The sequence below is a fragment of the Clinocottus analis genome, unplaced genomic scaffold (assembly GCF_023055335.1).
Source record: "Clinocottus analis isolate CAN_PGR_092001 unplaced genomic scaffold, fCliAna1.0.p SCAF_22, whole genome shotgun sequence".
Taxonomy (NCBI): Eukaryota; Metazoa; Chordata; class Actinopteri; order Perciformes; family Cottidae; genus Clinocottus; species Clinocottus analis.
Genome location: NW_027175954.1, coordinates 11765104 through 11831691, shown reverse-complemented (window position 1 = coordinate 11831691; position 66588 = coordinate 11765104). Strand labels below are relative to the sequence as shown.

At 42.2% G+C, this 66588-nt stretch overlaps 10 protein-coding genes across 18 annotated transcripts in view; 5 read left to right on the top strand and 5 right to left on the bottom strand.

Moving 5' to 3' along the window:
- Positions 1-7716: 7716 nt before the first annotated feature.
- Positions 7717-13334, top strand: taf5 (TAF5 RNA polymerase II, TATA box binding protein (TBP)-associated factor). Its single transcript, XM_068589434.1, has 11 exons — positions 7717-8134; positions 8746-8974; positions 9094-9409; positions 9523-9686; positions 9818-9953; positions 10040-10160; positions 10256-10385; positions 11318-11482; positions 11597-11774; positions 12247-12424; positions 12740-13334. The coding sequence occupies exons 1-11, from the start codon at positions 7717-7719 to the stop codon at positions 12952-12954; spliced, it is 2250 nt and encodes a 749-aa protein (XP_068445535.1). The 3' UTR covers positions 12955-13334.
- A 3-nt stretch (positions 13335-13337) lies between these two features.
- Positions 13338-14930, bottom strand: atp5md (ATP synthase membrane subunit k). 2 transcript variants are annotated; one of them, XM_068589440.1, is made up of 4 exons: positions 14772-14930; positions 13788-13892; positions 13557-13650; positions 13338-13465 (listed from the first exon to the last, which is right to left on the bottom strand). In XM_068589440.1, the coding sequence occupies exons 2-3, from the start codon at positions 13872-13874 to the stop codon at positions 13561-13563; spliced, it is 177 nt and encodes a 58-aa protein (XP_068445541.1). In that variant the 5' UTR covers positions 13875-13892; positions 14772-14930; the 3' UTR covers positions 13338-13465; positions 13557-13560. The 2 variants fall into 2 exon arrangements, with proteins under 2 accessions (XP_068445541.1, XP_068445542.1); XM_068589441.1 differs by lacking the exon at positions 14772-14930 and adding an exon at positions 14528-14663.
- Positions 14931-14979: 49 nt separating this feature from the next.
- pdcd11 (programmed cell death 11) lies at positions 14980-29347 on the top strand. Of its 2 annotated transcripts, none has more exons than XM_068589433.1 (37): positions 14980-15048; positions 15553-15674; positions 16274-16414; positions 16580-16744; positions 16873-17034; positions 17125-17245; positions 17428-17603; positions 17970-18077; positions 18280-18492; positions 18611-18735; positions 18831-18891; positions 19462-19608; positions 19713-19964; positions 20102-20227; positions 20329-20523; positions 20723-20893; positions 20993-21206; positions 21290-21442; positions 22026-22138; positions 22299-22795; positions 22975-23037; positions 23201-23297; positions 23388-23477; positions 23605-23707; positions 23828-24005; positions 24316-24372; positions 24456-24578; positions 24759-24881; positions 25121-25286; positions 25468-25617; positions 25820-25948; positions 26046-26189; positions 26380-26630; positions 26820-26988; positions 27104-27257; positions 27489-27654; positions 27816-29347. In XM_068589433.1, exons 2-37 carry the CDS (start codon positions 15573-15575, stop codon positions 27985-27987), a joined length of 5577 nt encoding a protein of 1858 aa, XP_068445534.1. In that variant the 5' UTR covers positions 14980-15048; positions 15553-15572; the 3' UTR covers positions 27988-29347. The 2 variants fall into 2 exon arrangements, with proteins under 2 accessions (XP_068445534.1, XP_068445533.1); XM_068589432.1 differs by having other exon boundaries at positions 26043-26189.
- Positions 28360-34540, bottom strand: zgc:175214 (uncharacterized protein LOC557610 homolog). 2 transcript variants are annotated; one of them, XM_068589438.1, is made up of 7 exons: positions 33865-34540; positions 33308-33671; positions 31673-31826; positions 31023-31065; positions 30473-30514; positions 29755-29837; positions 28360-29267 (listed from the first exon to the last, which is right to left on the bottom strand). In XM_068589438.1, the coding sequence occupies exons 2-7, from the start codon at positions 33330-33332 to the stop codon at positions 29147-29149; spliced, it is 468 nt and encodes a 155-aa protein (XP_068445539.1). In that variant the 5' UTR covers positions 33333-33671; positions 33865-34540; the 3' UTR covers positions 28360-29146. The 2 variants fall into 2 exon arrangements, with proteins under 2 accessions (XP_068445539.1, XP_068445540.1); XM_068589439.1 differs by having other exon boundaries at positions 28362-29267; positions 31673-31800.
- Positions 34541-34591: 51 nt separating this feature from the next.
- calhm1b (calcium homeostasis modulator 1b) lies at positions 34592-39965 on the bottom strand. The gene is made up of 3 exons (XM_068589366.1): positions 39420-39965; positions 37745-38246; positions 34592-34623 (listed from the first exon to the last, which is right to left on the bottom strand). Exons 1-3 carry the CDS (start codon positions 39963-39965, stop codon positions 34592-34594), a joined length of 1080 nt encoding a protein of 359 aa, XP_068445467.1.
- Positions 39966-41611: 1646 nt separating this feature from the next.
- On the top strand, positions 41612-44071 carry LOC137793344 (inositol 1,4,5-trisphosphate receptor-interacting protein). Of its 2 annotated transcripts, XM_068589437.1 has the most exons (3): positions 41612-41689; positions 42098-42341; positions 42441-44071. In XM_068589437.1, exons 2-3 carry the CDS (start codon positions 42110-42112, stop codon positions 44048-44050), a joined length of 1842 nt encoding a protein of 613 aa, XP_068445538.1. In that variant the 5' UTR covers positions 41612-41689; positions 42098-42109; the 3' UTR covers positions 44051-44071. The 2 variants fall into 2 exon arrangements, with proteins under 2 accessions (XP_068445538.1, XP_068445537.1); XM_068589436.1 differs by having other exon boundaries at positions 42098-44071.
- A 1530-nt stretch (positions 44072-45601) lies between these two features.
- Positions 45602-50393, top strand: LOC137793286 (ras-related protein Rab-40C-like). Its single transcript, XM_068589364.1, has 7 exons — positions 45602-45986; positions 46083-46279; positions 46367-46427; positions 46513-46573; positions 46659-46736; positions 46933-47155; positions 48452-50393. The coding sequence occupies exons 2-7, from the start codon at positions 46126-46128 to the stop codon at positions 48751-48753; spliced, it is 879 nt and encodes a 292-aa protein (XP_068445465.1). The 5' UTR covers positions 45602-45986; positions 46083-46125; the 3' UTR covers positions 48754-50393.
- A 1321-nt stretch (positions 50394-51714) lies between these two features.
- On the top strand, positions 51715-53747 carry wfikkn1 (WAP, follistatin/kazal, immunoglobulin, kunitz and netrin domain containing 1). Its single transcript, XM_068589237.1, has 2 exons — positions 51715-51981; positions 52096-53747. The coding sequence occupies exons 1-2, from the start codon at positions 51715-51717 to the stop codon at positions 53611-53613; spliced, it is 1785 nt and encodes a 594-aa protein (XP_068445338.1). The 3' UTR covers positions 53614-53747.
- A 313-nt stretch (positions 53748-54060) lies between these two features.
- On the bottom strand, positions 54061-56919 carry mettl26 (methyltransferase like 26). The gene is made up of 6 exons (XM_068589136.1): positions 56590-56919; positions 56145-56307; positions 55194-55253; positions 55012-55079; positions 54664-54742; positions 54061-54517 (listed from the first exon to the last, which is right to left on the bottom strand). The coding sequence occupies exons 1-6, from the start codon at positions 56781-56783 to the stop codon at positions 54461-54463; spliced, it is 621 nt and encodes a 206-aa protein (XP_068445237.1). The 5' UTR covers positions 56784-56919; the 3' UTR covers positions 54061-54460.
- Positions 56920-57145: 226 nt separating this feature from the next.
- LOC137793046 (girdin-like) overlaps positions 57146-66588 on the bottom strand; it is a 17789-nt gene continuing 8346 nt past the window's right edge. For 2 of the 5 annotated variants that reach the window (XM_068588965.1, XM_068588966.1), the window contains exons 12-29: positions 66448-66588; positions 65250-65927; positions 64966-65171; positions 64656-64850; positions 63979-64109; positions 63725-63866; positions 63434-63607; positions 63084-63245; positions 62692-62969; positions 62445-62588; positions 62138-62324; positions 61764-61909; positions 61456-61548; positions 60707-60918; positions 60083-60160; positions 59273-59524; positions 59021-59086; positions 57146-58753 (exon numbers count right to left, since the gene is read on the bottom strand). The exon at positions 66448-66588 is cut by the window's right edge and continues 4 nt beyond it. In XM_068588965.1, coding sequence (XP_068445066.1) covers positions 57666-58753; positions 59021-59086; positions 59273-59524; positions 60083-60160; positions 60707-60918; positions 61456-61548; positions 61764-61909; positions 62138-62324; positions 62445-62588; positions 62692-62969; positions 63084-63245; positions 63434-63607; positions 63725-63866; positions 63979-64109; positions 64656-64850; positions 64966-65171; positions 65250-65927; positions 66448-66588 — 4373 coding nt within the window. In that variant the 3' untranslated portion in view covers positions 57146-57665. The remainder of the gene's footprint in view (positions 58754-59020; positions 59087-59272; positions 59525-60082; positions 60161-60706; positions 60919-61455; positions 61549-61763; positions 61910-62137; positions 62325-62444; positions 62589-62691; positions 62970-63083; positions 63246-63433; positions 63608-63724; positions 63867-63978; positions 64110-64655; positions 64851-64965; positions 65172-65249; positions 65928-66447) is intronic. The other 3 variants (XM_068588968.1, XM_068588967.1, XM_068588969.1) reach the window with 3 other exon arrangements.

The window sequence follows — 66588 nt, the reverse complement described above, 5'->3', positions numbered from 1 at the left end:
GAGAGCTCGTATATCACTTGTCTGTATAAATCAATTTGTAGGCCGATTCACAGGCTAGTTTATCGGTTGGTGTTTTGGTTTTCTGACAAAGTGTTCACCGTGTACGATGTCACTATGTGCTGCGAGGTTAGGATCTGGACTCCCCCACACGTGAGACTATCATCCAACTGACTCTCAAGCTGGTGTCCGCTGTGCATGCCTTCTCTCATCAAATAGCATAATTAGGCGCGCTCAGGGTGATGACACCCCGTTAGCGACCAGAGAGAAGAAAATCACACTGAATAATTTGCCATCATTTTACTGTACAATAGAATCGGACATTAAGATTCAGAATCCATTCGATTGATATAAAAGAAGCAGTTAACTCCTTTTCCTTTATATTTGTTTTATTCCATTATGGATTGTATTCCTTTTAAAACAGCTTTTTACCTTCAATTTCCTTTTGTAATTCTTCCGAATAATTGGAAGTTGTATTTGCGTGTGTATTTTGACATATTACCCAAACAATTATGGAGTCAAACTGTGGACAAAGTGAAAATGAAAAGACATTTTGGGAGACATCTTTTTAATGGTTTATAATGTCTAAAGTTTTGTCTAAAATCTCATTTGAAATACAGCATGAGTGAATTTGAACACATTTGCATGTGTATGTGTGTGTGTGTGTGTGTGTGTGTGTGTGTGTGTGTGTGTGTGTGTGTGTATGTGTGTGTGTGTGTGTAATCTGCATGTTTCTGTCTTTTCATGGAGATTTACCTGTCTTACCCAATGACATCCATAGGGTCCACCCTCACCCTCTTGAGGACATCTTTGCCGTGGAGTGCAAGTCCCTTTCCTCCATGATGACAGACAACTGATTGGAAATCGATGTGTTCTTTCTGTCAAATTAACTGATAACCTACAGAGAGAAGGTGCTCCTGAACAGCTTAGCTTACAATGCAAATCCGGATTTAGTGAAGGACCGCATTGACAGATTTCAGGAATTTACCAAAGCTCGTTTTGTGCGAGACATGGATCTTTTTTATCAGCTGCTCTATTGTGAAGAAGAATCCTGCCAATGTGACAGTGACACACACACACACACACACACACACACACACACACACACACACACACACACACACACATACACACACACACACACACACACACACACACACACACACACACACACACACACACACACACACACACTAGGAGAAAGGTGCAATACCCCTCAATAAATTATTCTAATTTATGAGGGGTTTGGAAACAGCTAACAATACAACTCTTTCTTTTCTCTCTTTATTCTTTTGTGTATTATAAACTATTCCATACATGTACACACACACACACACACACACACACACACACACACACACACACACACACACACATACACACACACACACACACACATAGAGGAAACTGAATGTCGTAGTTAAAACTACTGACAATACCATATAAATCCAAAAAGTATGTTAATTATTTGTCTCTAAAATGTTAATGTCACCACTGGTTACAAATTGTAATTATTGATTGTGATTGCATTAAGTACCGGAGCTCTGATCTTTAGCAAATTGGAGGCCACCTCCTTATCGTTCCCTCTCAGCAGCTGTCAGTCAGTGTGTGTGTGTGTGTGTGTGTGTGTGTGCGTGAGTGTGTGAGTGTGAGTGTGAGTGTGTGTGTGTGAGTGTGTGTGTGATAATCCTAAAGATGCTCATTGGACCGCAGAGCAGCCTCATTTGGTAGGGGAGCTATCTGAAGGGGTTTGGAACAAAGGACAATCATGCAGTGATTTATCTCTTCTCCAGAGCTTTATTCTGTAATAACAACATGTGGTTTAATAAAAAAAAGAATTATAATAACAGCAAAAGGGATGATGTAATATGTGATATGGAGACATACAGTTTGGGCTGCATGAAATAATGAGTTGAATCCAAATGTTTCAATAGGACTCTGCATGTTTCTTGGTCGCCTCACTGCACCGTTCTGCCTTATTAGTTTTAGATGGGGCCTGCATTATTCATAGTGATAAAGAAACTGTGGGGCATAACATTGTGTTAGGTTTGACCTGCAGTCGGGGGTCCGCTCAACTGTATGGCATCTACTGACAAGAAAATGCATGAGAGACCAGGAGTGAGCTGTGCAGAAAAGTGAAAATCACGTCAATTAATTAATGAATACAAAAATACATGACGGTCATGAACACAACTCCACACACAAAACAGATGACTTTAGGCACCATTCAATCAGAAACGTCCATCTCCCTTCGTTCTTTTGGTCTTTTTTTAAGTGCAAAGACAGCCCTCACCAATCTCTCACAACGGGGACCCTGGGAACTTAGGGATGACCCACCGTGGATAACAGTCGGTTATATTGCAACGTGAGCTCAATGTAGTTAAAGCTAAATGATAACATCAGCATACTGATGCCTTGGGAGCCAACATCAATGCACATTTTCTAGATGTTACTGCAGCAATCTGCCTTATTTTGTTTTGTTTCAAGACACTGAAACATAAGGAAGCAAGGGAAACAACACCAAGTGGAACGAAAATAAAAGAATACTTCAACTTTTTGGCAAATAGGTCTAAATGTATTTTCTTTATTGCCAAGAGTTAGATGAAAAGATTGCTAGATAGATATGAAGCTGCCTCTAAGCCTGTAACCTTAACACAGATTGGAAATAGAAGGAAACAGCTCGCCAGGCTTTATCTCAAGGTTAAAACAAATCCATCAACGAGCGCCAGAGTCCAACAATTAACAAGTTACATCTAGTTTTTTTTCTTTGCAGCTACAAAATGATGTAGCTGATCCTTTTTATTGTACGAACATGAACCTGGTATTGATCTTCGTAACCAACTCTCAAGAAAGCAAACTAGTTTCACAAATGTCAAACTACTTTAACTCACTAATAGTTTTAGTTTTAGAAAGTTTGATAGCAGACTAAATGACTTGTTGCAGATGCTTTTTGCAGTGCAACTCCTTCCTAGTATTGATTATGACTGTAGCAGTTTCCTTTTCAGCAGACAGTGATTTAATGCCTTGCTTAAGGCCCCTTGGACAAAGTAAAGACTGTATTTCATCTACTCGAGCTGTTCTGGGGGATTTGAACATGGTTGCTTCCATAGCTACCATTGCTCATCCATAAGGCCGGCAGAGTTGACAAATGCGTGCAAGATCCAGCCCTCCAGTCAGGTCAGTATTGAATAATGCAAGCTCCGCACATTTCATTCCCCCAAATGGAGCTCTCTAGTGCCACAGCTCTGCCTTCACACCCATTATTCCGCTTGAACGGGCAAAAAGGCTCTAAGATGCATCACTACACGCACGCACACACACTCTCTCTCTCACACACATACACACACACACACACACACACACACACACAAACACACACACACACACACAATAAGAGCAGCCTTTATAAGACAAAGGATGAAAGATAAAAGCTAACCAGAAAGCTTTAAGTTACGGTAACATAAAGTTAGATTTCATGGGATTTGTTGGCAACAAGTATTTATAACTCCAGATTTAATGAAACAATTGGTGTAAAAAGAGCTTTTTCAGTTTGGATAAAGGTTTGAAACCCAGTTGCTTGTGAGAGCAATGGGTTAAATCGTTTGTGCATCAAATCTAATTCAGCTTTAATTGGGAACAAGTCCATCACAAACACTGCAGCTCTGTTTTATTGTTTCACCCCAGTGTGATTAAACTGGATGAAGACGCAATTCTTCCTTGTTGCTCTTGGCTACCAAGCTAAATCCTCATCCTCCTGCTTCCATTTCAGCTCACTTCTCTTCAAGAAATCTGCTGTTGTCCATATTCACACGCCTTCCTTTACACCTGCCTCTCACTTTCTCGTTCGAGCATCTCTCCTTCATCTCTATCAACTGTACATCTCTCAGTTTAAGGCACCATCCTTTCTTTCTTGTTTCTACTCCCTGTGCGATACCACGCCCCATCTGTTCCCTCACCCAATCCCCATCCCAACCACCATGCCTCCTTACCCCTCCTTCTTCTCCCTTCATCTTTCCCCCCTACTCGCTCCCTCCCCATTTGCTTCTCTTAGGGCATTTTCCACCTCTTCTAAGAGTCACACCTCATGAATTATTTACCTGTGCAACTCAGTGGGGGGATTTTGTCGTGTTTTCTGACCGTTTCCTGCACATAGATTTAGACAGGCATGATAGCCACTGGAAGGCAACGACTCATTTAAATGTGCAGCAAAGTATCACAGATCACCTGCTTCACACAAAGTTCTCTGACTGAGTGCTGAGTGTCCCTGCCTGGAAAATAATACCACCATCATAAGAAAGTGAGGACGGACAAACACATGGGAATCACCACTTTGTGTTCTAATAGGTTGTCCTCTTATCCTATGCGGTTATTATTATAGGCCCTTCTAAAAGCAGACATGATCTTATGGGGATAGTGAATCTATTTTGAGTAATCATGAGACGCAGCTCAACTGCACCATTTCTTGCAGCAAGTAAAAGGATACCCTGCATGTGCATGCATTAAAATAAAACCACTGAAAGTGACTGAAACTGCAACGCCCACTCTGCTCCCAGGACTACAACACTCCCTGACGCCTCACGCACAATATGCACTCTTTGCTGCAAAGGGAATCTTATTTGAATGATAGCTTTTGCCATAGATCTTTTTACTTTTATTTTTTTCAGCATGCCTTGGTAAAACTATATAAATCCAACGACTGAAATTTTTCATTTGCTGCTTATTTCTTTCCCAGTTGGAGTGATGCCACCGATACCAATTAGCACATCTGCTATAAACATTCCCTCCGATCTAATCAGAGGACATTTTTACTGGCACATAAGCAGAACAGCTTGAGGGGAAATTCATAACAGTGCATCTCCTGAAGCGCATTAACCACTTAAACACAAAGAAAAGGCCTTTTAATTTCAATCAGTGATGCATGTCAGTGGTATCAGCAACACTATAATGTAAATGTAAGCATAAAAAGTACAGTAACGGCAGCAATTGACATTCAATTGTAATGTTTGGATTTCATGAAGTATGTCCAGAAAAAAAGTATGTTGTGGATCTACAGCAATATGAATTTTAGGGGTTTTTCTTTGAGGGTCTTTGTGCTCCAGAGCTGTCTCTGGGTGATGCCACACCCTGCTGCCTCCTGACACAGAGAGAAAGAGGGGGAGGAGGGAGCAGAGAGACAGAGAGAGAGAGAGAGAGAGAGAGAGAGAGAGAGAGAGAGAGAGAGAGAGCAAAGAGCGGTGAGAGGTTAGTGGCGTCCTCCAGCTTCTGCACACAAACTGACTATGTGTCTCTCCCCACTCCCCAGAACATTTCATTACTATTGTAACGAGCATGTGAGCAGTCTTACCTACATTGAATATAACACACACACACACACACACACACTCACACACACACACACACACACACACACACACACACACACACACACACACACACACACACACACACACACACACACACACACACACACCAAACTGACCGCCGCGTAACGTAAAAGGGGGTTTTGTGACAGTGAAGGTCAGTTCAAATCCAGAAAGGGAGAAAAGGGCTTTTGGTGATTTTACCATTTAGTGTGAGAGGGAAGAAAGCGCTTTTTAATTGTAAATCGTTTGACATATATACTAACATCTAAACTTGTTTCATACAATTGGAAGAAATCCAATCAATTATAATCAAATGCAGAAATACTCCATTAAAAGTGAATGTCTTTTGAAAATGTCCTAATTGTTGTGTCAGTACCTCAAAAGCCCATTGTTCTCGATTACCACCTGACTGCTGCATGTAATCCATCAATTTTATTTCAAATCAATGTTAACACTGGTGAGCTGCATAAAGCATGAAAGCGCCCACAAGAGATTGATTTTTCCGTCTATTAATTATTCTATAATTTCCAAATACAATCACTTCAATACAAGTGAAGTGATTCTATTTTTGAATACCACAAGAGTGTCAGACAGGTTAAGCAAAAATGCTTTTTTGTTGTTGTATCTTACCACATATATGGTCATTGTCATTCAATGACACCAAAAACAGTCCTGCAGCGTCTTCACACTCCTCACACCTCATTAGCAGCGATGCAACTGATGACCACGCCCTGAGTTGCTGATGTTAACATGTTTGTCTCCTACACCCACCGAACATCTCCACCCCACCCCCATCTCTCCTACTCACCGAGCTACGCCACCGCAATGTTATACAACGCCCTCCTGCTTCTGCTGTGAACCCTTCTCTTCCTCTTGCCCCACCCGTCACGATGGACCTGAGTCTGCAGTCGTTAAACTTGCTGCTGAGTTATCACTCAAATGAGGATGAGCCGGAGTGTCTTTTACAAGTGCATTTGAGCTGGAAGAAAAATTGTTTGGTACTAGTTTACAAGATATTTTTTAAAGATGTACATATATATATTACAATTCATGGGGTGTTAAAATTAAGACAGAACTTGGGCAAAATACTTAGAGAAGAGACTTGAATTGAATTAGAAAGGATGCCGGTGAGCAGACACTGCCAGTGTTTGAAAATTAAAATGCTGCGCTGACCAAAATAATGCACAGTCAGCGGTATGAGTGCATCTCTGAGAGGGAGTTAGAGTGTTCAGAGAGGTACAGAAAAGGTGTGGGTCCTGCTGATATGCGTATGTCATTTCTATTGGTCATGTGTTTTCCCGCTGCTACAATTGAATAAATCCAAGTTTGCAAAACACAACATTGAGTTGATCAAGTGCTTATCAAGACCACAATGCTATTCAAAACCTGTATGTTCCTCACTTTATTGAATGACTGACATACATTTTTTGTATTTCAAATAAAGGGGAAAATAGTACATTGTTTTAAATGATATGAGACTGTGGAGCACAGAGGGATATTTCATGAACAAAAGCTGTCTTAAAAGCATGACTACAATTATGGGCAAAGATTTTTCAACAAACAAAAACATGTTTAAAAATATATATAAATTTACTGGTGCCAGCTTCCTGAATGTGAATATTATCTGGTTGTATTACTTTTCTATGTACGTCATTTAAGTATCTTTGATTTTTTTTTTTTTTATCGTCTGACCTTTAAAAGACAAAACAATAATGCATGATTAAGAAAATAATCAGTTTATTAAGCAACAATTACGATATCATTTGTTTTGGCTTAGTTTCTCTTCAACATTTGTTCAAGCAGATATTGGTTGGGATGCTTAAGACTGTGTCGGAGTTACGTGAGACCAAAGTGCCACCATCTGGTGCAAAATGGTACATCGCTGAGAATAAATGAAATATGCTATTCCGTTTAAAATACACCCACAAGGTAAGGATAAATATAACTCTTGGACTTTTTATAATAATGCATTAACGTTTTCCAATGTATACAATTTACATACGTTCACATAGAATGAAAATGAATTGAGGTGCAATAGTAGATGATAGATAGATAATTACTTTATTGATCCCCAAAGGGAAATTATGCATGGTAAATATGGATATACAATAGCTCATGTGAGAACTATTGTAGCTCAAATAAACCTGTTGATGATACAAATGATGGTTAAATATAGATATTGTTGCAATTAACACCAGAAGACCAGCTTCCGTTGAGTGACAGACGCTGCTGGGAGGCGGGAGCGCGGCTCTCCACTGGATGACGTGTCATCAATAAGCACCAATCAGGTGGTCTGATCTTACTCTGCTATTGGCTTCCGTTTTTAAACCTCGCACATGCGCATTTCATTTTTAAAATGGCGGCCGTACAAGGTGGTCTGGTCGACGCGGTCGAAGAAAAGGACATAAAAACAGAACCCTCAAGCGATGGCGTTGCAAATAATAATGCAAACGACGCCAGACCGCCCTCCACGTCCCCCGGCTCCAGTGCTCCGGCTGGAAGTAACAAATCCGCGGCGGGAGCCCCGGAGGACCAGCAGACGCTGCTGGCAGTACTGCAATTCCTGAGGAAGAACAAACTGACCGAGTCCGTGGACATTTTGCGTCGTGAAGCGGGATTACCAGAGGATGCTCTGGATCTGAAGGCGGGAGACTCATCCGGGGTCGGTTCGGGTGGTTCTGCGGGAAGTGGAGAGACAGAGGGCGGGGATGCGAGCTCTCTCCTCAGCCGGGTGACCGCCTCATCCGCCGCTGTCGCCCCGGCGCCAACTAAAGGTCCGGCCGATATATTGAACTTGGCGATTGTTGCTTTATTGTGTGAAACGCTGTTGCATCCTGAATCCAAACGTTTTCTGTTTAATATAGTATTTAAGCTAACGCCAGAAATAAGTATTTTTTCTTTGAAGTATACCTATCACGTTTATGACTAAAGTTACTATGCTCGTACTTTCAATGACCAGAAATACATATATTGCACGTATTGCAGAGATGCAAGAGTTACAGTTCAACGAGGTGTTTTGTGTTTCATGTGTTCAATAACTTTTATCTTGGCTTTAGGGATGCCAACGTCTTTTTTTCACACAAAAATCAGTTAAATTTGCCACTATTTCAAAATTTCAACATGTACTCATTTGCATTTCAGTTCAAGTGTAATTGGAAGTAAATATACAAAACCAATTTAGCTTTTTATATTCACCTGTCATAACAATAACTCCATGTAGCAAGTTTTTCCCACATCTACTTAGTTAATCTCATAGTTTGAACGTTGTGTGTATATATATATATATATATATATATATATATATATATATATATATATATATATATATATATATATAAAAAAGCTTAGCTGAATGCACATCTCACTGAGACTTCTTCTTCAACAGCTGCTGGGGAGGACCAGCCGGATGTCAACGTGGTGCTGTCAGCTTACAGCCAGCAGGGAGACCCAAAGCTGTACCCGGTTTACTACAGCGGCCTGAAGAGGTTCATAGAATCGGTGTTGGACTGTCACCGAGCAGAGCTCTCACAAGTATTCTACCCGCTGTTTGTGCACATGTATCTGGAACTGGTGTACAACAATTACGAAACTGAGGCCAAGGCGTTCTTTGAAAAGTGAGTTTCCTTGACATACCGTACAACTTTTTTAACTATAAGTCCAGAACTTGATTTTTTTTTCTGCATTAAATCCTGCACGGTTGATAAACCATATCTTTTGTTTCTTACCCTCTCAGGTTTAGCGGCGATCAGGAGTGTTACTACGAAGATGACTTACGGATTTTGTCCAGCTTATCCAAGAGGGAGCACATGAGAGGCAACGAGACTCTGCTGGACTTCCGTACCAGCAAGTTTGTCCTGCGTATCTCCCGTGACTCTTACCAGCTGCTGAAGAGGCATTTGCAGGAGCGTCAGAACAACCAGATCTGGAATATCATACAAGAGCATCTCTACATTGACATTTTCGATGGCATGCCACGCAGCAAGAGCCAGATTGACGCCATGTCTGGCAGCCTGGCAGGAGAGGGCAAACGAGAGGCCAATAAGGCCAAGGTTGGATTCATACACCAATAATTAAATATGATGCATTTCCTTTGTCTCCCCGTGCTTTTTATATACAATTGTTTTATTCATGACATGCTCTTGTTTTATTATCATTAATACAGGTTTACTATGGCCTGCTGAAGGAACCAGAAATTGAGCTTCCTCTTGATGATGAGGATGAGGAGGCAGAGAATGAGGATGGTAAACCCAAGAAGAAGAAACCCAAAAAGGACAGCATGGGCAACAAGAGCAAGAAGCAGGATCCTCATGCGCCTGCACAGACTAGGTAGAGATTCTGGGAGACAATACTTTCACATTTGTAAACATTCCAAATGTGTCCGGCTTTCTTTCCTGTTGCACTGTATGTGAATGACGTAACGACCTACGTAGCGCTGACAGGTGATATTGTATTTTCAGAATCCCTCTTCCAGAACTAAAGGATTCAGACAAGCTGGACAAGATCATGTACATGAAAGAGGCCACCAAGAGGATCCGCCTGGGACCAGATAACCTGCCCTCCATCTGCTTCTACTCTTTTCTCAATGCTTACCAGGTAATATAACTTGTAACGAAGCAAGTGGTGGATAATAAACAGTTAATTGTAAACTATATAAGAATCATTTCTGATTATTCCCATAGGGTCTCACTGCAGTGGACTTCACAGATGACTCCAGCCTGGTCGCAGGAGGCTTTGCTGACTCCACAGTACGGGTGTGGAGTGTCACACCAAAAAAGCTGCGCAAGGTCAAGTCTGCAGCAGGTAAAGTGACTGACTGTGACCCTGGTGACCCAGCTTCATTTTATTATGACTTTCTATATAACACAAGTTAACACACTCTCACTCTCTCTCTCAAGACTTGAATCTGATTGACAAAGAGTCGGACGATGTGCTGGAGAGAATCATGGATGAGAAGACAGCCAGCGAGTCAAAGATCCTCTATGGACACAGTGGCCCGGTGTATGGCATCAGCTTTAGCCCAGACAGGTATAAGAACAATAATAATGTCTATTTGTATTGCCCTTATCAAAACAAAGTTTGTCCTTGACATAGGAAGCAAAGAACACATACAACCACAGCAGTAGAGGAATAGAACAAACCACATTTTAAAATGGCAGAAGCCTGCCGTATTTTCTCAGGCTGGGTCATTTACAGCCTGGCGCTGAGTTCAGATAAAAGCCAGAGGATTTCAAACTGTGAACAAGATCGTACAGAGATAACAGATCTGAGATATACTGGATAGTCAAACCGTTTAGTGCCTTGGAAGTAATTAAAGGAATCTTAACATCAATTCTAAAACTGGCTGTAAGCCTTTGTGAAGGGGCTAAAAACGTCTTCAAACCTGTTTACTTAGTTAAAAGCCTTGCAGCTGAGTTCAGTACTGGGCAGCTGGTCTACTGTTTTTCTACTAAGGCGTTTGAACAGACTGTTACACTGTTAATCTAGGAGCAATAAGATTAAAGCATGTAAAATAGTTTCTGTATCTTTAAATTTGAACAAAGGTGGATTTCTGACAATGTTCCTTTTTTTCTGCTCAAAACTTAGATTACAGTCAAACAAGATGCCAATATTTCTAGGGGCTGATAGACAGGCCTGAGGTATTCAGGCAGGTACCTTGTAGATGGCAGTAATTGAATCTTTGAGTTGCTGGAGACAATAACAACAACTTTGATTTTAGTTGAGTTCAATGTAAGGAAATTCTTCGCTATCCAGTTTCTTACATCTAATAAATAAGCAAGCATACTGTGTTCACTGGGCTTATATAAACCGTTTAATTGTGGATTTTTGCATCTTACGTTATAATATTATTCTTAGCCGTCTGTGCCCTTACCTCTAGAGTATTAAAGACAGGCACAAAGTTGAAACCCTTGACTAATATAACTCCTAACTACTGTTGACCTTCTTGTTTTGACTCTCAGAAACTACTTGCTATCAAGTTCTGAAGATGGCACAGTCCGGCTGTGGAGTCTCCAAACATTTACTTGTCTGGTGGGCTACAAAGGTCACAACTACCCAGTGTGGGACACACACTTTTCCCCCCATGGGTACTATTTTATCTCTGGGGGACACGACAGAGTTGCCCGGTAAGAAACAGTTTTTCCCCTATTCTTCAATAACAGAGAAAAACACACTGTCGATACACAGCAGTCCGGTCTACAGATGTCCGTCATTGTTTAACATTGTGCTTTCACCAACAGTCTCTGGGCAACAGATCACTACCAGCCTCTGAGGATGTTTTCTGGTCACCTAGCTGATGTCACATGCACCCGCTTCCACCCTAACTCCAATTACGTGGCCACAGGTTCTTCTGATCGTACCATCCGACTCTGGGATGTCCTGAATGGAAACTGTGTTCGCATCTTCACCGGTCACAAGGTCAGATGAGTCTCCGTAACACAGCCCCACATCTGTGTTTTCTCATTCTGCAGTCGGGGCATATCATGAATGCCTATTCTCTTGTCTAAAGTAATGAAATTAAGTGTTTACAAAAGGTAAAAATCACCTAAAAATGTCCTTACAGTTACATTTAGTTTGCATATAAGGGAATCATTTATTTTAGTTTGACTCGCACATCAGCATATATTGTGACGTGATGCATATTAAACATCAAAACTAAGTTGATCTCAGTAAAATACATTGAGCAAGCCAATTTAACATTCAATGCACTGTACACACCCATGAGTTTGGAAGCAACCTCTATAATTTCTGGTGAATCCTATAAAATAATGCTGTTCAGAGAATCTCGTTTACACCCCAGAGTTAAATATGCTGAAGAGTCACAGCAAAGCTAGCAGAATTGACTGCTGCAGAGATCACTACTCAGCCAGCCTTCAACTCTGTCTTTCAGGGTCCCATCCATGCGCTGGCCTTCTCTCCCAATGGTAAGTTCTTGGCTTCAGGAGCCACTGATAACAGAGTTCTTCTGTGGGACATTGGTCATGGGCTGATGATCGGAGAGCTTAAAGGCCACACAGACTCCATCTACTCCCTCCGGTTCAGCAGAGATGGAGAGATCCTCGCCTCCGGTGGGTAACATCTTTTAATTTGACACAAGTTGATTCTCTATTAGCCATTACGCAACTAAATACAAGTATACAAGTACGAAGAGCAAAGTGAAACCAGCGTCAAATTCCATGTATGTGAAAATTTACATGGCTATTAAAGCTAATTCTAAATGCAGTTGGAGCAATCTTTTTTGAAGAAAAACATATTTAGAGAATGATTAAGCTACAGAAGATATCAGCATTGCAGTCTTTGTTGGTTTCAATGTATTCACTTGCAGATTTGAGTGGCATTTCCTTTAATTATAGTTGCAGTGACACTGCGTTATCTTATTTCAGGCTCGATGGACAACACGGTTCGTCTGTGGAATGCTCTGAAAGCATTTGACGATTTAGAGACGGATGATTTCACAGCGGCTACAGGACACGTCCATTTACAAGATAACTCTCAGGAGCTTCTGCTGGGCACCTACATGTCAAAATCAACACCTGTCATACACCTTCACTTCACCCGAAGGAACCTGCTGTTGGCCGCTGGTTCCTACAATCCATGAGACATTGAACTATGAGGAAAATAGTCCACAAAAAGGTTGAAATTAATCAAATCTAGTCCCCATCCTTAAGTAATTTAATAGGTTTGTGTTGGACAAAAACTGTATTCTTAACCAATCACATCGGTTGAAAATGTAGCTGTAAAGATGAAAATGCGGTTACCCAACTCCTGTTCTGACCCCTCAGTTCAACAGATTTGGGCCACAAATCAAAGCTGATCTATTGCAAATATCCCTTTGCCATGATAGGTGCCATTGTTGATTGAAGATTTTTTTGTTTTTTTAAATCACTGCCAATGCGTACAGCTTTGTTCAACACATGGCTGACATTTCTGTATAATAGTATTTTATATTGGTGTACACTGTAAATAAAAAAAACAAACATGTTTTCTATGTTTTGGGCATAAATGTTCTTTATTGTTAACATAAGGAAACCAAACAGTGATATTGTATTACAAGCATATCCAGATGCTTTCTCCTCTCCCAGCTGTTAAACGGTGGTCAAAATGGGCACCTGTACGGAGACAATGAGGGCCATGAGTTATGAATGGACAATTACTTTCCTTCAGTACAATGAATTATGAAAATAGGATATAAAGACTTACATGTTCACTTTTCTGTGACAGCTGCCTGCTTTTTTGGCTTCAATTTGAAGAAAAGGCCAATAGCTAGTAGACTGGCATATGTGGCCAAAACACACTGAAAAGAAAAAAGGATGTAAGGATGGGAATGTCATGACAAGATTCAGGTTTAGGATTCCGTTGAAGCTTGCGTAACAGTTTCACTCTAAATCATTAAAATACAGTTTATTCATAGTTAAGTTGAACACAACTCACATTCCTCCTTCCTGTGATCGTGTATGCATTGAAGTACTTAGCAATCCCAGTGAACTGGTGTTGGTTTCCTGCGTCGTGTCCTCCCATGATGGATTGTTAATGGTCCTACAAAGAGAATACATGCAAGTGATTATTATAGTATATATGAGTATATAAGTTCAATCATTACCTTTGGTACAGTAACCTTGTGTGGAACAAAATCTGGAGCTGAAAAAACTGCCAAAAACGTTGATTGCAATTTAAAAGATCCTGTGAATTCATTAGACTTCTATGATGGTAACTTGAATATATTTGAATTATTTTTGGATTTGGGGATTGTTGGTTGCACAAAGCAAGTCACCTTGCACCCTGGGAAGCTCATCTGTTTAACTACATTCATAGCCTAGAAATAATAAGCAAATTAAAAAACAAAATCTAAGTTGAACTACTGAGATGACCTTTAAATTGGTATTAGCCACACAGCATTGGAATTTAATTAACAAGACTAGACTACTCTTGACAGGACAGAGTGTCCTTAAGCACGTTAACGTCAGTAAATATTGAAGTGGCATTTTTATGTTGTCCCGCCGCACACAGACAACTTTCTTACAGGTGTAAACTAAAGTCGGCGAAACATAATGTGCAGTTAGCGACAGATACAGGTCCAAATATACTGGTGGTTGGCTTGACATGCTTCTACAATCAATGTATACACGCTAAAGACATGCTTTTTCGCAATACGACATTCAAGTTTAACCCACCAGTCTTCTTTTTAACCACACGTTTCATTCAGACTGACTTTCATCAGTTAGTAACTGCAAAGCTGTTTAGCTAGCAAGCTAGCTAGGTCCGCCTGCTAACGTCAGTTAGTTGCATGTTCAGACCGCTGGTTAAATACTACATTATCACAGAGACGTGCTAAAGATGACGTGGGTACTTTACTACTGAGAGTTGTTGAACCAAACGTGAATGATGTCGTTTGTTTCTAAATATGTTGTGACTTACCGTTAGCTCTCGACCCTTGTACAAACAGAACGAGACAAGTGTCCTTCAGCAGAGGCCGCGATGCTAGATTTGCTAGGAAATCCCGCCCACTCTGGCAATTCGGAAGTGAGTCCGTATTGGTCTAAAGTATTGTCACTCAGTATGAGCGTCTCAAACGGCCACTGAGTGGCTAATAGTAAAGTCAATCACTTTTACTCGTCTGTGATTGGAGACAGACTGGAACGCCCGCTCAAGTTTTACTTCCGGGTTGTGATCATGGCGTGTTGCTGAACAACATGTGAGTTTTGCCGGAGATGTAATGTGGAGACACGTTTCATGATAAACACGGAACGAACCGTTTGATATTCGTTTAAATCGAAGTCGGGGTTGCCTCTATATAAACAGGCCATTTTTATGCTAGTAAACACGCTTCATGTTTACCCCTAGTGCTCAAAAACGATACAGGTAGCTAATGTTGGCTCGTGTGTCTTCAGTTGCAACTTTATGTGCAGCACTGTTGAATGTGATTATTGTGGACTTTGTTATATTTGTTGAACTGATTGGTTAATCTGATTGTATGGAAATGTATCAAGCAATGTATGTTTAGAGAGATCCAAGTGGCTGCCTGTATCTCTCATGATGCTATCGTTTGTTTGCATCTATTTCATCAGTGATGTAAAAACGTTAATGAGTTACATGAGAGGCACAAGCTGTGTACAATTATACTTGACTGCTTATTCCCTCACATTCTGCTCAGTTTAACGGTTTTAAAACGGTGAAAGTGTCTTTTAATTTTCCACAGACTTTGAAACAACATCCAACATGGCATCGGTGGAAGAAGACTTCCCTCGAGGAGGGACCGCAAAGAAAGCCACCGATAGTAAAATAGTGGTGCAGCGGACAGAAGTGGACAACTTATTCCAGGTATAATTGTACTATTTCCTATCTTCATATCCATACTACTGTATACTACTTTACTCTGTCAGGGCAAATCACAAAAGATTTTCTGTACTGGGAAAAAGTGTGAATGAAGCGGCTGATCACACCATAACAGGCATTGTATTCCTCGAACAGACATCAGTGCATTACTATTTCTCAGAATCAGAACCATTTATCGCAATGTATGTAGATAGATAGATAGATAGATAGATAGATAGATAGATAGATAGATAGATAGATAGATAGATACTTAATTGATCCCCGAAGGTAAATTCAGGAGTGGGGAATCGGGGGATGTTTTCACATACAAGGAATTTGTCATGGTGGCTGCTGCATAACATTAAACAGTAAACAAAGTGCAAGAAATGGGAGCATGTTTAACTCTACAATATAATATACAATTGTAATAAAGTGCACTTACAGACAACAGTACTTTATGGTGAAATGTAAGTGTAATGTGAAAGTGGCAAGTCATCATATCGCTTTCCATTCACACACTCTTCTGTAACTAAGTGTGGCTTATGTTTTGCATGTTTTGTAAAATGACCTCCATAGTGAACAATGGTTTGCTTTTTGTCTCTCAGTCAAATGAACAAGCCGAAACTAAGAAAAGAAAAGGGGCAGGCAAAGATGCCGACAAGAAGCTCAAGAAGCCAAAGACAGACAAAAGAGATGGTCTGACGCTGAATGCGGCAGCCAAGTGTGTGGAAATTCTACACCTCAAGGTAAAGAAATTGACGAAAACCAGCGTGTGTTTGGAATTTTTCTAATGTGATAAGTAGGTTTATTTTCTCAGCAAAATGTGTTTTAGTGTTACACTACTGTGAATCTAATGCTTATTGAGTTTAGTTATGAAGTTTTAATATTGTGTGCCTTTTCTGCATTCTCAGAATTTGAAGGAAGGTATCCTGATGCTGGGCTGTGTAAAGGAGGTAACAGACTTTGAGGTGACAGTCAGTTTGCCCTGTGGCTTGCAAGGCTACCTCCGCATCATGAACATCTGTGACTCCTACACCAAGCTGCTCAGTGAGCAACTGGATTCAGCTGATACAGAGGTATGTTTTGTCTAAAATCAGATAGTAACCTACATTAGACCAAGGGGTATACATGAACATTTTTATGTCTTAAAGTTTACTCATGTGCCAGAAAAGAAATGTATTTTTTATTTTTTTTTACTTCACAGGAGATCTGCTCTCTGGAGCATCTTTTCTTCCCTGGCATGGTGTTCAGGTGTGTGATTGCCAAGTTGGATACGGCCAAAGGAGGCTCCATTAGCATCCAGCTGTCAACCAATCCAAAGCTGATCAACAAGGCTCTCACCTCGAGCTCTCTTCAAGCTGGCATGGTGAGTCATCAGTGATCTTCAGTTAAATATTTGGTAAGCATTTTTTTTGTATTTCACAATTTATTGTAATGTTATTTTGTGACAACTCAGGTCTTAAGTGGATGTGTGGAGAGTGTGGAAGATCATGGCTACATAGTTGACATTGGCCTCAGTGGAACCAAAGCCTTCTTGCCCAAGAAAGCAGGTGAAGACCAACACAACAACACAGAAGGTATGACAAAGTATTTAATTTGCCATTTACTGTGGAAATAATCTCAGTCACTTGCATCCTTTCCGATGAAGTGTAGTAGTAAAACAGTTTCCCAGTTTTCGACTTTTCCAGTCATAAAGTAACTGATTTGAAAAGAAGTATGAGTACACGTCACAAGCTTTTGTGTGTTCTCATGTCTCCAGAGCTGAAAGTGGGTCAGTATTTGACTTCTCAATTGGAAGAAGTAAAGAACGATGGGCGTCTGGTTCGCCTTTCTGTCATCCCGCCGACCGTAGTCCAGGCCTGTGCCAAATCCGAGCAGGGCTGGAACCTCACCAACCTGCAGCCTGGCCTTCTGGTCAAAGCTACGATCAAAAAGGTAAAGACACACCTTCTATTTTGGTAAGGAGTACATTATCTCCCAAAAAAAATAAGTGGCAGCCAGTTTTTTCATCCAGTGATAAGGTCAGGGGTGAAAGTAGGCTGATACGGTCCGGTACTCCGTACCACTAAAAGGTTCTGCAAGTGCTGGAATACAGTACCTTGAAGAAGGGACAGTAGCTGCTGACCAAACCCCACATTGAACAAAACAGTCATAAACACATTTCAACAAGAAAACACATATGTCAACGTTCAACACACGAAGGGCAATGTACAGCTAGTTATCCCCTGACAAGGAGGTATCTTGGTGGCTTACTTTGTTTGCCATGTTTCATTTGACTATGTCTACATGTTGGTATTGCAGGTGACTAAACATGGTCTGCTCCTGGACTTCCTGTCCTCCTTCAGTGGCCAGGTGGACATTCTCCACATGGAGCCAGAGCAGACGTCCAACTACACCGAGGGAACTGAGGTATAACGGATTTGCTCATGTTTTCAGCTCTTTGATCTGGTCAATCAAATTGATATTTCTGGATTAAAATGTTTTTTTTCCCCTTTCTTTGTTTAAGGAATCTTACATTCAGGTGTTAAATGTTACCAGGAAACAGATTACAATGTGTTTTATGTTAGTGTGAACTTGGTAGGCTAACCCTGTTTCACATGAATCCATCCAGGTGCGAGCCTGTGTGCTGTATGTGGAGCCGTCCACCCGTCTGGTGGGCCTGAGCCTGCGCAGCTACCTCTTTCAGCCCGGGGCTAGACTTGACCACATTCCTGCTGGAGGTGACCGCATTGGGGAGGTGGTGAAGGACTGCAAGATGATCTCTATGCACCACATGTCTGGAGCCATAGTGGAACTGCCGGACACAACAAGGGCCTTTGTACATGTGAGTCACAGTGATGTTTGAAAATTAAAGCCTGTTTGGACTATTAAGAAGAAGAAATTCTCTCTGTGAATATTCTGCTGACTCAGCATTATAGTAATAACTTAATTGTTTCTGACAGAGAAACCACCTGAAGGAGTCTAATGCGCCAGCTAATGAAAACAGAGTGCTGGCTCAGTCTGAGCACACCATCAGGATACTGGACTTCAGCGCCATGGACCAAATTCATTTTGTTAGTCTGCGGAAGTATGTTGCACCTCATCTATGTGTGTTCTATAGTAACAATGGCCGCTACCGTTCCAATGAGATGTATTGACAATCGTCTTTTGTCTTCATTTCAGGAGTATCATTGAGAAGCGTTTTTATAGATATCATGATCTTCAGGCCGGTCAGGTTGTAGAGGTAAGAATCAAAGAACTAGTTTGACATTTTGAGACTTATTTTTATTTGCTTTCTGGCAGAGAGTAAGATGTGAAGCTCAATACCACTTTTGTACCCATTTGTGAAATATGAAACTACGGCCAGCCGTTACCTCAGCATAAAGACTAGAAACGGGGGTACACTACAAAAAGCTCAGTAATTACAAGTTACATAAATCAAAAAACAAACAGATAGTCATCTTAAGGAATTGTTCTTTTCTATCTACCCACAATTCCCTATCAGCTCTTCAGGCTGTAAAATGAGCGTCCTTAAGTACTTAGAAAGCTCTATATAAAACAAGAAAAACATCTTTTGATTTTTGAACTCTGATGTAATGGTTTAAAAGAGAGATGTTAAATGTCTAGACGCAGCCTGGCTAACATCAGTTTACGTTCCTTTAAATTTGCTACAAACCAAAGGTTAAACTTAGCCACAGTCAACTACCATCTCAAAATTTTTTCCATTTTTAATATAGTTTTCCTGCCTTGTTCTACTCTCTCACTGTCTATTATCTGTCACACCTTTTCTGTCTTCCCTGTGTCTCCCTTCAAGGGGACAGTGTCAGTCCTGCTTAGTCACGGCATGATCGTGCATCTGTCCGACCACATTAAAGGCCTGGTGCCCCAGACACACCTGTCTGACATCATCCTCAAGAACCCAGAGAAGAAGTACGTGGAGGGCATGAAGATCAAATGTCGGGTCAGTCCAGTTTGTTTTAAAACCACTGAAATAACCACGAGAATAGCATCTGTGCGGTAGAATGTATTTTATCTTTCATATTTTGTGTCAATCTGTTCCTTCAGGTGCTGTCAGTAGAGCCAGAGAAAAAGAAGCTGTACCTGAGCAGAAAGAAGGCTCTGGTAGACAGCACCCTGCCATTGTTCCTTAGCTTTAGCGATGCCCGTCCTGGCCGCGTGTCCCACGGCTACATTGTCTCCATCAAAGACTTTGGCTGCATTGTTCGTTTCTACAACAATGTCAGGGGTTTGGTGCCGCTCCACCAGCTCAGCTCTGAGCCAGTCGTCAGTCCGGAGGAGGTCTTCTATGTGGGGCAGGTAAGGGGATCGATTAGCATGAACACAGAGGATCATGTCTATTTTTCTTCTCTGTTCCAGATGTGTGGGAACCTCTATTACCAAGACCTTGACTGAGGTATCGGCATCTGATAATTTGTTTTTTTCCGTTTGTCCAGGTGTTGAAGGCTAAAGTTCTTCATTGTGACCCCGATAAGTCGAAGATGATTCTGTCATTTAAGGCAGCGATGGAGGGAGACACGGAGGAAGCTGCTTTGCCCGCGTTGGACTGTGAGGTGGGAAAGGTAATTGTCTTTTCTTTTTCTTCTTCGTCTTCTTTTATCTGAATTCATACATTTTTGACCAACATTTGACATTTTTGAACACGTGTATTTGTGTGACGTAGAGGCTGGAGGCTAAAGTGCTGAAAAAGTTAGAGACCGGTCTGGAAGTGGCCATCCTCCCTGATGAGATCCGTGCTGTACTACCCACAATACACCTTTCTGATCACCTGTCCAACTGCACTTTGCTGTGGGAGAGTATTCAGGAGGGAGACAACATCTTAAACATCATCTGCTACGGCAAGAACAAACAGAATATTGTATCCTTTATGAACAAGTCTGTAGATGTTGTGTGATTCTGAATACACGTGAAGAGATACCCTCAACTTGCTATGATTGATTGATTCTGTACAATATGAATTATTTGAATGTCCTTTTATGCTTATCGTGAAGTACATTTCCTAACTATGAAAAGCAGGAACGTTGTTGTTGTTTTCCTTAGTTTTTATTTTGTTAAAGTCCATTACCAAGAAACCAACGGTGAGATGGTCACTGGAGGAAGGAGTGGTTGCGAAGGACTTCTCTGAAGTCACAGTTGGAATGCAGCTGATCGGCTGGATCAAGAACATCATGTCTTATGGCGTCTTTGTAGAGTTTCCATATGGCCTTGTTGGTCTTGCACCCAAGTCTGTAAGTAATGTGCTTTATGTTTACTTCTTACTCCTCTTCTTCTCCACCTATTATCCATTTTCCCTGCTTAAATTCTTCCTCTGCTTTTCTTCTTTTTAGGCCATGGCAGACAGGTTCATCATCGATACAACAACTGCCTTCAAGCTGGGCCAGACGGTGATCGCTAAAGTGACCAACCTGGATGTAGAAAAACAGCGTTTCTTGGTCACGCTGAAGATTTCAGAGGTCATATCTCCAGAGTGTGATGCCCAGACCAGACTCATTAATGGTCTGCAAGAGAGAAAAGTTGTGACCGAAATGTTAGCTATGAGAGGTATGTTCGCATTGATCTTTAATTCTTTATTTGAAGTTGGTCTTCCGTGTCTAATGTCTCGTTGTCTCTGTCCTTACTCTCAGAGAACCGTGATCTTTGCCAGCAGCTGGCTGCTCTGACGGTTGGTCAGAAGCTGAAGTTGACTGTAGATACTGTGACGGACGGTTGCGGTGCCACCTTCAAGTCTGACGATTTGGCCGGTGTTACCATAATGGCCACCAGGCACCATGTCATGGGTGCGTATATAACCAGAAATGTATTTTAAATCTAGATCTTGTTCCTCACCATGTTTAGTCCCCTTTTGTTTGAAGTGCCGCGCTCCAGTACGTCGTCTCTGTGGGAGGCTCCCAGCAGCGCTCGGGTCACACACAGGATGCTGGTGGTGTTTCCTGTTCCTTTGTTACAATAGTCATGACCGTCACTTGTTTCTTGCGATGCTTTGTCATGCATAATAGAAACAGGCTGGTATCATGGTAAATGATGCAGCTGCTGTATGGATTGCCGAGTTGACGCAACTCTCTAGTATGGGTGAAACTCAAAAAACACTGGATCGTCACATAACTCAATAGCATCTTTTATCCCGACGCTTTGGGGCCCGTGTGTCGTAAACTCATTACGTACCTTGTAAAGTAGTGTTTTTTTCATTTGTGATTGAACAGATAATTGTTTTTTTACCTTATTAGAGACCAGTTTGCTCCACCCAAAACAGGACTCATCTGTCGTCAGCTGCACTATTATCTTTAGCGTATTGTTGCTTTTAGCAAAGTCACTCTGTGAAAGGTGCTGATTATAATTGTCCGTTGGCTGCACTGTTTACAGGCGTTAATTTGACCTCTGGTCAGAAAGTTACTGTGGTCATCCTCTATGTTGACTTGCTGTCAACCTGCATCCATGTGTCCATCCTACCCAAACTGATGGTCAAGAAGAAATCTGTGAGTATTTTTTCTAAAAGAAAGTTGGAGCCATCTGATATTTCACGCAAATGTTTCTGGTGTATATACGTAAATATATATTAGAGCACTCAGATTCAGTCATAGGATAATGATATCTTGTAGTTATTGTTCTTTTGTGTTTTCATCTGTATCTTTCCAGTTGGCTGAAGGATCAAAGTACACAGCGATAGTGCAGCACATCAGCGAAGACTTTGCCGTCCTCTCACTGGGTGACACGGCACAGCTAACTGTCATCCAAACTAGCAGCCACATGAACGAGCCATTTCGGTCGGAGTTAGAGAAGCTGAAGGCGGGGATGATTTTGGCCGTCGAGGTCATAGAACCCAGCTGCCAGCAACTGCAGGAGCTCCCCCTCGTGTCGTGGAAGCGCTGTGCACCAAAACAACACACACCCTTCGAAAACGAGACGAGCGTGAAGGGTCACCACTTTGGGGAAATCGTGCAGGGTATAGTGCGGACAGTGAAGCCCGCCTCCATTCAGGTCACACTCAAAGATGGAAGTACGGGGTCCGTGCATGTTTCTGAGGTGCTGGAGCCTGCAGATGTGCGTATTGGGGCCTTCCCCACATCCACGGTTCTGGTGGGCAGCTCGGTCACCGCCAGGGTCATCGGAGGGCGCGACGCCTCCAGTCACAGGTAAAGTATGCTCAAAGGTCTCATGTTGGAGTACACACTTCTAATGGCAAGTTACTACTTTTGTCACCTCGTTTTTATTCCATTCCTAATTAAACAACTACTGTAAAAGGGGAATGTGATTATTTACTTTGCATTATTTGTTAAATTGTATTGAACTAATATCCCATTTCTTATTTCAGATTCTTGCCCTTCTCCCACCCCAGATTTACATACACCGTCCCTGAGCTCACACTTATACCCAGGTAATTGTGTAGCACAGTACATTCAGTATTGTTATTATCAGATCTACTGCACAGGTACCCGGCTATTTTGTGTAACCATGAAGCTGTTATCACCCCACTGCACCACTTTTTGTGGTTGGTCCTTTTCTTATTTGTTTGTGTTTTTTCTTTTTGATCTCTGCAGTAAAGTGGATCTGAGTTATGATTTGAAAGCAGTCGCAGGAAAAGACAAACTAAACAACTATACGGTCGGGGAAGAAATTACATGCTTTGTATCAAAGGTAAGTTTGGAAAATCATAGTGACTTGCTATCAAGAATATATCCAAAACTGCACAATAGGTTTTCAGTGTGTTTATGCTTCTGCCTCCAGTTTAATCCAAAGAGGAAGATTTTGGAGGTCACCACGGGTCCTTGTGTTAATGGGACGGTTGACCTGCTGGCCATGATCACGGATCCAAAAGTAAGTTTAGTGTTAAAGTATTATAATACAATATGTATATTGCAATAGAATGTGTGGGTTGATTTGTATCAGTTCAAGGTTACCATTATGAACCATAATTTCCAAATTCTGCTTACGGTATTTTCAGGATGCAAAGCACCCGGAGAAATTGTACAAGCTTGGCCAAGCAGTCAAAGCCAAAGTGCTTGAAATGAAGTCCAAACCTCACCGTTTCATTCTTTCACTTACAGGTTTTTAGTCAAATTGTTTTTCATTGCTTCCCATTGTTTACGTTTCACATGGCTGTTCAGATTGTTTATTGAATTCACAGACAACAATTTATCTGATTCTGTATTTCTTTTGTTTTCAAGGTGTCCATACGCTGGTGAAAGGCAGTGTAGCTTTGGGGATGGTGACTAATATTCATCCCCAAATTGGCCTCCTGGTCAATCTTCCCTTTGGGAATGTGGGAACAGTTGCTGTCACAGACCTGATTGATGCCTACAAGCCAAACCCGTTGGCCGCGTACAGCAAGGATCAACTGTTGAGGTCAGGAGATGCAGCAGCAACCTTTGGCTGAAAGGCCTTTTTAATATGTGGTGCATTGATTTATTTGTTTTAATTCAATTACAAACTGTAACCAAGTTTTTAACTGTAGTTCAAGTCAAACAGAATTGAATCATTTGAGTCGTTTGAATCATTTGTGCCGTTTTTATTATGGTTGTAAATGCTAAATGTCTGCTGGCACATATTATCAATGAAAAAAAAAAGTATATTCTTACCACCATCAGATTTTAATCCCATTTAGATTATTTGGTGGAGAGTGGAGAATTTATTTTTGCCTCTTCTTTTTCTTCAGATGTTTCCTTCTTGGGGTTGAAAATCGCAAGTGGCAGTTGTCTCTCCGCCCATCAAGGTACGAGGGGGTTCCTTTGGGTTTGTGTATCAATCTCAGACACTCATCAAAACATTTGGTTGACCCTAATTTTGCTCTTCAAGGCTGAGCCCAGAGCAGGCCAAGCCATCGAAGGACCCAGAAGTTTTGTCGATAGACAACCTGCAGGAAGGCCAGTTAATCAGAGGCTACATACAATCTGTGTCAGAGCACGGGGTCTTCATCAAGTAAGAGAAAGTTATCCAGCAATGAACTTTACCTCCTCTTTTCTTTGGCATTATACTGGATAAATCTTGCATTCACATTTGAACTCAAGAGAAACATACAGGCTTCTAAAAGGAAAATGTAGTTCCAGGTTCAATTATTTCAGCAATTGTCGTCATCCTCCATTCATGTTTTTCTTCCAGGTTGTCGAGGAGCATCACGGGAAGAGCCCAACTCCAGCATTCCACCAAGTACTTTGTCAACAGCCACACGGTCCTCGCTGAGCACCTGACTCTCAACACCCTTCTCACGACCAAGATCCACACGTAATAAAAAGGCCCACTTTTCTTTCTATGATCGTGGAGTGTTTCAAATTATAAGAACAAAAGGAATGAGTCGTCATATCAAACATAAAAAAAATCTGTTTGGACAAATAGGGAGAGTCTAGCACCGTAATGCTGATGAAGTGCCTTTCCACATCTTGCCCAGCGCAGCTTCAGGTTGTAGCGTTTTATCGAGTCAATTCTGCCATCAAGTCTGCAGCTCTTTCTATTCTTCTCCTCAGTATTGACAGAGAGATGGAGTTGGTCCACCTCTCGCTGCTCCCAGCAGACACCGGGAAGGCAGACGTCCTTCCAGAGTCTCTCGGTCTGCCGCTGCGTTTGACCGGAGAGGCGAAGAAGAAATATGACTTAAAGAAGAAGAAACGCACGGCGTCTGAGAGTGAGCAGGTAAGAAACGGCCATCATGCCGCCTTTTCAAGCGTGCTGACGTAAAACCCCTTACACCTCCATCAATGCCATCTTCAGGTGTCATTCATTATCCTTACTTGTGACTGTGATAACATCTGCGTATGTGTTGCGGTTTATGTAATCTCTGATGGTAGTCTTTACTGTGGTTTTTATTTGTCAGAAACCAGCAGAGTCCCAAGTCCCAAACAAGAAGAAGAAGAAAGCAAAGACCGATGACAATGACAGCGGAGTGGAAGTGAACTTCAGAGAAGACAAGAAGAAGAAATATGACTTGAAAAAGAAGAAACGTACGGCGTCTGAGAGTGAGCAGGTAAGAAACAGCCACCACTGCGCCTCTTCAAGGGGGCTGAGGTTAATTTCTCTATACATAAGTCAATGCCATCTTCAGGTATCATTCATTATCCTTAAGTCTGACTGTAATACAATCTACTAAATGTTTGAGTCCCTTGTGTGTATGTGTTGCTGTTTATGTAATCTTTGATGGTAGTCTTTACTTTGGTTTCATTTGTCAGAAACCAGCAGATTCCCAGGTCCCAAAGAAGAAGAAGAAGAAAGCAAAGACCGATGACAGTAAAGTGGGAGTGTACTTCAGAGAAGAGGAGGATAAGAAGGATGAAAAACCCAAAACTGATTCTGTGAAAGTAAGCAAATGCACTGCATGCAAATCTCCATAGATTTGGTACAGTAACATTATTTTTTAGAACCTGAAAAATAAATGTCCTCCTCCTTTGTCAGAAGGTGACACGCAGATCAAGGAGTCCATCCAGACTGCAGGTGGCAGCAGGTTTCTCCTGGGATGTGCATCTGAGCTCCCTGAAGCCTGCCTCTGCCGCACAGGAGGGCGACTCCAGCGATGGAGAGGACCAAGATGGAAGCAGCAAAGTGAGCTGACCATAAAAATACATACATGTGTAATTTTAGCTTTATTCAAGGAATTCAACTTTCTGTCGTCGTTTTTGTGATTAGTTTAAACATTATCTCTCAACGTCTTTGCAATTTAGAACATCTTCTCTCTATCTAAACATTGTCTACCATCAAACTTATCGTCCTTCCCGTCTTTCGCCTCTACTAGCCCCAGAGAAAGTCTCGTCATGAGCTTCAGCAAGAGAAAAAGGCAGCAGAGAAGGCCCTGGTACAGCGGGAGACTGAGCTGATGGATCCGAGCCTGCGGCCTCAAGATGCAGCCGCCTTCGAGCGCCTGCTCCTCGCTTCACCCAACAGCTCACTGCTCTGGCTCCAGTACATGGCTAACCATCTACAGGCCACCCAAATCGAGCAGGCCCGCGCTGTGGCAGAGCGGGCCCTAAAAACTATCTCCTTTAGGTGATTGAATTAAAGATAAACATGTTTAGGCTTTTAAACTGAGTGTCATTAAGATAATACATTTATTTTTACATGGAGACTACTAAAAATCGAATTTTGTTAATTACTAATCCCTTATGATTAGTAATTGTTTAGGCTGTGTTGAGGCAATGTTTTAACTATTTTTGTGTAAAACCTGTATTCGTCCAGGGAGGAGCAGGAGAAGCTGAACGTGTGGGTTGCCCTGCTTAACCTTGAGAACATGTACGGCACAGAGGAGAGCCTGAAGAAAGTGTTTGAGCGAGCGCTGCAGTTCTGCGAGCCCATGCCAGTTTACCAGCAGCTGGCTGACATCTACGCAAAGTCCGACAAGACAAAAGTACGATCCACCGAGTGTATTGGTCGAGACTGATGATGAAACATTGTTGTGTTGACACTAACGTCTGCATAACTCCTTTTCTTTGTTTTCAATCGACTCTGTGGTGTTTAACCAGGAGGCAGATGACCTGTACAAGACGATGGTGAAGCGTTTCCGTCAGAATAAGGCCGTGTGGCTGAGCTACGGGACCTTCCTGCTCCAGCAGGGTCAGAGTGACAGTGCCAGTGTTCTCCTGCAGAGGGCGCTGACGAGTCTGCCCTCCAAAGAAAGTAAGATGGTTTATCCAAACACTGAACCGAACTGTATTCTCACCAAACCATTTACTGTATGTTTATATTGTTGTACTGTACACCCAGCCACCATTGACCCAAACCAGCGAGTGCTCATCCCTTTAACTGTGCAGTCTGTGTCAAAGTGCAGTGTTCAGGTTCTGCTTCCCGCATCCCAGCTGTGTATCTCCACAGGTTGTAACCTTTATGCATTGTATTGCTTCCTCTCAGGTGTGGATGTGATCGCCAAGTTCGCTCAGCTGGAGTTCCGTTATGGTGATTCAGAGAAAGGTCGCACCATGTTTGACAAAGTCCTGACGAGCTACCCGAAACGCACAGACCTCTGGTCCGTCTTCATCGACCTCATGGTCAAACGTGGGGCACAGAAGGAAGTCAGGTGAGTCATGGCCCTTACTTTGCTTTCGGACTCCCCATTGTCACTTTTAACACATTTAGTTTCATTCCTTCTATCTTTTATTGTAAAACATAGGGAACTACATTTGCTAAGATATGCGTTTATGATCAAACATAAAGAGTGTTTTTTGGTCTCTCCTGCAGGGAGCTGTTTGACCGTGTGATCCACCTGAGTGTTTCAGTGAAAAAGATCAAGTTCTTCTTTAAGCGCTATTTGGAGTACGAGAAGAAGCACGGCACTCCGCAGAGCATCCAGTCAGTCAAGGAGAAGGCCATGGAGTTTGTGGAAGCTAAAGGCACAGAGGCCGCCAACTAATGACCTAACACACACAATAATACACACATCATGTATGTGTGTGGACTGCAGAACCCGGTCTGAGCCTCACACCTGTTCACAAATGAGCTTGTGGCTCCAGGTGGTCATACAGGTTCCTCCTCAAAATAATCAATTGATTAGCTTGTAATTTAGCTTTTTTCATTGTTGTGGACCTAAAAGACAAACATTTGTAAAGTCGTTTGGAAAAATCTGTAAAGGTTCAAAGAAACTGCTATTTGACATTTCATTATAGTCAAATGTTGCATGAGGACGAGCTATACAATAACGCATGTAATAACGATTAATTCACTGCATTTTCATTCAAACACTTGTGGGAGCATTTTCTATTAATCCGGCAAGCTTTTTAATAAATCAAACACATTACAATACATTACGTGACGTTTTATTTAAAAGCAACAAATACAAAAGAACAATATATAGGGACATGTTTACATACAATACATACAGGCAAGACTAGTTTTCTATCAGTCTCTTTTTAAAAGAAAAGGGCATGGGACGCAATCGGTAACAATATTGTCTACTTAACTCGTCATGGTTGTAATCCCGCTGGTCTTGGTTTCAGCTAGAGGTGGTGGCTGACCTCTGGCTTCTGGAGCATTTCACCTACTTTGGCAGTATTGAAGATGCATGTGTGGCACAGGGTTATAGGGTGACTGACATGATTTGTGCTGGCTGTATTGGTAACACCCCTGAGATATTAGAGGTATCCATACTGATCCTGATGTCCTGCTGAATGCCTGGAGGGATGTTTGTCTCTGGCAGTGCTGCACTAGTCGTCTGGTGACGGTGGCAATGGTATCCTGCTCTCTAATGCGGCTCATTTGGCCTGACATGTTTTTTTGGTGACCATTGCAATATGGAAGTAGAACTAGGAGCATTTTTTTTATTTATTTTTTTATGAAAAGATCCTATTCATCCACCCACCCCCTAACTGATCTGACCAGATCATTTTGGTGCGCTCGATATCCAATTCCCGGGAAGGCATATTGCTCAAAGGTCAGCAGCCGGGCAGCCATTTCGGATCACTATCAACATTTCTTGTGAGATGTCTTTCGGATGACCGCTGCCCATCATCTCTAGTGTATTTAATGTGTGTGTTTTCTGTAAGCGGAGTCCAGTTTCGTCTCTCCCAGCTCCCTCACACCTCCTCCGGATCCAACGGCCCCTCAGCACCCTGGGGAGCGTCTGTGTGGAGCCGGAGGATGGGTTTGTTACACATGGGGCACACGCTGCGGATCTCCAGCCACTTGAGGAGGCACCTGACGGGACAAATTCAGTAACATGATGGTGGTTTAGTCCAAAACCACATGAGGAAAAATGCAGTTCACCTGTCACTAATAAATGTGTATTTTCTATAATAAAGTTAGTAAACATTTACTTTGCAGTGACTTTTCACCTATAACTATAAAGATGGGATAGAATATTGTTAAAAATTAAATTATGTGGTGCATTTCAAAGAAGATGAAAAAAAAAAATGACAGCTTGGTCCAATCCAACATTGACGAATAGTAATGATAATAAGTAAACAAGTAATAATTTTGGGATATCTCCATATTGTCTTGCTTTGCTTAAATGAGACTATTGATTGTTTATGCCACTCAAGGGTTTCCTAACGTCCAAAAGTGAGAAACTTCATGCCTCATCAGAAGTACTATGCTAAATCTTGTTAGTTTAGTCAATATCTAAACTAACAAGTTTTTGTACTGCCATCTATCTGTATCGTAGTTCCAGTTTCATCACACTCACTTCTTGTGAAATGCATGTGAGCACGGGCACACTCCCAGTTCATCTCTGGTCCTGAATTCTTCCAGACACACCGCACAGGTTTGCTGCAACAACAACAACAACAAACAAATATATGTAAGGTCAGGTTTTGTGACCAGAATTAGTTTTTCTCCCTCCATCTCTAATCACATTTATGGAGTCACATTCAATGAGATATGTTTGAACAATAAATTAAGTCTGACCTAGATTTATAGCTTAACATGAGTAGAAATGCAGCTCTGAAAATAGAGCTTTTACCTTAACTACTTTTCCTAGTAACAGTATTATTTTAGCATTCCCTTGTACAGAGATTAAGACATTGAATTGAAAATGACACTTCACCACCACGGTCTTAAAAAAAAGAAAATGGAAAGAACTTGGAAAAGCAATATTTTTAGAAATCACAAGAGATGAGATCTTTTCGTAATGCATTTTGAATGAGTGGAGTTATTCCTGGAGTCATAATTCTGCTACAAGAAGGGAGCCCAGCACCACTCTGACATGTCTTTTTTAAATTGCTGCTTTTAAGATGCAAGGTATTTTCAGGCCATCTCAGAGAGTGTGCAGCATGTTAATCACATCTGAGCTGCCACAGAAGCGGTGTGGTCATGCAATGTGCACGGCTGCACATGTTTAATGCAGGTCATGGTATGTTTAACACAAGAAATGCGTAAAGGTGTTTGCGGCAACAATGACTTACTCCTAGAAGGCTCAGTTTCTTGCTCGCTCCCTTGAGCACCACCTACAGTTGGCAAAAAAGAGGATAGAAATGTTGTCATGTGATTGATGTGTTAGCACACAGTTCTGTTGGCAGAAAATCTATGGTGTAAAACCAACATGTCAGATGGGTTCAGTGTCCTAATTTGCAAGAGTGATGTGTACTCTTTTATTGTTTTCATAGTTTAAAAAACCCATCATGAATACATATAATACAGACAGCTGCGGCTGGAGTTTCACCTTCCCCGAAGCTGTAAACAGTGTCACTAACTGTCACCACACTACATTGCGGCACCCTGCTGCTACCTGCTCACCATGTCAGGCTCGTTCACACTGCAGCTGGATGAGCAGTTGTGAATCAGAGGGCAGCTAAGGACATGGATGAAGTCAAGGTCATGTATAAATGGCTGTGTTAGGTTTCACAGTTGACAATAACGGTGTGAAGTGCTATATTAGTAGCCTATTTATAACCTGCCTCAGAAGCTGGTGTTACATGTTCCCCCATAGTGACATATACTGCAGTGACGACATACCTCGTTGTAGCTGAACTGCTCCCTTGTTCCTTGTTGTTTCAACCTGAGTGAGGCAGAGGGAGAACAACATCTGTATGGCAGAAGAGACTATCACAACAACTGTAACTTAAGTCACTGGTGCCCAACCTGGGGGTCGGTTGATGATTAAGAGTAAACAAGATCATCACCCTGGTAGAAAATAAGAATTCTTTCCCAAACTTTGTTTCTTTCTTCTGGATTATTGTGCCGGTCACAGAGTTGTTCAAATGAAGCCATTTGAGAAAATCACTGTTTGACTAAACAGCAGAATGAGTACGAGGGCTCATAAGGAGATATTGCTTCTTGTTCGAGTGTCACGTATAAAAACAAAATTTCACGTAGTTTGTTGCTAACTTTATATTAAGTTTTAGGGCCTTTTAATAAATGTAGCTGCCTTAAGCTCAATATAACTTATTTGTTGTATTAAATAGCCCTGCTACTAGCATAGATTGATATGTTTATTGCTGCAAATTTTAAATGCATTTCAACCTGCTGTGGCACATTGTGTTGCAACGCTTGTTCAAACTGCCGAAAGCTGTCTAACAGGTTTGCCCTCTTACTGCCATGTCAATTATCTTTTTGCACTTTCTGCTTCTTCCCATGTTTCTTGTGTACGTGCCTCCCCATCTTACCTGAAAAGGTAGCAGCAGAAGATGAGGCTGAGCATGAAGACGAAGAGGCCGATGCCCAGAACAATGACGTACACATTGAGCGGGAGGTGATAGATGTCGGACGTCATGCTGCAGTCGTGTTCAGAGCGCTGAGAACCCAAACCACACAGGCATCCTGGTAAGAGGAGTTTGCACACTTAACACACATTTATATATCTTACATGGTTAAATAGTGAAATAACTGCGGGACTATGAGTACATCAAAACCTTTTTATTTATAGGTTTATGTATTTTATGTCCGTTTCCAGCCTCAGTCTTTAAATTACGATTTCCATCTCAAAATAGAAAGCTACTGGAAAAAAAAACTGTCCGACAGCGCCTAAAGTCTTAATTGGTTTTGTAGACTTAAAACGTTGCAATTTGTGCAGATAGTTGCTCTGTTATGAGTTCAGTGAGCAGTTAAGCTCTTGGGCTCTATGGAAATTGTTCTCCCTAGTCAAAGAATAATTATTCTTTAAAAGCATAAAACATTGTGTTTATATTCTACAGTGAGGAGCAAGAGGAGTCGTGGCAGGGAAGTAGGGGATCGTTGATCATTAACTCCAACGTGAATCTTCAGTACAGGCCCATGCTTTGAGTTTCTGGCTGCCGACACAGGACGTCACCATATGTCTGCTTGACAATGAGAATGTGGCACTCCATCTCATCTCCACACAATCAAGAGTTTTATCATATATCTGTCGATGGGTTTCACATGATTGTTGGTGTTTGTTTTGATGCAGGTGTTTCCAGGGAGCTGTGACTGGCACTGTGGTGGCAACTGAGGCAATCACAAGACTGCTCGTTAATTGGCTGTGAACAAGACAAACATGGAGGACAGACACCACTTCCGCTTCACCACCATCTGTTCCACAGACTCTATAGAGGAGACTTGTGTGTGTGTGTGTGTGTGTGTGTGTGTGTGTTAGCACTGGGGGGATGGAAGGGTAGAGATGTCTAGTGGCTGTGTGTGTGTGTGTGTGTGTGTGTGTGTGTGTGTGTGTGTGTGTGTGTGTGTGTGTGTGTGTTGCAGGTGGCAGAGGGTGGGGTATATTAATCAGATTGAACTCTGGGGACTGGAGGATCATTTGGTTAAACAATAGCAGAGGAAGCCCCACTTCCACATGCCACATGTGTTCCTATTAATTTGCTGCGAGGATGTTCTTTGCCAGCCTCTTAACTGTCCAAGTGTCTCTCTTTAGAGTGAATTAATGGGTACAGCTTGCACTCTGTGGGGGGGGTATGGGTTGGATAATTTTACATGGCTGGGTGATTGGGGGATTTAGAAGAGGGGGTTAGTGTAGGGAAGACCTATGGTAACAGAATGAGAGATACTATTATGAACCGGGCATGGATACAATGCAACAAAACAAGAATCCAGTAAAGTTTGAGAATGCAATATCTTCAGTTGCATTTGTCATGACTGTCAAACAAACATGACCTTGAATTATTCTTGTATTTGAAGTGAGGCCAGTAATTTACCATTTCTCAAGTACGCCCACTACGGGGACCCCTTAAGCCAGCAGCTGAGTAACTGAGTTTACGAGATAAACAAGTAAGTGCACGCGTCACCACCTCTTGTGTGTTTACAGACAGCAGAGAAATCCACTCACTTACCGTTACACCATTGAGATGGTTGCATGAAATTTAACTCCCAGATCAGCACCAGTGAATCCAGGCCCTGTCAGGAGAAGGCTGGAGAGGAGCGAAGCTTGTGGGCCAAAACGGCTGAATCTGTTGGAAGCCTGGATGGAGTTTCCCTGAGCTGGATCAATCTTTTGTTGGATGGTGTCAGCTCCTCAAAAAACAACCATTAAGATTTTCAGATTTGCTCAGATTCCACAAATCCTTGGGAGGTGCGGTTTTGTTGGCTCAGCAGTTTGTGCTGCCCAGCATTCCCAAATCTGGATTAACCACTCTGTGTAAGGATTGTGAGATTTGGGACTGGCGTTTGGACCGGGAGCGAAGACCTCATGTGCTCCTGGATTCCAGTGAGAATGATGTCATCACAGGAGAGAGAAGAAGAAACAAAGACATCTTGTTGACAATAACTGATTGTTATTCAGATGCCTCATACCATGTGTTATTCGGGAGCTGTTATTGTGAGAAGCTGAATCTCACTCAGTCACAATGTCATAAACAACACAGGCTGCTTGGTAACTGGGAATACTTACATTTACAGCAGAGTCGGGCCTCTTTACTTTGCGTCTGCAGTGTTGTCCCCTCACCAAATTCAATGACATCCACCGCTCAGAATGACAGTCCTCGTCCAAAGAAGGTAATTATCTGGCATTAGTCTGTGCTTTGTCTTCCTCCGAAAGCTGCTTTTTTTAACAGAGGATTTTCACAAGTCTCATCCCCCACTCCTCTGTTGTCTCCTCCTTCAGTCCTCTGATCTTGTAGCGGGTATTCCTCCTCAGTATAGAAGGCAAAGATGTGCTGCTTTCCTCAAAGCCCAAACAAAGTGAAGGCAGCTCCATGCAGTCAACAACAGTCCTCGAGCTGGGATTGGTGTTTCGCTGGTGAGCGTGGGTTTTGTGTGTCAGTTAGTGCGTGTCTGTGTTTGTGTGTGTGCGCACGTAGGGGGGGATCCTACTCTCCCTCTAACCATCTGCTCCTTCAATTGAGAAAAAAAAAAATGAGACAAAGGTGGTGTGTGTGTGTGTGTGTGTGTGTGTGTGTGTGTGTGTCTGCATGTGTCGTATTCAGACACTTCCACCTCCAGCTGGCTTTGTCAGGGCAGGCTTCCCCTCTTCTTCTTTCAATCCGAAATGGTGCTCAGAGACAGCCTGCGATTCGCCTTTCCCTTCCTCCCCTTGTTCCTGCTCTGCTCTGCCTTGGGTTTGTAAACAGATCTCTGCTCATGTGACCAGCCGTTTTGCCTCGCAACTCTCCTCTCCCTCAGCCCTCCCTCCCTGCCTCGGTCCTCCAATCTGTAGGCAGAAGGAAGGCAGAATGAGCCTGACACTGACGAATGGGGCGCCTGCAAGCATGCTGATGTGTATGTGTCTGTGTGCGCACACTCCTGTGCATGTATATGTGAGAGGGAGAGAAGAGAGACATTTGCAGCAAAAGTCCAGGGAGGCCCCCGCTAGTAGCATGCGCATGCATGGCGGATGTCCTGACAACCAAAACAAAGCCTTTTTTTTGTTTTTGTGAAGTGGAGGTCAGCAAAAGAGGCAGTGCAACCTCATTCACCATTTCCTTCCTTCCACACATTGTATTTTTAGATCTACAGCTGATTATTATTCATGTTTGCCTTGTTTGATCTATATTTGAACACCATGCCACTCTTTCTCAAAGGAATAATAAGGCAGACAGAGAAGGGAAGAGGGGAACACATCTGTCAATAGAGGGAACAAAGCAGAAAGCAAGACACAAAGGCAAAAACAGGGAGACACAGAGAGAAAAGTCACCGCCTGGACAAAGACGTGGCCTGCACGTCCACCCCCACACCAGCAGCCGCTGCTGCTAAATCGCAGAGGGAGAGAACAGCTGCTGGGCCACTGGGCGAGCTGCGAGATGGTCAAGGGGAGTGCAGCTTCGCCAATGCCCAGGGGGAGGGAGGTAGAGGCTCCAGGGGGATTCAGGCCATTTTCATTCACCCGCCCCTCCCTCTCCAGTAATGACGTTACTGCTGAGTACAGGAACAGCTGGATCGACCACGTAGATGCATGCACTGCTGGATGTTTACAGATTTCAGAATCAAATGAGATAGGTTGCAGCTACGGGGCTGTGTTGTCATTGTTGGCATGTGAAGGGTGGCGGATGACAGCTCGCCCTCTTGTGAAGTCGAATAAAGCAATATTGTATCAAGAGCTTCCTGACGATGGGAAAGAATTTGTGATACATTACATTTGTGATACAGTGATACACTAAAATACATGGATTTTTAAAGGCAAGGCAAGTTTATTTGTATGGCACATTCTAACAACAGAGTGCTTCACATACAACTATTAAAAGTATCAAAAGATAATGCAGAATCATTTTAAAACAACCAAACTTTCCCTGTGTCCTTGTTTACTCGCCTCTTGAGTTATCGCTTCTTCAGCGGAAACTGACCGTGCACGAGGACCCCATCGCTCCATGGCTCCAGTTACCAGAGGTATCAGTGTACCACACGGATTTCAACTTGGATTTCTACCGACGAAGAGTCGACCTCGGTAGCTCCCACGAGCGTCCTTTATTTTAAACTCTTTATTCTTGAAACCTAAATCCCTACCAGGACACTTTTCCTTTTAAAAACCCAGTGGAAATATGTGCTTTTACTTCAGAAAACAGGATTTAAAAATAGTTAAAACAATGAAATGAATATTGACCACAAGTTGCAATGCAATTTAAGAAATAAAATGCAGGAGTGAGATGCAGGAATGTATATCCTTGAATCTGGTTCAATTTAAGGCAACTGCAAACCAAAAAGTCTTCAATCTGGATTTAAAGGAGTTGAAGGTCTCAGCAGACCTGAAGCTTTCAGGGACCTTGTTCCAGATATGTGGAGCCAGAAAGCTGAACGCTGCTTCTCCGTGTTTAGTTCTGACTCTTGGAAGAGAAAGCAGACCAGAAGCAGCCGACCTGAGGGGTCGGGATGGTTCATAGCAGCAGATCACAAACATACTTAGGCCCTAAACCATTCAGTGCTTTATAAACCAGCAGCAGGATTTTAAAGTCAATTCTTCGTTTGACAGGAAGCCAGTGCAAAGACCTCAGAACTAGAGTGATGTGATCCACTTTCCTGGTCTTAGTGAGAACTCGAGCTGCAGCTCTCTGATTGACTTTTTACAGAAGCGTGTGAACACACCGTGACAGTAGTCAAGTCTACGGAAGATAAATGCATGGACAAGTTTCTCTAAATCCTGTTGAGACATATGTCCTCTAACCCTTGATACAGGTGATAGTAGACTGATTTTGTAATTGTCTTGATATAGCTGTTCAGGTTAAGGTCTAAATCCATAAACATAGAGGACAGTTTCTCAATGTTTTACCGGGGGAGTGACAGACGAAACTGAGCAAGAAACTGAGGGAGCGAGAGAGATGCAAATGTTGGCCTTGTGACATGTAAATTGTTTTGGCAATCCCAACCTTTAGTTTTTGCATCAATCATAAGTTTACTTGATTGGAAATAAAGTAACATTATAGGTTTATCAACTCGTAACAAGGTTTCAGACCACATATATGCTTCAAAGCATAATAAATTACTTTGTACAAATATTCTAATGGAAAATGTGTCTCTAGCTTAATGTGGCATTAAATCAACTGCCGCTGTGGCCAAGCGGCAGCTACAGGACAACAGACACTGACTCAGTAATGTCAGTTATACAGCAATATCTGGCTAGTTAATATTAACTAACTAGCTTCCATAAGATACTAGTCATACCTGACCAAGCAAGGCTGTAGCAGCAAAACTTATCAGTGTAATAAATCATTTATTAATTCAACTTTAATTTGTAATCCAAACTTTAATTCTTTGATTTGATTTCTTAAATCAAAGGTTACATAATGTCCCTTTAAAGCAAGACGTGCATTGAATTTTTGATCATAATATCCACGTTAACACGTTGCTTTGTGCCAAGGGGATCTTTACTTGAGAGCAACACAAACATTCACAAGTGTTATCAGTCATTGAAAACTGTACAGTGTGCTATCATAAAGCTTTGCTCAACAGCAGCACTACTTCTGCAGCCTGAACATTGTAGGCTTCAGATTTGGCCACACTCTTTACCTCAGAGAGCAATGGCGGATGTTTTTTTAGTATTTCATGACTCAACAGCAAACAGGGTTATGACTCCACCCAGAACTATCGTACTTTACTGAAGTGAGCCAGAAAAGTATTCTACTGTCAGTCAAACTATACACTGCAGGGAATTCAATTTATATGTAAGTATATGTTCTGGGCATTGAACAAAAAATCCTATACAATTATATATTTTCAACTAACTTTAATAAATTACTCATAGCTAATACAAGTCAAAATAATTCCTAAAACTAAACAGTTGTCTGACAGTAAAAGAGCCATTGCCTGCTTTTCTTTGTCCCTTTGAACTCGTCACACCTTACTGTAATACACTGCCCATTCCCTCTTCTCCACGTCACGGGTGTGTCCCTTTACAAATCCGTTCGCTGCTCCGTTGGCCTCTCCATTCAGTTTGCCATTGTTTTCCCCGTCCATTTGGTCTTTTCTCAGAGCCAGAGCTGGTTTAGAGATGTGCCAGTTCCATAACACTTTGTTCATATCATCCTGGGCCCTGATTCCCATCAGCTTTTCATCATCACTTCTCTTCTTATCCTCGTCTTCATCGTCGCTGTCGTCCTTGCCGGAACGATGGTGGTGGAAGCTGCGCATCTCCCCGCTGATATTCTCAAAGTACTGCTGGATGCAAACCTTGGCGAAGCTCTTGGCATGTTCCTTACATGTATCATCGAACATCTTGCGCTCAATGGCAATGTAATGAGACCAGTACTTGGTCTTCAGGAAGGCAGCTTGAGTAAAGCACGGTCGAATAGCTCGGATCATGAAGGCTGTGAGGGTCATCATGAGCAGAAATATCCATCCACATGCCTGTAAAATATAGACATTATAAAATGTGTTGGTGAGGCAAACTATACATAATTTTTAGCACTAAAACAGTATTCAAAGGACATGTAGAAACCAGGAAGATGGACTTTAGTTAAGAAGTTATTGTGTTGTGTTGGTGTTTTTACTGAAGATCGTGGAAGTTGTATAGACCAATGTGTGTAAAATATACAAATGAAGCATATCCAGGAGCTTCCTGAGAGTTTCATAGCTCATTAACAGAATCTAATATCAATAGACATGTTACTTTTAAGCCTTCATAAATGCCCTTGAGCTAATCAAAGACCTAAATAACAGTGTGGGTGTTTTTGGATGGATTGAAATAGGTCCCAGTGCCATGAATAATACATTTAGAGGCTTATCTTTCCCTCTAATAAGCGAATAAGAAAGCTTCAGTGAACTCACAGTGCAAGGCTAGATTCAGGGTGGGGAGATTTAAGTTTTTAAGGAATAAAGCAAGCAAAATGGAATTTGATTAGTCATCATTTCCTGCTGAAAGTGTTCCCACTTTTGGCGACACTGTCTATATATTGTGACTGATTGGTCTATGACTATCATATGGTTAAAAAAAAAAGATTATAATATGATTTACGCTACAAATGCCCTTTTAGTCAGCGACTCCCCAAATACAAATACTAAAAACACAAGGATGAATAAATCCACAGGTTTCATTAAAGATACATCCTGAGGACATAGCCAGTTTCTTCAATAGGCCTTTTTCACATTAATGATCATTCTTTTCAAGTCTAGTGTCCCAGTATACCAGCATTCATGACAGCAGAAGCCTGAAACCGAAGCAGAGCGATGGCATTTAGCCACAACTGTGCTTTTCCTACCCTGAAATGTCAAAATGTCATCTGTGAAAAATACGATGACAACAGATTTGCTTACATTGAATATTTGTGTTGTTATACCATCTAAAGATTCTGTCAAATCTTCAAACAACCATGCTACCTTATAGCTAACAAGAGAAGCCACATCTACTCAGATGTACTTTTCACATCCAGTCCATAATTCCTCCTACGTTACTCGAATGTGCCATTTAACTGATGATTGGTCCTCATTCTTTCCTCCTTGCTTGCCAGCTTCTTGCCTCTAACTTTAAAACAAGTTTAAACACAATAAAAGTCTGGGCAAAAAAAAAACAGAGATGTCTACCTGTGATATGCACCTGATGTATCGTGATGCTGCATCTCTTACTTCCTGGTGCTGAAATAGCTCTTTGCATGGAATCCTGGCCAGCAGTCGGAGCTTCTCCGTCTCTGACAGCCCCGTCAGCAGAGTGTAATTTCCAAACCTGTCAATATCCAAGTCCATGCTGAAAGCACAAAGGAAGCTCTTCCCATCCATGAGAGTGACAGACACCCACACCGCAGGTGCTATTAAAGCTCTCTGTGTGATCGAGCTAAACATGTAGCGGAGGACTGTTGGATCCTTGCTTCGTCTCCCTGTGGGTCTTTTCCATTCCTCTGTGAGCACTGACACATTATTGTTCAACACAAAACCTAAGAGGAAGAACCATATAGGTGGGATAATGAGCAGTCCCATCGCGTAGGTGTAGTTGTATTCTGGCATACAGGGGCAGCTGAACTCAAAGACCGAGTACATCTGTGCACTAGCGAGTGCCATGATCCCACAGATCCCATTCATGAAGGACTCCTGGTTGGATTGGAGGAACTGGAACATCATACGAAACTTATCCATTTTGGCAGATGTGGTGGATCTTTGGTTCAGATAGAATTATATCTATGAAAGCAACTGCAGAAGAAAGTTTATAGTACACACAATTTGCTTGAGAACAAGTTTCAGCATTTCCCTATTGTATTCAATGAAGGTTTAGCCAGAATCACTTTAAAACTCTCGTATCATCTTGACCAGGGGTTTTTAATTGCAACTAATGGCTTTATTAATTATGAATACATTGTATATAACATTTACAACAACAAAGCAAGCAATTATAAATGTTGACATGCTACTAACAAAGAGCCAAACGCTTCTCATGTTTTTATAATCTTACAGTAGAGGTTAGTAACTCATCATCTATAAGTGTTAATAACTCATGAATAAAAGGGGTTCACAATAATAGACCAAGACTGTTCACAATAGGTTCTCATAAAGTTTGATCGAGATGCTCTGCAGAGGCTCAGCAGACAGAGAGACTTCTCCAAGCCTGGCAATCCAAAGGTTGTTCTGAATAATGAAGTATTGCTTTGATGCATTAATACATTATTTAAATACATTGATAATGCTGTTAGAAACCCCTTATTAAATGGGGACATTTTAGAAAGTGGTACCAGAATCTCATACGCTTATAGTGAACTATGACTGTTCTTAACCATCTTTTCATCAGGTTTTGTCAGTTTGAAATATAAATAATGGTACAAAGTCAGGCATAAATCATTGCCATAGCTCAGGAAAAAAAGATAACAAACACACACTTACCTATTTTCTTAACGTTGGATGAACAAAAGGAGAGGAAAAGATGTCAGACAGCAACAAGATAGTCCGTGGTAATTAACTTGCAGTTCTTTATATATTATACCTGTGACACATCGGAACTCTGACTGGCTGAAATGTGTTTCTCAAATCGTCTGTGGTGATGTTCAAAGCCGACCACATCATCTGTCATCATGCCCCTCCCCTCGCAGGTGTTCAGTGATGTAACGACAGATTCTCATTCAGCGCACATTTTACTCAAAAGTAAATCTGTTACAGCTCTCACAAACACACTTCCAGCTAGTCCTGTTACAATTCATTCCATTTCACAATTATTTTCGTTCTCGTTCTCTCTATATGACTGTAGTATGTGGTTGTGTTACTTCAAGTCACCTGCACCTCTGGTGCACAGACGTCACAGATGCAGTGTTGTTGAACGATCCAGACATGCAAAAATAGTCTTAGTACATTCAAATCTCAGTGGCTTTGGCTGGAAAATGTGGTCGTCGTCCACGAGGTGAAAGGTGAATCTGTTTCCACTTGTTTCATCAGAATCAAATAAAGCAAAAAGACAATAGCTCGGGCAAATCAAGGCAACTGCACCTGCTGAATGAGGCAGAGCTTGACAAACCAGTTAAAAGCCCACAAGAGGATAAAAGCCAGGGGCTTACTCTTCATAAAACTCTTCATAGACGCAAACCATTTTCCACACCTTGTTTATATTTTAACAACAGTAAGTAGCCTTCATAATGCAAAAAGCATTTGTCAACTTTTGATTCATTCAGTTACTCAGAGTAAATGGTTTACTTCATACTACTCTGACTGCAGTGCAACATACAGGAAGTCTGTCTGTTTTTTTCTTCTTCTGTGTATTGCACAGGAACATGTCACAGCAGAGCACATGGGCCGGGTGTGCAGGAAATAAGTCACGAAAGAAGAGCTACAACGACATCTAAAATAGGAAGAGCTCATTGAGGTGGTGGCTGTACAAGGTTAGTCTCTTGCTTCCTCCTTTGTGCCAATTCACGCATAACCGAACATCGCAAAGCAGAGAAAATTAATGACTTCTTTTGGTACGTATTCTTGTTTTTTTTCTCCTTTAATGTTAAGTGCAGTAATAAATGGCATTTGATACACAATGTGATCACAGAAACAACTAAAAGAGGATGCTGCAGGCCATCAAGGAAGTAGCTTAATTTGTTCTTACTTGCTTTGCATCATTATGGAATTTGCCTGCAGCATCATTTCTTATACATTTCATATTTTTACAAGGACTTCTAAACTATCTATTTATTTAGTTCTTTCTCCCTCTTTTAGATATTTTGAGGAACACTTGTGCATTTTTCAAAATGAATGAAATGATGTTTCACAATGCTTTATGCTGTCTTACTTATTCACAGACAGTTTTGACGATGCAAGATACTCTACTGCGAGTGTTTGTGCTAGCTCTGGGTCTCCTAACATGTCCGAGGGACGAGTCCGGGGTTGAGGAATCGGATGATATCACTGCAGTGAGCATCCAAAAGCATGAAGAGAGGCTGTTGATGAGAGTCGAGAAACTGGACCACAAAATGGCACCTGTCATTGAGGAAATGACACATACTGACAAAAGAGGGCCTCAGGATGACACACGAAACATTCAGTCTGATCAACATGTTACTGAAAAAGACACAATGTCAGTCTTAAAAGGTGTGACTGTCATCCATCACGCTTCAGAGAATGGAGTTGTTGATCACCACTTAACAGAAAGAGGACATTTTGTTGAAAATTCAGATCCAAGTTGGCCTCAAAACTTCAAAAGTGAACCTGAGACTGCTCTGAAGACTTTACAAATTGACCGTGAGCAAAACAGAGATTTACAGCTGGACAAGAAGAGTCAACTTGGAGAAGACATCCAGACTGATGGCTCTTTTACAGACTCAAGCCGACCACAAGGGCAACAAGAAAAGTCTGACGAAAAGGAGGTGTTCAGCCTTAAAGAACAAGAATCACCTCCGTCACACTATCACGGCATGACCTCAGAAAATGAAACCTCAGAGGACATCCCTGACTGGGAAGGGGATTACTTCTGGTACATATGGAACGCACTCTCCATCATTTCTATGATACGTTTCTTTAGGAAATACTTCGGAAATCAATCCCTAATGAATCAAGAAGAAACGATGGCCTTCCCTGTGACCTGCGCCACTGCTGACGTGCTGCTACCAGACAACGACACGCTGCAGCAATTTCATTCTAAATGTTTAGAAGTCTCATCCAATAATAAGTGGACGGAGTTCTTGGAGGGGTTTACAAAGGATCTGTTTGCAGCCATGAGGACCGTCTGTGATAGCAAAGGCGGTATGGTAATTGAGGACTTTCAGACAGTGGATGTGTGTGATGTCATCGTCCCCTTTACCCCACCGTATCCATATAGTTTCCAGTGTCAGCTATGGAACAGTCAGTCAAGTGACCTGCTGCCAGAAATGCAAGTCTGTGGTGAAGTTAAACTGGTGGAAAATGACAAAATCCAAAATGGCTGCCATTGTCAGTCTCCTAATTCAGATGATATGGTGTGTTTGCTGCATTGTGAGACTGAGAGTGTCGAGACAAAAATGACTGATGTTCGTGATGTCCTTCTTTGCACGAAGAACTCCGCCTTCCTTTCGAAATCCCTGGTTACCAAATGGTTTCAGGGCACCATCAAACAAGCGTGGGAACAGATTTCACACAAGTATGAGTTTGAGCTCAACATTCGCTACATTAGCGCTCCAGGTGCTCTGACAGTTCGATTCAGATCAGGGAAAAAGATTAACTTCAGTATGAATCCTGTGGTTAAAGTCAACACTGATGCCCATTTCTTTATTAATCATTGCTTCCCAAACAACATAGATACCGCCTGGACACTCTCCCTGGCCTACTATGAAGATAGTTTGTTAGAGCACATCTCTAAACGCCTGCCTGGAAACTCATGCCACAGACAAACTCTTGATATTGCACTTTTCCTTCACAAGAGACAGACGGCATTGTCTGGAAGCAGTGCTCTCAAGGATTTTCATTTCAAAGCTGCACTAATGCATCTGCTTTTGACCAAAGACCCATCACAGTGGAAACCAACCCTTGTGGCTTGCAGGCTACGAGACTTACTGGCCTTCATGGAGAGAAGCATCAAGAAAAAGCTCCTGCACCATGTTCTTATTGGGAACCCTTTAAAACAGAGGGTTATTGAACTTCCTGCTGAATATACTCATGCAAAGACTGTGAATCTCTTCCATCCCCTTGTGGTCCACAGCTGTATCTACAAAAATGCAGTGATGCATTTCCAGGAAATGCTTAGAAACGCACGTATGCTGATACATGATTATCTAGATTAACTCCATTCGTTAAAATCTTAACTACCAGTAGCCTTAAGTGTGCAGTATAAATTATACTGTATGTTGTATCTCGTCACTGTTAGGAACAAGGTGAATTATGCCATAACTACTTCTTACTTTTTTTGTGTCATTTCTGAATAATTTGAGTAGAAACTTCAAATACAAAAAAATAAGCAATTTCCTTTTTAAGTTACATTATAAAAAAGTAGATAAAAGGATAAGCACTTTGAAATATCATAAATTGCCTGCTCATGACGTTAAAATGCTTCATGAATTGTTGCTAAAATTAAAGATCATGTGTAAACATATTTAGCCATTGCTGTGGAGCAGGTTGAGTCACAGTAGGTTAGACTAAACAGAGAAGCTTAATTTTGGCTTCAAGCACAAATGAAAAAAAAATGATCCTAGACCTTCAAGAAACGGCTACCTCCACCTGTGGATGTTTTACTTGCAGAGTCCACTCACGTTTTGGACGCTTCATCATAATTGCAAGCCTCTGAACTCTGACTTGGACTAAATTTCCCCAAAAGAGATGTCACAGTATATGTAGAGTTGCTGAAAGACATTGGATTCGGGAGTCAACTCAATTTTATTTCACATTATAGAGCTCTGTAAAACTTGCTTTTTATACATTTTTAGGTACTTACAAAGTTAATCAAGGCTATGCATGTCCCCCATTTTCAGTGATTGGTGTTTAAAAAGAGTAAAAAGGTTTGCAATGAATTAATTGATCCCTACCAAATGTTTAAATATAGAAGTGCTGAATTCCTGAGAATACTTGTTGTACATGCTATATAATATTAAAAAATGTATGAACTAAAGTGTTTCTAATTGTCAAACGTTCCCATTTTATGTTAAGTGTGAGCTTTGCAGAAATGTAGCGAAAATCTGCCAAATATAGTCATGTATCCCATAGCATTTCCCCTGTAGCGTTTCCTCGAGGAGCCTGGCACTCTTTTCTGGTTGAAAAACACTTTTTGGTCCTCAGAGGCTGAGATGGTCAGATATGTCAGAATGTTCTCTGCTTTAACTGTTGAAGATCCATCATCCAACGCACCCATCAATAATTTGGCTTCGGGTCTCAATCATTTCTTCGACCATCACTGTTGCCATGCTGTTCCACAGGGTTTTACATAAATGGTTCATACCCTCCACCTCTGAATTGATAACTATGTGCAAAGCAAAATAACAGCAAAATAATCCCAGCATGCATCAGTTCCTTTCTAACTCCAGCTGCTATACCCAATACACTAGTTACTGAAGGCATAGTTATATTATTTAAGCGTTTTAAATAATTCCTGCCTATTTGAGTGAACTGTGCCTTCAATTGCGTTACATTGCCACACAACATCACTATGCTTAAGAGTCTCGATTTGATCCAAAATCAAAAGATCAGTTGAATTCAAAACATGAGGGATATTTAGAACACGTGGGTTGGTGAATAATAAACCTGGCGAATAAAAAAAAAGGAAATATCATTTTGAAGTTATTTTATTTTATAAATCCTACCCGGATGTCACGTGGCTGATGACGTCAAAACCAGGAAATTTCAACGCAGTCTACTTGGCACAACGTTGTGCTCGGAGGCTCAGTATCCCTCGTTGGCTTTTTTTCTTCATGAACAAAGTGAAACAGTCGTATTTTATTTGGTAGATTAGATTTTCACGTGGGACTTCGCAGCCTCGTTTTTATTTCGTGTCATCTGTTTGCTCTAGAATCTGTTATTCTCCTTCGTGCCAGCTAACAAGCGAGCTAACCGCTAGTTGTTGTTTTGGTTATTAATGTGAACGTTGTTTCGCGTCTGGGCTGAGCTTCTAGTGCTAGTGACGCACAGTGAAAACTTAATTTGATATTGTCCTGACGAACTGTAATGAATTTTCTCTGACTGACTTCACAACAAAGAACCAAGTTGCTGTAGTTACATCATCGGCACCAGGTAGCTGCTTAGCTCACGTTAACGTCAACTGCGGTCGTCTTGCTTCAGCTAGCTAGCAGTCTCGGGACCTTTTGGTTTGTCTCTCGCCCCGAATAGTGGACGTCTGGCGAGCTGACAAAGCTCTCTGTGAACGGACCCAATGCGTGGGATGACGGGCACACAGAGTAGTCCAGTCAAGAGCTACGATTATTTGCTGAAGTTTCTGTTGGTGGGAGACAGCGACGTTGGAAAAGGAGAAATCTTGGACAGTTTACAAGACGGATCAGCAGAGTCTCCCTATCCCTACAGCAGTGGTGAGTAACTATCTGCTTTAGTTTTCATAAATTAATTAAAAAGCCTGGTTTGACCCACGTTAACTAACTTTGTGTATGTAACATCAGGGATTGATTACAAGACCACCACAATTCTGCTGGACGGAAAAAGAGTGAAACTAGAGTTATGGTGGGTCTTTTAACAAAGCTTAATTATTAAAGTTATAGCTTGGTAGTGTACTCACTGTACATGCTCGTGTGTGTGTCTTTCACAGGGACACATCGGGGCAGGGCAGATTCTGCACCATCTTCAGGTCTTACTCTCGTGGCGCACAGGTGACAACTTGCAGAACAATGTATGTGTTTTCCATCAGTATCCCTCTCCGTATATGAGTCAACATGTTGGGCTTTTGTTCCACAGGGCATCCTGCTTGTTTATGACATAACTAATGGCTGGTCATTTGATGGCATTGACCGCTGGATACGTGAAATTGACGAGGTAACTCCATTCAACACATTTTCTGGTAGACAAAGAGATATACGAAGGGATGGGAATGAGTTATATCCTGTGTCTGTATTCTTCTATCCCTGATATAAAACATTGTATTTTTGTCAGTGCAATCGCTTAAAGAAATCTTGTTTACAGAATTTAGTTTACCTGTTTTACCTCAAATCAAATTGTTTATTTCCATCAGCATGCGCCAGGTGTACCCAGGATTCTAGTGGGGAATCGTCTTCACCTGGCTTTCAAGCGGCAAGTACCAACGGAGCAGGCAAGGGCCTATGCTGAAAAGAACAGCATGACTTTCTTTGAAGTCAGTCCGCTGTGCAACTTCAACGTTATTGAATCGTTCACAGAACTTTCCCGCATTGTGCTGATGAGGCACGGGATGGAAAAATTCTGGAAGCCCAACAGAGGTGAGCTTGTTAAAAGAAATTTGCGGTTCGTTATCTGACGGATAAGGAATGTATATTTGTTTTGTCTATGGCAGAAAGAGTGTTTTCATTAATCTTGCAGAAATTTTCAATTTTATTTGTTTACATTTTGAGATATTTACCTTCAACCACCCCAGTGTAGTGGGTGTAGCACTGTTCAAAATATTTTAGCATTACATTTGTCAAACTCAAAGCATTTAGAATTCCCAGAAATGGTTACCGGTTATTGTGGATAACTCAAAGTCCTCACTGTCTCCAGTTTTTATAGGTACTATTTTTTTGTTAAAAAGCAGTGCCTCCTAAATGCCATTTAAAGCATGGTCTGTGAAGTATTAGTGACTCGGGCTCTCATTTTTACCGTTGCGTAAGTCCAACAATGAGGCATATGCCACTTCCCACACAAGTTATGATCTATAAAAAACAACTTGACAGGAGATAGCGCACACTCGTACGGACACTCATACCCACGCTTACGCTCGTAATGGAGACGGGGGAAATTGCCAACGCAGATGGTGAATAGAAATTAAATGTATTACAATTACTTCATATGACACGTTACTTTGAGCTCCAATTCATCATAAACAATCAAACCAACAGTTTTATTTGTGCTTACAGAATATTGAGGCATAACTCAAATAAAGCGCCATTTAATATTTAATCCGTTCTGTCTGTATTAAAGAGGAGAGGGCCGGACAACCGACCATGGCAGTCAGCTGTGGAGTACACTGTAGCAGATGAAATTATCATCATTGGTTGTAGAATTGCAAGACATTTAAAAGCAATAAAGAATTGCAGAAAAAAATGTCAGTTGTTTTGATTAAACCATGCGTGTATCAGCAAGCACTATTTTAGTTTTTATATAGTTTTAGTGTGTAGAATCGCTACAGTGAACAACACTTTATGTATTCATTTATGGTTGATGGTAGATGGCAGGGGTCACTAACAGCTGGACAGGTGAAACAATTGGATAATTGAGAATTATTACATTTCCATGGATTACTTTGATTTAACCGGCGCAGCTTTACTAGCCTTTTTGGATCTTGTTCAGCAGTCCAGGAAACACACCAACCAATTACACATATTTTAAATCATCTCACGTGATCCTACTCGGCCGTCACGTGTGTGTATTCTGATGAGCGTTGCCATCGCCATAAGTGCCATAGTCACACACACACGGGAGAGAAACCCAATAGTGTCTCACACATGCAGTTTAACTTTCAGTGGTTTCTGACAGGACATCCAGTTGTAACATTCATATTCCATCTTCTTGTTCCACAGTCTTCAGCCTCCAAGATTTGTGCTGCCGTTCCATCGTCTCCTGCACACCGGTGCACCTCATTGACAAATTGCCCCTCCCTGTGGCCATCAAGTCCCACCTCAAGTCCTTCTCCATGGCCAACGGCATGAACGCAGTCATGATGCATGGACGCTCTTACTCTGTGACCCACAGTGCAGCCTCAGGTGGCAGCAGCGGTGGAAGCAAAGCCAACAGTCTGAAACGCTCAAAGTCCTTCAGGCCTCCACAGAGTCCTCCAAAGAACTCGTCGTCATCCTCGAAGGGGAACTGTAAGATTTCATAGTGATGAGTGGACTAATGGTTGCCTCCATAGGGCCAGTATTAAAGGTGTTGTTGCTCCAAGAAGTCATAAGGCCACAGAAGAGCACAGCCAGCCACCAGCAGTCTTCACCAGAAACGGATATAGCTGTGAACTCACATTGACCTTCGGGAACTGTCTTGGATGGTTGGATTGGTTTCTGTTCTCTTTGCGCCTTGCTGGTGCCCTTTTTTTGGACGTTCTCTTACGTACAGGGGCTCACTCTTATCAAGTAGAATACGATTTTCCCGGGACTAACAGATGTGAATCAAAGATTGTTGCTCACCTGTTAACACTACAATTGAGTGGAGGGACACTTGTCAGCTTTTACTCGGAAAAGTATTGTTTATTGTATTTAAAGTTGTAAATCTGCTGTGTGTTGTTTTGGTCAGTGTTTGGTGATTGATCTCAGAAAGGAGTTTGTTTTGTCTTGAATGTTTTGGGAGATCTGCTTTGGTGTACAACTTATTTGTGTGTCTTATGCTCTTGTCTACCGTGGACAATTCCTGTTGCAAATAAAACTGGCCTAAATTGAATGTTGTGAGAATAGCAGGGCTAGTTTCCCAGACGGACTGGATTTTAGACAAATTGAAAAAACATTTAAAACTATTCTTTGCCTATAGCACTACTTGATCTGTGAAACTCTCCAGCAAAGTCAGGCTACATTTTCTTGTTTTTAAGACGTCCCCTGGTGTCCCTTATTTTAAAGGGACACCTTAAAAACTTGACTTTCTCAGGCCATTTTTGCCTCTAAATCTAATTTGCGTAATTGCATTATCATCCCTTAGACTGGTTTAAACCACCATCAGCAGGACCATCCATCAATCTATTAACCAGTGGGGCTATTCAGAGGTTACCAGGAAGCTGAGGAGGAAACCTTGTACAAACTCATGTGCAGATTGTTTGCTCAGCATTATGCCTGCAAAAAGTGTTGCAATCGCATCTTGGTCTTTAACAGGAATTGTAAACTCACAAGACATTGGTGAGGATTATTTTTATTTGATTGTTGTTTTTTTAAAATCTTTTATTTGTACCCAATGTATTTATGAATGTAAAACAAGATTAATCTGCTATTTTGCTGTGGCCATGTGGTAATATGTGGAATCAGAGGTGGAAGGTTACAGAGTACATCAGCTATTGTGATATTTTTAATAAGCGTTGGGTATTTGTACTGTAAGTAAATTCTTTGATTGGTCGTTTATGGTAATCAATGTCATGTCAGATTAACTTGGAAGACTTCTGAAAGGGCATAGACAGTCTTGAATTTTAAATCAGATGTAACTAATAATATTGTTTTAATAATCTATTGAACTATTTGTAATCTAATATAAGATCTCAGTTTTCCTTCCACCTCTGATTGAAGTGCTGTAGTTCCACTCCAACATTCCCAGTGTCATGGCGATATGTGTGCCATGGGGTCACTGACGGCATAACCCATCAGTGCATGTTTTCTACTAGTTTGATGTGTTTTATTGAGACCAGTACAGCGGGCTAAAAGAACAGTTAAAGCACTATATGTAAATGTTTGATAATGATTGTTGAGCTGTGTTTCTAAAGGTTTTGGATACGGGTTCAATTCTAATTTTGTCTCCACTGAAACAGTCACCCAACAAAATAAAGGGTAAAGCTACAAATTTGCTTTGTGTGTTTTCATCAACCTCTACTCTGTGCATCAATGATTTTTTTTTTTCATGCATTTATCATTGTGGGGAATTGTGGGAATATTTTTTTGTACCCTTTGTCCAGTCCTGGGCCGCCGGTGCTCCAGCGCAATAAAACCCTCGTGGGGGTGCTGACTTGATTAGCCGCCCTCTCGGTATTGGCCAGTTTCGGATAACCGGGCACGTCGCTGCAGCGCATGAATACAACGCGGTCAAAAGTCACCCAAAGGTTGCGGGGTCACTTTCAATGAAAAGATGCGGGGGTGCTGCTTCTCATCGCCTCGAGGCTGCGCCGAGACAAAGATGAGTCGCTCAACTATTGAAAATGGGACGCTTCACGCCTTCCCACCTGACCGTGGCATCTCTGAGCTCCGTGTGAATGAGCGTCGGTGCTAAATTGACCGACGTCTAGACAAGAAGGACGTTAACAACATGTTTTGCTACCAGACACGACGCGACACGCCCTGTGTTTGGTTTTCACGCTTGCCGCTTTTTTTTCTTTCTTTTTTTTTTTTTTTTTTTTTTTACAGTTTCCTCTTTGATTCGTGCAAGAAAAGTATCGTCACCAGAAGTTTGTACTTCACCAAAACCAATGGAACTATGTCAATATGAAACGAAGATTAAATGAGAAATAACAACTTGAACAGCTCATTATCCGACTTATGAACGGCACCTCTATAAGTACCGTCTGGGCACGTTTATTCGTGGGATTTGTCACCGGAATGTGCGCACGGTTGTTGGGACAGCTTGCCACCACGACCCCACGTTTTCTTTGATGTTTTTACAATGTTTGTCCAGTTGCTTAGCGCATGGTGCTGCTTCATAAGAGTTTCAGACACTGGAGGAGCACATGGGGGCGGTCAGAGGGGGCTGCCCTTTCCACCTCCATTCACACTCTGAAAGGCTGATGTTGCGTCTTTCTCTCTCATTGTGCAGTTTCGTTCGCTTATTTTGCTGTTCGGGGAAATCGACCTGAATGAGAGATTGCGCATTGTTGCAAGAGTTTTGGTTATCAAGGCAATTTGTTCATGCAACTGAACTGCATTTTACACCAGTTTTTCTTGGGATATTTTTTGTTCAGTAGCTGTCCAGCGCGTGGGGAACTCGTCTGGATCTTTGGAATTGCTACAACTCACCTCTCCGCGCACCGCAAACTCATTGACACAATGTTTACGTGCAAAACGGAGGACCATATTTGCACATCGACCATAGACTAATTCCAGATTTGAAAACCTAAAGGAGGAATGGATTTACTCATTTGGCGACTCGTGCAAAAAAAGCCATAATGTATAAAATCCCATTGCAACTTTTGGAGGATGGATGTCTAAAGGATACAATTTGGAATAATGCACCCAACTCAAATAAACTCGTAATAGGATGGATACGTGCGTATTTGTTGACGCTCCTGGTTTGCAAATTACCCGAACTTTCTTCCTGCGCAAGCGTGTCAGGATCCAAAGCTAAACACGAAGGATTTTGTCCCAACAAGCTCAATTCCAATCTCTGGGTTGATGCGCAAAGCACCTGCGAGAGAGAATGCAACGTCGATGAGGTGGTGTTATTTATGCATTATTGGTTTATTTCTAATCCTCAATTAATCTGTTGTTTTGCTAATTCAAATCTGCTTTCATAAACGCTGTTTTGTGTGCGTATTGTGTCTGTGCAGGACTGTGCTGACTTTGAGAAATGCTGCACCAACGTGTGTGGTCTCAACAGCTGTGTGGCTGCACGTTTCTCTGATGGCACCCCTGCCCAGCCAGATGGGCAGGATGGAGGAGAAGGAGATGATGCCCCCACCTCCACAGCTACTTGCGAGGGCTTCATCTGCACCCAGCAGGGAGCCACCTGTGACATCTGGGACGGACAGCCCATCTGCAAGTGCCAGGACCGCTGTGAGAAAGAGCCCAACTTCACCTGTGCTTCCGATGGACTCACCTACTTCAACCGCTGCTACATGGACGCAGAGGCTTGCGTCCGTGGGGAGACTTTAACAGTGGTCGCCTGCCGCTTTTACCTGGCCGGGCCCCGGACCAGTCCACTGCCTCAGGACACTACGACTAACCCCACTCCCACATCCTCCCAAGAGGACCCTAGGCCCCCCATACTGTACTCCAACCCTCACCACAAGTCCGTCTATGTCGGAGGCACAGTCACTTTCCACTGTGACGTTATTGGAGCCCCCAGACCTGATGTCACGTGGGAGAAACAGAGCGAGCGGCGCGAGCGGCTGGTCATGAGGCCTGACCAGATGTATGGCAACGTGGTAATCACCAACATCGGTCAGCTCGTCATTTACAACGCCCAGGTGTGGGATACAGGTATCTACACATGCATCGCACGGAATGCTGTGGGAGTTCTTCGCGCAGAGTACCCGCTGTCTGTCATCCGCCGGGACAATGATGATTTCTCTGAAGATCCTGAGATGCCCATGGGAAGGCCATTCTCACCAGCAGACTGCCTGCACGAAGTAGACCTGAGAGTGTGCAGTGGTGAGCGTCACGTGGACTGGTATTATGACAGCAAGCTGGGCTCCTGCATGGCCTTCAGCAACGGGGGATGTGACGACAGCCGCAACCGATTTGAGACGTATGAGGAGTGCAAGGCCTCCTGTGAGAGAGAAGGGATGGGCATCTGCTTCCTGCCGGCGGTCCAGGGCCCTTGCCACTCTTGGGAGCCACGTTGGGCCTGGAATTCCCTCTTGAAACTGTGCCAGTCCTATGTCTACGGTGGCTGCCATGGGAATGCCAACAGTTTCAGCACCAAGAAGGAGTGTGAGGCAAACTGCCCGCAGCCCAAAAGGAAACCTTGTAAGACCTGTCGGGTGAAGGGGAAAATGGTGCCCAGCTTATGCCGGAGTGACTTTGCTATTGTGGGGCGGCTGACAGAGCTGGTGGAGGATCTGGACTCAGGGTTAGCCCGCTTCAGCTTGGAAGAGGTCTTGAGAGATGAAAAGATGGGATTGACTTTCTTCAATACCAAACACCTCGAGGTGACTATTGCCAAGATAGACTGGAGCTGTCCCTGTCCCAACATCACCATGGAGGAAAACCCTTTGCTGGTTATGGGTGTAGTGCAGGATGGCATTGCCATCATCCAATCAGACAGCTATGTCAGAGCCATAAGTGAACGCAGACTCAAGAAGCTACGTGAGGTCCTAAATAAAAAAAAGGCTTGTGAGGTATAGTAGAAGTCCAGGACTCAGACCGGTCAGCCCACATAGAGTCTGTGGTCACCTTTACCTTCAGCACTGAAGGTGGGCTTTAAAATCGCAAGCTGATATTTAATAACTCTTTAAATCAAATGACACAAATATGTTATATGTTCATGAAGATACAATTTGCATGTACAATTTATATTAATTATCATTGTACTACATTCCAGGTGTGTTGTGAGTCCATTATTATCAATGCTGAAATGTTCTTATGAATACGTTTAAATATAGATATTCTTTCTTTTGACATGTATTTGGTATGTTTCTGAAAAAATAAGATATTAGCCAGAATAGCAACCACACAAAATGCCTAGCTCGTGCCACTAAAGGAATAAACACTACATAACATATCTTTTTCTGTTTCATTGTATTGTGTTTATTTTATATTGGGCTCTTTATACTAGTCTTTTACGAAGGTGTTTTATATGTTTTCTTTTGTTACGTTTTGTTATGTTTGATTTCAAGATCTAACGTGCACATTGCTTCCTTTGCAAAGCACTTCTTCTAACTGTAGTTTTATTTACAGTCTGCAAACTGAATGACGAAAAAGAAAGAGTAGTTGGCTATATTGAGGCAAGTATGGCACGAAGACAACATATCAGTGAGCCTTTTTACTCAAGTGTGCAATACAGAAGAATATATAATGTATTACAGGATCAAACAACGTCATCTGTGTCAATCTGTTTCACAATACGGGAAAACAATTCATTAAAAGTTCTGGAAAATTTGGCAATGTATCTGAGCTTCAAGTGTAAGTTAAGGCGTTTTGACCATCCTGCTCCCATACTGGTCTGCACCCAGAGGAGGAACCGGGGATTCTTCACACCAAACTCTCCTTCCTGAACAGAAGACACTTGTTGTTTGCCGGCATGTCCACCTAGAAAAGAAAAACAATTGAAATAACACATTGGTAAGTCGACATTGCCATGACTGCATTGTTAACTCTGTTACCTTTTTACATTTTAAGGGAAAACTTTTTTCCCTTCCCGTTTCATTGGATGATTAAATGAGGTGTTTACTTGCCATTTTCTCCAGGAATAAACCATGTGATTGTGCTATAGAACTGAGGAGGGCGATATCCCTGAGCCCCCACTCTGGGTTCCTGTAGGATTCAAAAATATAAATTTATAGTTTATCCCACAGTCACCTTTGGATTATTTATTGTACGGATGATGAAAACCACATGAACTTCCATGATTATCTCTCTAGTTCTGTTCTCTCTTACACAAAACAAATACATGCTCCTGCGTGTCAAAGTGAAATCCATGGCTGCCCATCTTTATGGCAAAAAAAAAACACTCAATTCCTTTCAAATTTTTACATAAAAGAATTAACTTCTAGAAGCATCACTGAGATTCTCAAACACTTTACCTCTGCCGTAGGCTGTAGTCAAAGTCAATATTACTTTGAGGGGTGATCTGACCATTCACTGCATAGGGCTGAGGGCAATAACAAAGAATGTTATGGAGCATTTATTTACATATTTTTAGATTTCATAATAACATATCATGAATGTGGTGAGTGCATGTTTATAACATGTTTTTTCCACTCACCCCATATGTCAATAGAAGGCCTTGCGGCTTCAGCACTTCACCAGCCCCTTTGAATAAACCCTAGAAGAAAAAATAATGATCACATCACATGAGGGGTGGGGGTTGAGAGGATGGAGGAATTACTACACTAGCCCTTTTTGCTCTTGGTCTCTTTTATAGGCTGAAAGTCCAGAGGCAAAAATTGTAAAAAGGCGTTGCTCTACAGTTATTATCTAACCAGTTATGAGTCAAAATGATACTGTGTATATTACTCTGGCTGCCATAAACTGGAATATTTCAGCGTTATGGAAAATTAGCACCAGGACCAGTCAATAGCTCGCTGCACAAAACTGACTATAGACATTTTGAAAGAAGAAATTAAACATGTTCACTTGCAAATTACAAGTTTAATTCATAAGCAGTAAAACTGCTTTTCTGTTTAACTGATATCACTGAGAAAGTGTTATGACTTTTATCTTCTTTTTTTTTTTTAGCATTGAGGGCCTTCCCTTATAGAGATTCAAACGACAACTATGTTTGGGTAGGATCAGGGCTTGAGCCACAAGCAGGGCCCAGAGCAAATATTAAGCAGAGGGCCTCTTATAAGAAACTACAGTTTTGTGGTGCGCTGATTAATTACATTCTTTAAAGAAATAGGCAACATGAAAGCAAACAAAATAATAAAGGCCTTAAATCTGATTATATCTATACTGGTACACAGTGCCTCAAGATTAGGAAATCATGCAGGTGAGGTTGAACATTTCAGTATATATTGTGCTTTAGTGGTGCATACGGTATTACAAAAACAAAATGTGCAATTTATTAAATTACCACACATATAATCTGTAGCCTTTAGGGGACCCATTTACTTTCCCATCTGTCAGTATATAGATTTGGGCAAGATCCTTAAATCCTGGGGTTAGATGAAACCAATCACATGTCAATATAATCATTTATCTTCCTCAGTCCTACCTCAGTGCAAGCCATTGGAGAAATGTGTATCATATTGATGTTGACTACCAGATCCAGGCTCTCTGGCTGAATGCCTCCCCAGTACTGATAGGGCAGAGAAGCATCCAGGTGGATGGCAGGCCTCACATTGTGCTGCTGGTAGTGGGCTCTGTACGCTTCAATGCTGAGAATAGGAACAAAAGACATCATTGTAAAAGCAAGCACCATCCAACAAAAACAGTTATGCACCAGTAGTATGACATGAACTACCGAAATACCAGAGTTCAATGACCAGTGCCTTGATTCAAGTTCGCTACGCAGAAACTAATCAACACCGTTATCAACCGAGTTGCTACATTGTTTATAGTGCATCACGGTGATGCAAATTGTTACTAACTGATGCACACGCACACGCACACACACACACACACACCCACCCACACACACACACACAGTGTGTGTTTACCTGGCAAGAGACTGGCGGTCGTACTCTGAGGGCTGCCACACAATATTCCGCAGGGCCTGAGCGAAGTGTGTGACATGCTGCCCGGTACCGGAGGAGATCTCCAGAGCCTGCAGGGGTCTCCCGCTGTTCACGCTCTCCCGGAGCACCGCGAGGATGGGCTCCTTGTTCCTCTCCGCGGCGGCGGCGTTCAGCATCGTTCCACACCGCGGGTACAGCTGTCGAGTTATGCGGCACAGTTTATGAAACAACTCCAGTACAGCTGGGTAGGTAACGTCAGTCCAGATTGAATAACTCAACACCACCCACGAATGTTTTGTTTTCGGCTGGAAATGGTCCACTTCCGCATTGGCTCACGTGACGGAAACTACATCCAATAGGAACACTTGACGGGCGCACGTTCTCCTCTCGTGCACTGTTTGGGTTTAATCTTTAATCGGTAGGCCGCCACCGTCCTCGTCGAGATAAATACAGAGTAAACCACGAGCAGAATGTACTTGTCATTGTTTGTGTTAAATTTGCACAACATAAGTACATGTTTTATATATGGGTTTCTTTATTATAGGTAAAATAGCATTGAGGTACACATCCAAATGTACAAGATTTACAGTTTCATTTTTAAATTTCCCCAAGGTTCACATTTAAATCTTACAGACAAAGCAATCAAAATGAAATAATAATACAAAAAATGTCTGAGGTACAGGACATAAATATAACAGAAACAGCTGAAATGAACACAATGTTTGGCAAACACAAATGTTATATAACAGGATTTTAAATATGGTAAAGTAAACAGGCTTAAGTCCTAACACGAATCGTATATAAAAGGGGCAAAGGAGGACACCTATTCTTATTTTATTAAGTTATATAAATAGAATTGTGCAAAAAGACAATCAGAATGGAAAGATAATACTGTAACCTATTCAGGTATATAAATATGCTGGGAATGTTTCTAAATCGGAACTAAAATGAACTAAAAACACGTTTTAGGATCATGGTATACTCAGATGAACGAAAAGTGGCCTTACAGATACCAACTTTATTAAATTCGACGATTTTCAAAGTCATGACAGCTGCTTTCATGCAATTGTGAGCGGCTCGTCCTTCTCCACCAGCCCAGGTGCATGTTCTGCATTTTGACTCTGCTCATCAACCTTGTGGAGCAGTGTTTGTGGCGTGGTAGGAGTGGACTCCTGGCTCCCAAGTGGGCCATTTAGAGGGGGATTCAGACAGAGGAAGGTCTGGTTTTCCAGGGCATCCAGACTGGTTGTGGCCGTCACCACAGAGTCACTGAAAATGGTGTTCGAGAAGACAGAGTTGAAAGTGAACGAGGAGCCAAAAAGGGACTCCTGCACGGGAGATTTGGGGCCCTCTGTGGGAACAACAACTGTTGGGTCTCTGGGAGGTTTGACAGGAGGCATGGGCTCAGCCTCATAGTTATTAGTGTCAGGTTCAGGTTGACTCGATGCTTCCTCCTTATTTCTTCTCTTATCTGAAACCTGAACGGAGAGCGAGTTATTCTTGACCGGCACCCTGCAGTCACTGTTTACACTGGAGCGCCGGGATGATCCCTCTGCGGTGGAAATTACACTGCTGGCTCGGGGGAGACTTTTGGGAGATCTGGACACTTTCTGTCGGCCCTCTTTCCCCAGAGGGGTTGAGAAGCAGTTGAGGCAGCCAGACATTGAGGAAGACTTGCCCTGAACATACAGCACTGTGATAGGCGAACAAGCTATGGTCCGGGTAGTTTCAGCTTTGCTAGAGCAGGATTTTGAAGTCATCCCGTTGAGCCCTGGGTTCATTTTTATTGTGCCCGCTGAATCTGACGAGCGACGAGCCACTTTCCCCCTTGACCCCCTTCGGATGCTCTTTGTGCCCCTTGTGAGCCAAAAGTCCTGAGAGAGCACAGGGTTTTTCTGTTTTAGTAGAGACTGGACAACTGAATTCTGGGTCTTGGTGATGGGCATGGTAGAAGCCTTCTCACTGGTCTGCTCCTGTGTGTGTTGCGGGGTGGAGCTATCGCAGGGTGGCTGGAAGGAGGCGGAGGAGCGGCGGGACTGGGGCTGCTGCACAGGACTGCTGCCATTTGACCACGGCTCGTTTTCCAGACTCAGGCTGAACTCACCGCTGCTCTCACTTTGGGCGCGACTCTGGATGTCATTCAGCCCTGAAAAAAGATTATGATGCTTAAAGATCTACAATATATACACGAATGTTCACTTGTATCAGAAAAATGTGTCAGCAGTCTCAAACATATCCTTAATGACCCACAGGGGGCAGCAGAGTCTTTCTATAACAGTAGTTGGCTTCTGGAGTACAGATTAATATGAAACAAGGTCATGATTGCAATTTGATGGATTTGCTCTAATTCCCGAGCTGGTAATACATCTGTATGCTTGATGAATCCTCTCAACTTGTATCCACAGGGCTTTACCATGATTTTTCAGCTCGTCGTTGTCCTCAAATCCAGATGGCACAGCACTATCATTTGAATCCTTGTCTGTGGGGCATAAAATGAGAAATCACTGAATGGTTATACGTTAATGACTCTTTTCGGCACTTTTGTTCTCAACTTCTATGATAATAAAAAGCACAATAGAGCGCTTTCTTTGCTATTCTCTCCTCTACACACATCTAACTAAGGACGATGACATCAAACAAAACAGTGGGTCATGAATGCCTCTACCTGTCAACCAGAGTTCAGAAACATCTGGAACAGTGTCGGTGGTGTCAGTGGTAGTGATGGTGACGTGGCCAGATGGTAGAGTGGAAGGAAGATTAAGGTGGAGGATGGATAAGATGGATGTGGTGAGGGGTGAGGACAATGTGTTCTTCCTGTCCTCCTCAACATCAGCCTCTAGCCCTTCCAGCTGCGTTGAACTGTCTGCCCACTGCTCCTCCTTGAACAGGGCTGAGGGGTACGCCAAGCTGCTCAGGGCTGCATTGTTGGACCAAGGAGTGGAAGAAATGGAAAGCGGATGAGGGAGAGGGATAGACAGGTGAACTGCTCATGGAGATTAGGATGTATTTTTGTTCTATGCTGTGGAAAACACACGCGAGGGATTTGTTGATTTTCTCCATAACCCACACGACCATCTAGAGCTGTGGTTTTATACGGTTAATCCCTGCAGTACAGCCGGCTCCTGGTAAAGCAGAGCTCATGCAGCACCAGTGTCCTCCCGCAATGCAGCATTTATTTGACCTCTGATAAATTGTCCCAGATTGTCTTCGAATATAGCCACATCAATAAAATGAAAAATGGTTAGGAATATGATGTCATTATGTGAAATGAGGTTGGCATGGATGGACATATGACTGCTAAGTTTACAACTCCTTGGAACTGAAAACGATGAATCCTACTCACTCTAAGGTTACTTTGGTGTTACGTTATGTAAGAGAGGAAGACTAAAACCCGAGATACACTAAGTATTATCAAGTTAGCATTTAAATAATAGGCTACAGTCAAAATGAGGGTAGACACCGGTGTCTTTCTTACACATGGAACGCCGGAAGAGGGACTTGACTTTGTCTCTGTCCTTCAGCCTGTTCCTCATACGGGGAAACATTTTGGTGGCTATATAACAGCAAAGTGCAGTCACGTGGGAGGAAGACAAAGGAATAGATGCAAGCAGAGAAAGGGATGTCAGGGAGGAGAAAGGAAAGAAGGGAAGACAAGGGGAAAGACAGAAGACAGGAGTGGAGAAACACATTAAGAAACAAGAAGACATGGAGAAGACATATTGGGGATTGTTCACACACACATGCTTATTTTTTTAAACACTTTGCAATACCTGCATTATTTATATATTTATTTCACAGTTGTACCTATACAATCTATTTATTTGAGTTTTTGATTTTGATGAGGAGGAGGTTTTGTCAGATTTGGGGAAAATGTTTGTTCTACAAACACAACTTCATGTGTAGATGTAACTGCCCATGCTGCTCTGTCCTCTGGCTGTGGACTTGATTCTACATGAAGACACTCCTGAATGATCTCTGGGCCCTGCCTCTGATCTTACGTCTTGATCACAGCTGAAGCAGTGAACAGGGGACTTTGATGAGACTGGTCCTGCCAAGTCAATGGGAGCTACTCTGGTGAATTCAAGAAGGTCATACTCACTGCTGTTACGTTGGGGTGAAATGGCATCACCTGCCAAGGTGGAGGCGGAGCCTCCAGAGCCATCTGAGCTGATAAAGGAGTTGTTGTCGGGACATGAGAGGTGCGGCTCGGCAACGCCGGAGTGTGTGGGTGTGGGTGGGCGGTCAGGTCCATGCTCACGGCTGTTGGATTTAATCAACTTCTTCAGCTTCAGAGTGATCCAGTTTCCACGTCTGTGAAAGTGCAGATTTACAAGAAGAAATCAATTAATCACCAATCACGGAATTAGCAACTAATGTTAATGCTTGCCTGATATACAGATTAAACAATGCATATTTGATGGTGTTGTTAATAATATTTGGACACTTTTTTACAGAGCATTTTAGCATCTTGCAGCTCATTGTTTCAGGCCACCCACTACTTTCCTGTTTTAATTCACTCTCCCTGCTCTCACAGTATTTTTGGCTGCAACTATTTTCTGTGAAAAAAAAACAAACTCTGATAATCCCACACTACTAGCTCTTTAGCAGTTAATCACTTATTTGCCTCAGGAAGTTAATGGAGACAAAACAGAGATAAATAATGTGTATATGAACTGTAATGTATGAGAGCTAAAAACAAATGACATAACTTAAGATGCTTTTTACTTAGTCAAGTACCACAAAGTTATCAAAATGTGCTAAATGTGAAAACAGAAATTTGGCATGTCAGTCATTGCACCATAAAAATTGTAAAATAAAACAAAATTGTTACTATTACAGGCAACTTACCTACGTGGAGGCGATGGCTCATAAAATTTGTACTGGTCCATTATCTTTTCCTCCAGCTTCTCCTTATGTCTCCTCAAATCATTAAGCTTGTCACTGAATAGGAAGATAGGCAGACAGAAAGGTAGTTCATAATTGTGGGCCAGCAGTGTATTACTGTTGATACTTTGGTGTACCTAATAAGGTACAATTTTGTCTTTTTGTAAGTATCTAACACTTCAATGTGTTACCAAATTACTGTAACATGCTGTAAATTGACACGTAAGACCCTATTGCTGCATTATCTTGTCACGGTATCCCTATCAGCTCACATATACTGTCGCTCTTCAACATGAAACAGATCCTTGTTCTCCATAGTCTGCTCCAGCAGGGTTCGGTTCTGTAGCATCAGGGTCTCGATCTGGCTGAGCAGGTGGCGACTCTCCTCCTCCAAGTTGCCCTTCAACTGGCTCAGCAGCTAGCATCACACAAACAAGCAGCCATATGTGCATATGTAAGAATATATGTAAAACACACACGATTGTGCAGTAGTTAAAACAAAGAATTGCATGACGATACATACAGTCAACCTATTGAGCCCTGACGATGAAGAGTGTTTGTCCAGAGTGTTCTGAGGTTAAGAGGTAATACAAGGTATGCTTTATATTATTTAATAGCCACAACTTAGCCTGCTGCATGTCAATACCTCACACTGATTGGTCAGCTTTGTTGAGGTGATGTCCAGCTGCTGAAAATCTTTCTTGAGTTTGGAGAAGTCTGCCTCCAGCCAGGTGTGCTCCAGCTTGGCCTCATTCAGCTGGCTCTTGAGCTGTTTGTGATCCGCCATCAGCAACTCATTGTCGTTAAGAAGCTGACGGTATGTCTGATTCAGCCTTAAAAAAAAAGATGTACAGTCATATCTAGCTCCTTGGATGAGTCCACATCCATTCATTCGTCTGGTGTGCATGCTCTCGTGGGTGTACTGTATGCATGTAATGTAATTGCCTGCTCACCAGTCCTTCTCATCACGGAGCCTGCAACACTCAGCAGCAGTGGTCCTGTGTTGTTCTTTCTCCAAAGCCATCCTCATTTGCTCCTCCTTCAGAGCTTTCTCCAGGTCTTCTAGCTTGGTCCGCTGCTGCAATAGGCTATTGTACCTGAATATACCACCAATACGCGCACATAGAAATGCATGAATACACACGTACAAAAATAGGCAGGGATCTTGTACATGGCACAATGATAGTGCCTTTCCCCTACCTGTCCTGCATCGTGCGATACTCCAATTCCAGTGTGCGATGGGCTTTTTTCAAACAGCCATGCTTGCCCATTAGGGCCTCGTCCTCCATGGCTTGCCGTTCATGCAGAGCTGCCAGCCGCTCGTGGTCTCTTAATAGCTGCTCTTGAACACCGCGCAGCTCTTCCCGTTCCCGTACGGCATTGTCCCGTTCGCTTTCGGTCCCTGACTGCTGCTGCTGCAGCTGAGCATTCTGGGCCATGAGGGAAGCACTCTGTGAGTTCAGAGTGGATTTTTCCACCTGGAAAAGAAAAGGATGAGGAGTTAATGTCACATTTCATGCTGCAGAAGCGTGAATATACTTATGTGTGTACGTTATGTGTACCACAGAGAATAGTGTGTGTTGTAGGAGCACCTGGAGGTTTGCATTGTGTGTCTGCAGGGCTGTATTGTTCTCCTGCAGTGAGGCAGCCTGCCTCTGCAGGGCGAGAATCTGAGCCTGCTGACTGTCAGACTGACTTTCGAGCTGCCTCAGCTGGGCCTGCATTGCCTGGCGCTCTGCCTCAAGTGTTGCATTCTAGAGGAAGAGAAGAGATTATTGTAAAATGTGACATAAGAAATGGTGGTGTCATCATGCCTTGAGCACATTGTTTGGTTTAGTATTTACATCAATTAACATAAAAAAAACAAGTGCTAATGTGGTTAAGGAAACAATATTCCAATATTATTAATTGTTCACTGTATAGATAATTTACTTTGACTTACATTCCTCTCCACTTCAATGAGTCGGTCTTTGAGCTTCAGCAGTTCCTTGGTGGCCTCCTGGCTTTCACGCAGCCATTCGCTCATTGCTTTGCCAGTGTCCTTGGGAGGAGAGGGACTTGATGCCGTCCACTCTTCCTCCTGCCTCTGTTGCAAGGCCTCATAGCTCAGCTTCACCTGTGGGGTCAAAGGTCAAATGAATCTGTTGTAAAAAACACCATGTATTTTTTTCAAGGGGAGTTTTCTCATATGTGAAAGAGACAAGACTCCAAAAAATCTTATGGCATGACTAACAGTCCTGAGGTCTTGGCGTAGATGCTTGTTCAGAGTGGAAGATTCCTGCAGACGGGCCTCTAAAGCTGCCATCTTGTCCTCTTTAATCTGAAGAGATCTTTTCAGAGACGACTCTAATTCTGACTCCAGCATCTTAAACCTGCTGCAAAGAAGAAATGAGAAATTTAGTCTTAACTGTGGCAATATAACTATATAACTCTCCTCATGTCTGACCATATTCCCTTCAAAAGTTGCTGGAAGGGAACTCCAAGCACCTGTTGTCTGGTGCCTCCTGTTCAGCCTGCTCTGCACTCTCCTGGTTCAGGACCCTCATTTCCAACTCATGGGCCAGCGTCTCCAATTCATTGTCTCTCTGCTGGGTCTTCAGCTTCTCACTCACCAGCTCCTGGACAACATATAAATAAAAATGGACAATATATGTGGATTTCACAAAACTTAAAAAAAAAAACTTTATTGACAGTTAACATAATTTTTTTCATCCAAATTCTTTTTTTTAATAATAATTTCTCTGCTATTTCATGTTAATCTAAAGCCCTGGTGAAAAAGAATATGTAATTGAACCAGGACCAGGAGATCACTGCACTTGGTCTTGGTTATGGGTTATTTTATGTCCTTTATATTAGGACATACAATGATATTCACAATAGAATAATGTTTGCAAACCCGTGGCTAAATTACTGTCACTAATGCAAAATAGAAATATACATTTTACAGTATTTTACTCGCTTTCATCAAATTTTCAAAATAATTGTTTGCAGTTCGACTTTGGTGAGTTATGGATTCTATAAAATCAAGCAAAAAGTAAAATCTGTGAAACACATGCACACTGCTGCTGTAAAAAAAAACACTTCCAGTGAAGCGTCAGGGTAGATCTGGGTAGATTATTTATTCAGTCAGCGTAAACTAGACAGCACAGACTTCCTCTTCTCACCTCTCTGAGGGTGGCCAGGGTCCTCTGATCAATAGCAGTTTGCTTGGTCAGTTCTCTGTTGTCTCTCTCCAGGCCTTTGACCCTCTCAGCAGTCTCCCTTAACCCTTCCAGCTCCTTGACCAGAAAACGCATCTCCCTTTCCAGGCTGGCCATACAAACATTGCTGCTGTCTAAATTGGCTTCTTGGATTTCCGCCTAAAACAGAGAAAAGTAGAAGCCATCTTAATGAAGAGCAACATAAGTCTTTCAAACATGATCCTACCTCAGGTAAGCAACTGACACCTTTACCTTGAAAAACAAGCCGACCTACCTGCTGGCGGAGTCGTCGATTCTCTTTCTCCAGCTGCCTCTTTTCCTTCTCCAGGCTTGTGGTTTCTTGCTCCAGGCTTTGCTTATCTGTTTCCAGTTGCTCCAGGCGCCGTGCAGAGATCCGAAGTTCCTCTAAAGTGGCCTGCAGACTCTGGTTTTCAGCCTCCAGCTCCTGAACCTCTGCCTCCAGGCGCTGAACTTTCCTGTCTAAAGAAAAGGAGGGTTGTATGCTTGCATAAGTGAATCTTTTAAGTTGATTTGTCTTGTTTGATCAACAGAACCTACCAGTGTTATCGAGGGAAGTCTGTAGATGCTGGTTAACTGTGTCCAGGGCCCTGCACTTGGCCTCTAGTCGCTGTGTGTGCTTTTTGGCATAAAAGGAACGTGTTGGCAGACCTGTGAAGATGCTGCCATGGCAGGGACTACTGCCCTTCGAGCCAGGGGAGTGATCATGTGATCCAACAAAACAATGGAGCCTATTGTGATTGTTTTCTAAGACCTCCAGATCAGACATGAATTCTTTGAAATGGTCTCCTTGGTCTGCATCCTCTAGTTGTCCTTTCTCCTGAACAAGAAGGTCTGGATTATCTGTGAGGAGGATCTCACTCTGGACTCGCTCCAGATCTCCGGCATGGAATAGCTGATCACAGTTTGAATGCCCATTCAGCATTTGCTGTGCTACTGCACTGTGTGGGAACGCCTCAGTGCAGTGTTCTGTATTTGAGCAGGTGGTTTGCAACCCTGCGGGTTCATCTGCTGATGAGATACAGTTGTTGGTGCTGCAGATCACCTGGCAGACATGATTGCGCTCAAAGTTGTGACCATGTTTAGGCTGCGTGTTTTTGTTAACCAAGGAAGCTCTCAGTTCCTCTATGGTCCTTAAGAGACTTTGGTTCTCCTTTTCCAGCTTGAGCATCCGACTGCTGGTCCTCTCACTCACCTCCTCGCTCAGAGTCTGCTGGCCTTCACACAAACACATGATGGCAATTAGGAGGACTTGAGACAGACAGAATGAGAGAGTTGTAAACAGATGCATTTAGACTTTCCTTACATAGAGTTAGACACTCTTGTAGATACCTTTTATTATGTCTGAGCACAGTTTGATGAGTCTAGTTTAGCTCAGTTAGCCGACTATATATTTATAGCATCAGTGGCAGAAGGGTGTTAATACAAGTGTTGATCTGTAAATCACAATTAATGTTGTTTGTTAAAACAACAAGTTTTAACTCTTGGTCATGATACACCATACATTCAAACTGCATGCAGAAACATACAAAATGCATTCATTAGGTATTTTTGACCCTCAGAAAACTTTTAAAAAGTGGATAAAAAGTTCTAATAAAGCGCTCATGCATGTATCCAAGCATGAGCACACTTACATAATTCACACGTGTATTTCCTTACTTACCCATTCTTACTATTCCAATCAATACCCTCCATTAATTTTCCCCATTATATAATTTTACTGATCAGCAGCTCTTACCTTGAGAGTTCTCAGTGGTCTTGGTAAGCTGCTCTAACTCCCAGCCTAGGTGCTGGGACTCCTCCATGCTCCTCTTTTGAGCCAAACACAGAGCCAGGTTCTCCTCCTGCAGCTCCTCAGTGCGCCTCTGATCTGCCTCCT

Bases quoted from the DNA above. Each gene is read 5' to 3' on its own strand.
- LOC137793286 (XM_068589364.1), top strand. From the start codon at position 46,126: ATGCGTGGGATGACGGGCACACAGAGTAGTCCAGTCAAGAGCTACGAT. The intron at 46,574-46,658 runs GTGACAACTTGC...TTTGTTCCACAG, and splicing joins CTTACTCTCGTGGCGCACAG to GGCATCCTGCTTGTTTATGA. The intron at 47,156-48,451 runs GTGAGCTTGTTA...CTTGTTCCACAG, and splicing joins ATTCTGGAAGCCCAACAGAG to TCTTCAGCCTCCAAGATTTG.
- taf5 (XM_068589434.1), top strand. From the start codon at position 7,717: ATGGCGGCCGTACAAGGTGGTCTGGTCGACGCGGTCGAAGAAAAGGAC. The intron at 9,954-10,039 runs GTAATATAACTT...TTATTCCCATAG, and splicing joins CTTTTCTCAATGCTTACCAG to GGTCTCACTGCAGTGGACTT. The intron at 11,483-11,596 runs GTAAGAAACAGT...TTTCACCAACAG, and splicing joins GGACACGACAGAGTTGCCCG to TCTCTGGGCAACAGATCACT.
- pdcd11 (XM_068589432.1), top strand. From the start codon at position 15,573: ATGGCATCGGTGGAAGAAGACTTCCCTCGAGGAGGGACCGCAAAGAAA. The intron at 18,078-18,279 runs GTATAACGGATT...GAATCCATCCAG, and splicing joins ACTACACCGAGGGAACTGAG to GTGCGAGCCTGTGTGCTGTA. The intron at 20,894-20,992 runs GTAAGTAATGTG...TCTTCTTTTTAG, and splicing joins TTGGTCTTGCACCCAAGTCT to GCCATGGCAGACAGGTTCAT.
- atp5md (XM_068589440.1), bottom strand. From the start codon at position 13,874: ATGGGAGGACACGACGCAGGAAACCAACACCAGTTCACTGGGATTGCT. The intron at 13,651-13,787 runs GTGAGTTGTGTT...TTTTCTTTTCAG, and splicing joins CGATCACAGGAAGGAGGAAT to TGTGTTTTGGCCACATATGC.
- LOC137793344 (XM_068589436.1), top strand. From the start codon at position 42,110: ATGCAAGATACTCTACTGCGAGTGTTTGTGCTAGCTCTGGGTCTCCTA.
- calhm1b (XM_068589366.1), bottom strand. From the start codon at position 39,965: ATGGATAAGTTTCGTATGATGTTCCAGTTCCTCCAATCCAACCAGGAG. The intron at 38,247-39,419 runs GTAGACATCTCT...TATATTTTACAG, and splicing joins ACATCAGGTGCATATCACAG to GCATGTGGATGGATATTTCT. The intron at 34,624-37,744 runs GTAAGGTGTGAC...TTCTGCCTACAG, and splicing joins GGAATGGGCAGTGTATTACA to ATTGGAGGACCGAGGCAGGG.
- zgc:175214 (XM_068589438.1), bottom strand. From the start codon at position 33,332: ATGCAACCATCTCAATGGTGTAACG. The intron at 30,515-31,022 runs GTATGTCGTCAC...TGCCAACTGTAG, and splicing joins AGCAGTTCAGCTACAACGAG to GTGGTGCTCAAGGGAGCGAG. The intron at 29,838-30,472 runs GTAAGTCATTGT...TTGTTGTTGCAG, and splicing joins AGAAACTGAGCCTTCTAGGA to CAAACCTGTGCGGTGTGTCT.
- wfikkn1 (XM_068589237.1), top strand. From the start codon at position 51,715: ATGTATAAAATCCCATTGCAACTTTTGGAGGATGGATGTCTAAAGGAT. The intron at 51,982-52,095 runs GTGGTGTTATTT...GTGTCTGTGCAG, and splicing joins GAGAATGCAACGTCGATGAG to GACTGTGCTGACTTTGAGAA.
- mettl26 (XM_068589136.1), bottom strand. From the start codon at position 56,783: ATGCTGAACGCCGCCGCCGCGGAGAGGAACAAGGAGCCCATCCTCGCG. The intron at 55,254-56,144 runs GTAGGACTGAGG...TTTTTCTTCTAG, and splicing joins CTCCAATGGCTTGCACTGAG to GGTTTATTCAAAGGGGCTGG. The intron at 54,743-55,011 runs GTAAAGTGTTTG...TGAATCCTACAG, and splicing joins GACTACAGCCTACGGCAGAG to GAACCCAGAGTGGGGGCTCA.